Consider the following 72,089-nt stretch of genomic DNA (forward strand, 5'->3'; position numbering starts at 1 on the left):
CCTATCCTAGATTGCCTTCATTGCAGCCTCCAACACCTTCATTGTGGTGGGTGTGAAGGGGTGGATTTAGTCCCACATTGCTAAGAGATATGGCCTGTGTAGCGTTTATATAGCTTTGGCAACCCTCACCTTACAAGCCGGTTTTGTGAGGATGAGTTAGGCCCAATATAAAATCTGACATGGTATCAGAGCCTATCCTAGATTGCCTTCATTGCAGCCTCCAACACCTTCATTGTGTTGGGTGTGAAGGGGTGGATTTAGTCCCACATTGCTAAGAGATATGGCCTGTGTAGCGTTTATATAGCTTTGGCAACCCTCACCTTACAAGCCGGTTTTGTAGGGATGAGTTAGGCCCAATATAAAATCTGACATGGTATCAGAGCCTATCCTAGATCTATTGTTGGGCTTCCCGCATCGTCCACGCTTCAGGCCCATTGGGCCTGAGCGTGAGGGGGTGTGTTGGATATTCCGCCTTCATTGCGGTCCGCCCCCGTCCGCCTAATTGCGGCATTTGGGTTGCCTTCATTGCAGCCTCCAACACCTTCATTGTGTTGGGTGTGAAGGGGTGGATTTAGTCCCACATTGCTAAGAGATATGGCCTGTGTAGCGTTTATATAGCTTTGGCAACCCTCACCTTACAAGCCGGTTTTGTGAGGATGAGTTAGGCCCAATATAAAATCTGACATGGTATCAGAGCCTATCCTAGATCTATTGTTGGGCTTCCCGCATCGTCCACGCTTCAGGCCCATTGGGCCTGAGCGTGAGGGGGTGTGTTGGATATTCCGCCTTCATTGCGGTCCGCCCCCGTCCGCCTAATTGCGGCATTTGGGTTGCCTTCATTGCAGCCTCCAACACCTTCATTGTGTTGGGTGTGAAGGGGTGGATTTAGTCCCACATTGCTAAGAGATATGGCCTGTGTAGCGTTTATATAGCTTTGGCAACCCTCACCTTACAAGCCGGTTTTGTAGCGTTTATATAGCTTTGGCAACCCCTCTATCCAAAAACCTATCATGTAATGCTATTTTTTATGACAATGCTTGTGTTTTTCAAGATAAGCATTCGGGGAGGACAATTGGAAATGCGAAAGAATTGAATGGTCTTTATTACTTGGATAACCAAAATCTCCCCCCAAATCCACTCAACAACAACAACTCACTTTTTTCGGAATCAATTAAGACCAACAGGGAGAAAGTCTTTCTATACCACCGTCGCCTTGGTCATCCTTCATTTAAAGTCATGAAACAAATATTTCCTTCCTTTTTTAAAAATTTAGATGTTGAGAGTCTTTGTTGTGAGGTATGTGAACTTGCTAAACACAAACGTGCCTCTTTCCCGGTCAGTAACAAAGTGAGTACTTCTCCATTTTATTTAATTCATACTGATGTGTGGGGTCCTTCTAATGTTCCAAATATATCGGGTGCTCGATGGTTTGTAACCTTCATCGATGATTGCACTCGGGTTACATGGGTCTACTTACTAAGACAAAAGTTCGAGGTTACCTCTGTGTTTCTACATTTTTTCTCATTGGTAAAAAACCAGTTTGGAGTGAGTATTAAGAGGGTCAGGTCTGATAATGCCAAAGATTACTTCAATCAAGGACTTAATTCCTTTTGTCAAAAAGAGGGTATTATTCATGAGTCCTCTTGTGTCAAAACACCCCAACAAAATGGGATTGCTGAGAGAAAAAACAGGCATTTGTTAGATCAAACACGTGCTATATTATTCCAAAATAAGGTTCCCAAGAAGTATTGGGGAGAGGCGGTTTTAACCGCATCGTATCTCATAAATCGTTTACCTTCTAGTGTCCTTGCCTCTAAAACTCCTATGGAGGTTCTATCCTCATTTTATCCTGATGTGTCCACCTCTTGTAATCTCATTCCTAGAATATTTGGGTGTAAGTCGTTCGTCCATATCCATAGTGATGGTAGAGGGAAACTTGATCCTAGAGCCTTAAAGTGTGTCTTTATAGGGTATTCTTCCACCCAAAAGGGTTACAAATGTTATCATCCACCGTCTCATAAATTCTTTGTCTCCCGAGATGTCACCTTCCATGAACATGAAAGTTACTTCATTCAAACTCATCTTCAGGGGGAGAGCACAAGTAAGGAAGATGAGTCTCTTATACTCCCTGACCTTAATTTCGGGCCAGAAGTTGAGGCTGAAACTAGAGGTGACAATGTTGAGACTGAAATTGATCTTGAAAATATTGAAACTAAAGTTGACAATGTTGAGACTGAAATTGATTCTGAGAAAGATGAAAATGTTGGTGTTGATGTGAGATATGGGAAGAATTTAGTATACACAAGAAAAAAGACCATTCCTGAATCTACTCATATCCATGAGTCCGATCCAACATTACATAAGGTAACTTTCCTTGACCCTTCAAACTCTAGTGATTCAATTTCAGAATTTTCTCATACCCAGGAACCAGAATCTAGCTCAACCATACAAAGGGAACCAGAATCCATTCTGATAAAACATAAAAACCCAAAATCCAGAGAAATAACACCAGTAGACTCTAAAGATTTACATCTCCCAATTGCCCATAGGAAAAATACTAGAACCTGCACCAACAAGCCACTTTACCCTCTATCCAATTACTTATGCTTTGAACAATTATCAACTACCCATAAAGCCTTCCTCACAAGTCTAAACACTACCAGAATACCTACTTCCTTGTCTGAGGCATTGTCTGACAGGAAATGGAAACAAGCCATGGATTTGGAAATGGAGGCACTTGATAAGAACAATACTTGGGAATTGGTCTCTCTACCAAATGGAAAGAAACCTGTAGGGTGCAAATGGGTATACATTGTAAAATACAAGGCTGATGGATCTATTGAGAGGTACAAGGCAAGATTGGTAGCCAAAGGGTTCACTCAGACTTATGGAATAGATTACTCTGAGACATTTGCTCCAGTTGCAAAAATGAACACTGTTAGGGTGATATTATCTTTAGCAGCTAATTACAATTGGAACTTGCAGCAATTTGATGTAAAAAATGCTTTCCTTCATGGAGAACTTGAAGAAGAGATCTACATGGATGTACCCCCTGGATATCGTGAAGATATTGCTGCCAACACCGTGTGTAAGTTAAAAAAGGCTTTATATGGACTAAAGCAATCACCACGAGCTTGGTTTGGAAGATTCACCAAAGTTATGGTTGGTTTGGGCTTCAAACAAAGTCAAGGAGACCATACTTTATTTGTTAAACACTCTAAGTCAGGGGGAGTCACAGTGTTATTGGTGTATGTGGACGACATTATCGTAACAGGTGATAATGAAGAGGAGCAGCAAATGTTAAGTCAACACTTAGCCAAGGAATTTGAGATTAAGACCTTGGGAAAATTGAAGTATTTTTTGGGAATAGAAGTGGCTCACTCTAAGAAAGGAATTTTCATATCCCAACAAAAATACATTACCGACCTTTTGCAAGAGACTGGCAAGACAGCATGCAAGCCTGCATGTACACCAATTGATCCAAATATAAAGTTGGGGAATGCAGAAGAAGATGTTGCGGTTAATAAGGAAAGGTATCAAAGATTGGTCGGCAAACTAATATATTTATCACATACTAGACCTGATGTTGCTTTTGCTGTAAGCTTGGTCAGCCAATTCATGCACCAACCAAAGGAGATTCATCTACAAGCTGCACTCCGAATTGTTCAATATTTGAAAGGAACTCCAAGTAGAGGAATTTTGTTCGAACGAAATGGAAGTGTGGGACTTGAAGCATATACTGATGCTGACTATGCAGGGTCAATTGTGGATAGGAGATCAACTACAGGATATTGCACTTTTTTAGGTGGAAATCTTGTGACTTGGAAGAGTAAAAAACAAAGTGTGGTATCCAGATCTAGTGCTGAAGCAGAGTTCAGGGCAATGGCACAAGGTATATGTGAATTACTATGGCTGAAAAGCATCTTGGAAGACTTGAGGATAAAGAGTGATGAACCAATGAAACTCTATTGTGATAATAAATCTGCTATTAGCATAGCTCATAATCCAGTGCAACATGATAGGACCAAACATATTGAAGTTGACCGACACTTCATCAAAGAAAAATTAGATAGTGGTCTAATTTGCACTCCATATGTCTCTTCCCAAGGCAACCTTGCAGATCTTCTAACTAAGGGGCTGAACGGCAATAACTTTGAAAGAATTGTTTCCAAGTTGGGAATGATAAATATTCATTCACCAGCTTGAGGGGGAGTGTTGTAAATAAATAGTAAATATTCTATTATTAGGAGTAATCTTCTATTAGTAATTTGTATTTGGCCCATGAGCCCATTAGGTTAGAATAGCCTATATAAACACATTAGTGATTATAAATTATTCATAACTTGAAATATAATAATATATTCAGTTTTCACAGATATCATATATTTTCAAACCTTAACACACATTTACACAGGCACAGCATGCAGATGCACACACACATGTATTATACTTCAATATTTTTCCACAAATTCATGTTATTTACACTTTCAAAGCCATGCTTACAAAAACATTGATTTAAACACTTCTCTTCTATCCATCTCTTACTGTCTTTTGTTTCTGTTGATCCAAGTTTTCTTTGTCAGGGAAGCATCCATATCATAAGTATTGCTTTAAAGAATTGAGCCATCCTAAATGTGAAGTTTGTCATCATTATGTAAGTTAGTCTTTCCCTTCCTTTGTTTATTCACATATTGTCCTACTTGGTTATTAGTGTCGGTGTCTGTGCTTCATAGATCAGAAGGCAAGCTTAGTAAAAACACCATATCCTGTTTGTCTATTACTATTGACCTATAATCTTTAACACATGATGATTCATTTCGCTTGCAGATACCTATAAATGGTTCTGGTTTGATTGAGTATAGGTGTCATCCCTATTGGAATCAAAAGTATTGTCCATCTCACGAATATGATAATACAGCTCGCTGTTGTAGCTGTGAAAGATTAGAGGTACTAATATATTTTGCTATATATATATATATATATATATATATATATATATATATATATATATATATATATATATATATATATATATATATATATATGTTTCTTCTCTTTTCTGATATATGTATTTTTAATTATATTTTCCTTGAAGTCTCGGGGCGAACGGTACTTTAGATTAGATGATGGACGGATTTTGTGCTTCGAGTGCATGGAATCTGCAATAACAGATACCGGTGAATGTCAACCTCTTTATCATGCTATTAGAGACTATTACGAAGGAATGAATATGAGAATCGATCAACAAATCCCTATGCTTCTAGTTGGGAGAGAAGCACTTAATGAAGCCATTGTTGGAGAAAAGAATGTAATGAAACCATCGATTCTTTGTTTTTTCAGTCATAAGAATTAATCCAATTCCTCTTACTCTTTCTAATTTTCTTCTTCCAGGGTTTCCATCACTTGCCAGAAACAAGAGGCTTATGCCTTTCAGAAGAGCAGACTGTCACCAGCGTATGATTTTCAAACCTTTTAATTTTGGTTTATCAGATTAGAGCAATCTTTGCTTAGTTTTTTCACCTTTTAGTAGAATATTACAATTCGTTCTACGATTCTCGACTTATGATCTTTCAACTCCCTTCCGACCTTATGCAGACTCGATTTGCATGACATTGGATTACAGAATGTTGCTTCCACTTATTTCTGATTTTCTGTTGTTTCAGGTACATAGATGGTCAAAAATTGGTGGCCATCGATTAATAGGGATGCGAAGTCAACCACAAAAGTTGATTCGAAAATGTGAAGTTACAGCTATTCTTGTTCTCTATGGTCTTCCGAGGTAATTAATGTTTAATACACAATGGAAACTTCTCTTTTTGTCCCTCCAATTATAGTTGATTCCACTTCGAAAATTTTCGAGTTCCAATAAATTTTATATACTAGGCCTTAAGTGGAATCAGCCTCTTGCCAAATGTAATAAGGGCAGAACCAATGACGGGCGATACTACGTTATTCGGCTTTATAAGAAGTGTTCTGATATTTTTATGCCATGCAGGTTACTCACAGGTGCTATCCTTGCCCATGAGTTGATGCACGGTTGGTTACGCCTCAAAGGTTATATTATATACATTTTGATTTTATCTTTACATTAAATTCCTTAGCATTACATAAATAAATTTTCATCTGATTTATCTTAGTCTAAACAGGTTACCGCAACCTTGATCCTGCAGTAGAGGAAGGTATCTGTCAGGTTCTTTCTTACATGTGGCTTGAAGCAGAAGTCATGTCAGGTTCTAGAACCATGCCATCGACATCAACGGCTTCTTCCTCGTCCTCGTCCTCGTCCTCCTCCTATTCATCAAAGAAAGGTGTGAAATCCAAAGTTGAGAATAAGCTAGGCGAATTCTTCATGAACCAGATTGCCAATGATTCTTCCCCAGCTTATGGTGGAGGCTTTAGATCAGCTAATGCAGCTGTTAATAAATACGGTTTACGTTGTACTCTCGACCATATTCGTTTGACTGGTCAATTACCACTATAATAAGAACAACTTCTCTAAGGAGTTCGGATTGTAGTCTTTGATGTTGGATTGGTTTAAATCCAACGCAGAAAATTGGATAGCTTCTCCTCCTGCTATTTCGTGCTCGTGAGGAGAAGGTCTGTTCTATAAGAATATCGAAATATAAATTCACTACTATTATACTTGCCATGTTACAAGAGAATGTTCATCTTTTCTAATGCTTTCCCTGTTGATAATTATATGTGCACATTATTTAAGGCTGAAAGAACCATAATCATGGGTGAGAGTGTCAAGCCAATGTTGATCATGTTAAGGATGCTGATGCCTCTTTCAATGTTTATATTGTTATGCTAACACCTATTTATGTAACAGCCCCCGGGCCCCATCATGGCGATCCCGAAGCTGCCACCTCACGATCTTCTCTACCCCTTCACTAGTAGAGTTTTTGCCTTATGTGGGAATCGAACCACGTACCCTGGGTTCAAGTACGTGTTCAATCCATTCTCACTACCAATTGGGCGCTCAATTGGTAGTGGGAATGGATTGAACACGTACTTGAACCCCAGGGTGCGTGGTTCGATTCCCACGGAAGGCAAAAACTCTACTAATGAGGGGGGTAGAGAAGATCGTGAGGTGGCAGCACCGGGATCGCCAAGATGGGGCCCGGGGGCTGTTACAATTTACAGTAAAGGGAATTATAGAAAACTAACTAGCTTGTCCACAAATCCTAGCTCAACTGTTAGAAATGCCGAAATTGTTAGTGTCGGACGTCAGAACCAGGGTTCGAACCCCGGTCACTCCACTTTTTGTGTGATTTTTCATTGGCTTCGCCATTTCGTCTATCAACAAAGAAAAATAAAGACTAACTAGCTGTCCACGTGAGCTTAACTCAGTTGGCAGATAGGGTTGGGAACAGTCCAGGCCAGGCCAGGCCTTGACAGGCTTGAGCCTGGCCTACGATTTTTTTTCAGGCCTGAGCCTGGCCTGTGGCCTATCAAATGTTATTTTTTTTGGCCTGGCCTGAGCCTTTTAAAAGCCTGGCCTGGCCTTGTAGCCTGTTTAAAAGTCTGTGTTACATTAAAGCTTCTCTATATAGTTTTTTTAAATAGGCTAAACAGGCCTTCAAAAGTTCACATTTAAATTTTTATAATTTCTACAACATTAAGAAAGAGCTAATAATATGATTAACACAATAATTAAAAACTAGTAAAATAACAAATACGATTACGAAAAGTCGCAATAATTAAAAGCTAATAATATTTATATAAATAATATTTTTTTATAAGATATAAATAATAATATTATATAAATAATAATTATTATAAACAGGCCGGTCTATCAGGCTTCGTAGGCCTTTTTAGAAGCCTAAGTCTGGCCTATTTATGTAAACAGGCCGTTTTCAAAGCCTAAGCCTGACATTTTTAATAACCAGACCAGGCCAGGCCAGACTTATACAGGCCAGGCCGAAGGCCCCTGTAGGCCGCCTGGCCTATTCCCAACCCTATTGGCAGAGACATCGCAATATATATGCAGAAGCCTCCACCTATTCACATTTAAAGGGAAAATTTCTAGCCATGTGTAACATTTCACATTTAAAGGGGAAATTTCTCGCCATGTGTAATATACGGTTGGATTAATTTTTTATCGATTTTTTTTTTGTGAACAAGAAAAATCAACTTTAGTAGTAACTACGACAGTTTAAATTAATATATGTCACCTGAAAATATTAGGGAGAGTTCAATTATAAAACTAAAGTTGGTTTTTGTTGTGTTTGTGTATAGTTTTTTTTTTTTTTTGAAAATGCTAAACAGGGCACGGGACACTGGTTAAGGAAGCAAAAATAGTAAATTGACATTGAAAGTTGTGGGGTCAACTCCTCAAAAGTTAAAATAAAAATGTTATTTTCTATATTTTTTTTTGTTTCTTTAACCAATGCTCCGGGACACCAGTTAGCATGACTTTTTTTTTATGCAATTGTTGATAAAGTTAAAGAGTAATATTGACTAAATATAATTATGGAAAAATGATTGTCTTGAAATATCTACCTTTAATTGTGTTTTTAATAATTAAAATTTTCTATACAAAAAAAATAAAATAAAAGGATGGTTGACTAGATATGATTCCACATGACATAAAATGTCATCGGTCACTCATATATTATGGGACAAAAATACAACATTTAAGACAACTAGAACATCGACCCGTGCATCGCACGGGTCTGATTAGTTGTAAGATATATAATGATTAAATAAGATATGATAATTCCGATAATGTAAGGTATATGAAAAAAATTGAGTAACATTAAACGATAGTTCAACAATAATTTTGGATAAATATTCATACAAAGAAAATTATGTTATATTACGGAAGACTTCCTTATATACCACATTCGAATTCTTAGTCGTATCTTCATCGTTGTCATCGATGATCAATATTTTTAATCATTTTCAAGAAGTAATTCTTGAAATTGCAACATACAACTGACCATGTGAAAACACTGGCGACAGAAGATATATCCCAACATGCTTTAAAGATTGTCCCTGACTCTTATTAATAGTCATCACAAAAGAAATCATTATAGGAAATTGTCTCTGTTGAAATTTAAAAGGAATTCTCACGTCAGATGGTGTCAGAGAAAATCTAGGTATGAAAACCTGATCACCAATATTACTTCATGAAATAATTTTTCCTTCAAGAGCATGTTTTCCCAATCTCGTAATAATAAGTCTTGTTCCATTGCATAATCCTAATTTTTGATTCAAATTCCTTAATAGCATAACTGGAACTCCAACTTTAAGTCTCAACTTGAGATTTGGAAGTCCCGACGTAGAAATCGTGTTCAAAAATTCGGGAGTATGAACATCATCCATTGTTTGACCGTCTACATTTTGTGTGAGTGGAGTATCATAACTCAAATATGTTTTTCTTCACCAGGAATTAAATCCAACATATAATCATTTATTGTGTCGACTATTGAATTTTTAGGAGCTAGTATAGCTCTATTTTGGAAATACGTTATATCGTTCATGTTTTGTAAAAGTTGAGGATATGTGCTTTCAAAGATAGAAGCAAGAGGATCACCTGAATTTGGAATCAATAAATCTGATGGAATGTCAAGTTCTAAATCATCGTCGTTGTCATCTCCAATTTCTCCATCGCCAACACCCAAAACTCATTCAGAAAACAATTTTCTTTGTTCAACGTCTACACTCGAAGCACCACCGAGAAGCCTCGTGTTTTTACTAAATGTTAAAACTTCACAAAAATTCCAAAGAACCGAAAAATTAATAGTAGCATGAACAACTTCTGGCCTTGTACCTTTGGGTATTATTGGTAGAATTTGTCTAAAATCTCCACAAAAAACAAAAACTTTTCTATCGAAGGGAATGTGTTTATTTTTTTCATCAACTGACTTGAGAATATCTTTTAAAGTTCGATCAACAGCTTCGAAACAATATTTGTGCATCATTGGTGCTTCATCCCATATAATGAGTTTTGCTTTTTGTATTAATAGCGTCAAAGGGCTTTTAGGAACTATGGTACATGTTGAAAACTCGTCAACATTTAGAGGAATACAAAACCTTGAATGTGATGTTCTACCGCCAGGTATAAGCAATGCAGCGATCCCACTTGAGGCAACTGTTAAAACTATCTCACCTTTTGAGCGTAATGCGGATGACATGACCCTCCAGATAAATGTCTTCCCTGTACCGCCATAACCATAAATAAAAAACACACCAGGTTTGTTTTCGTTAACTCTTGTCATGATTGTGTCATATACTTTACATTGCTCTAAAGTCATAGTTGACATCAATCTAACATGTTCCTTAGCTAATGATTGTCTGTTATAATTCAATTTGTCGTGTGTTAAACTATTTTGTATATCAGGAACTAATGATGTGTGTGCTCTAGGCATTAGAGGATAATCTTTTAAACTCTTCCCACAACTACGTAACATCATCTCAATATCTGCTAGTGCATATTGTATCAATTGATCATCGGTTAATATTAAGTCTGCAATGTTAAAATCAAAATAATGAATGTGATTAGTGACATGACTATTGTTGTGTTTGGTTGTATTGCAAAAAAAATTGATTTAGTAGAATTGAGTTTGATAATAACTTTTCAAATCACACGTGATAATAACTTTCCAAATCTCACATGATAATTATTCTCTAAATTTATGATCCGGTAGAAAAAAATCATTGATCAGGAAAGACATAAAAATATTTCGTGATAAATAATATATATAGTCAACAATAATTTTGATATGATATACTTTTAAAATTGATGATGCTTATCAATTACTGCACATAATTTTAATCACAATTGATATACTTGCCATAGTGGTTGGAAATATTGCACCGAAGGGTTGTGGGTTCGAATCCTAGTCATGGCAAAATTGTATTATTTTTTAATAAAAATTGCAAGATAAATTGGAGGGAAAACATGGAAAACAAATTAGGGTTTAGAAAGCTTATAATATAAAAGATATAGTCAACAATAATTTTGATATGATATACTTTTAAAACTAGAACTTTGACCCATGCGGTGCATAGGTCTAATTAGGTGTAATATGTAACAATAAAAAATAAAATACAAAAATTCTAAGAGCATTTTCAATAAGAGTAGTATAGGGAATTTCATGGACTAATTATTCTATATTTGTTTATGTGCTTATTTTATATTTTATATATTTTTTAAATAATTTTGGAACCACATCGTTTTGATTACTTATTAAAAAAAATTGCTGATAACTAAAGGTTAAAATATTGATGATAATTAAAGGTTAAAAAAAATTAAAGACACAATCAAGAACATAAACTTAAGTAGACATCCATAAATAAATAAAAATTGTGATTAATTCCGCCATTCAAATTTATTGAAAACAGGGTTAACATATTAGGATTCCTAAATTCTTTCATAATTGAATTGCATGTTTTAGCAGTTGAAAGATTTTATTGTAAGTAAGAGATGCAGGTTCGATTCCCATCGTAGACAAATCTGTATTTTTTGAATATAAAGTTGCAATAAAAAGAAAGAGAAAATGAGAGGGGGAAAATTTTGGTTTAGGGTTAGCTTATGTTAGCAAGCTTATAATATAAGAGATAAGAGATTATCGATTTTTAATTGTTTAAATTGTGCAACGAAAATTGATGTTGCTTAATTGTCGTATGAAATCTTTCCTATGAAAGTTGATGGAGCTTAACACTTTGTCGACATAATTTAAATCACAATTGGTCTGCTAGTGCATATTGTATCAATTGATCATCGGTTAATATTAAGTCTGCAATGTTAAAATCAAAATAATGAATGTGATTAGTGACATGACTATGGTTGTGTTTGGTTGTATTGCAAAAAAAATTGATTTAGCAGAATTGAGTTTGATAATAACTTTCCAAATTACACGTGATAATAACTTTCCAAATCTCACATGATAATTATTCTCTAAATTTATGATCCGATAGAAAAAAAATCATTGATCAGGAAAGACATAAAAATATTTCGTGATAAATAATATAGTCAACAATAATTTTGATATGATATACTTTTAAAATTGATGGTGCTTATCAATTATTGCACATAATTTTAATCACAATTGGTATACTTGCCATAGTGGTTGGAAATATTGCCTTGTACTGAAGGGTTGCGTGTTCGAATCTTAGTCAAGACAAAATTGTATTATTTTTTAATAAAAATTGCAAGATAAAATGGAGGGAAAACAGGGAAAACAAATTAGGGTTTAGAGTTTGCTTATGTATACAAGCTTATAATATAAAAGATTGATGGTGCTTATCAATTATTGCACATAATTTTAATTACAATTGGTATATTTATCATAGTGGTTGGAAATATTGCCTTGCATTCAAGGGTAGCGGGTTTGAATCCTAGTCAAGAAAAAATTGTATTATTTTTTAATAAAAATTGCATGATAAAATGGAGGGAAAATATGGAAAACAAATTAGGGTTTACGGTTTGCTTGTATATACAAACTTATAATATAAAAGATGTTGTCACTTTCAAAAAGTTGTTTCAATAATATTTTTTATTAATGGAAACATAGTTAATTGAAATCACAACATTATCTTTAATATTGTATTTTTTTTCTTTCAAAAAGTATGTTTCAATAACATTTTCCTAACTTAGACCCTAGTTAGGTCTAAGTTAGCAAGGTGCACCTTTTCAATTGGACCAAAATACCCATTCTTTTTAATTAATTAACCAAAATACCCATCAATGGACGCGGATCCAGTGTCGCGCGCGTACCGAAGGACCATGGTTACAGACCGTTGATTTCCATCAGACAGCCAAGATCTGATCTCATCAAGACTGTCTGATCAATCCGACAGCCTAGATCATCTTGATCCATCAGATTCCAGCGCGTGCGCCACACTGGATTACACCCTGGAGAGAGAAAAATTTGCTTTTTAAAAGTAGGACACGTGTCACACAATGGTTGGCTGGACGTGATTTTTGTTCATTTAATACTTTGAACTCAATTATTTCGTTGTAAATTAATTTTTTATTTTTTATTTTTTATACCAAAATTCATAATTTTTTTTTTCTACAAATAGAGACTTGATTCGTTTGATTTGGACACCGAAAAAAAAATGCAATTTTTCACTACCTTAATCTCATTTTTTGTCTACTAAATACGTTACTTGTGTGTTGTAATTTAACACGCACCACTCAACCAACTCACTGAAACCATTATACCAGGAAAATAGTAGATAATATTCTGGAACTTTTGGTATATTTTATGAAATTTTTGGAGACCTGAAACTATTTTTAGTTAATTAAATGAGATAAAACGGTAATTAAAAACTAGTGTTTGCTTCTGAAACCATTTTACTGGTAGAATGGTTGCACATAGTTGTATTCTGAAACCATTTTACTGGTAGAATGGTTTCAATGAGTAATTTATTAATTGTGTTTGCTTCTGAAACCATTTATCTGGTACAATGGTTTCAGAGAGTTGTAATCTGAAACCATTTTGCTGGTAGAATGGTTTCAGTAATTGATTATTAGTTATTTGCTTCTGAAACCATTTAGCTTGTAGAATGGTTGCACATAGTTGTATTCTGAAACCATTTTACTGGTAGAATGGTTTCAGTGAGTAATTTATTAATTGTGTTTGCTTCTGAAACCATTTATCTGGTACAATGGTTTCAGAGAGTTGTAATCTGAAACCATTTTGCTGGTAGAATGGTTTCAGTGAGTTGATGTAAGGTAGTGAAAAATTGGGTTTTTTTTTCTGTGTCCAAATCAAACGAACCAAGTCTCTATTTGTAGAGAAAAAAAATATGAATTTTGGTATAAAAAAAAAAAAATTAATTTACAACGAAATAATTGAGTTCAAAGTATTAAATGGAAAAAAATCACGCCCAGCCGATCAGACAGCGACACGTGTCCTGCTTTTAAAAAGTAGATTCTTCTCTCTCCAGGGTGTAATCCAGTGTGGTGCACGCGCTGGAATCTGATGGATTCGGATGATCTGGGCTGTCTGATTGATCAGACAGTCTTGATGAGATCAGATCTTGGCTGTCTGATGGAAATCAACGGTTTGTAACCATGGTCCTGCGGTACGCGCGCGACACTGGATCCGCGTCCATTGATTGTAATTTTGTTAATTAATTAAAAAGAATGGGTATTTTTGTCCAACTGAAAAGGTGCACTTTGCTAACTTAGACCCAACTGGGTCTAAGTTAGCAGCCCCTATATATATATATATATATATTCCGTAAAAAAAGAAAGGCTTAATTATTCTTTTGGTCCCTTAAAGATATTTTAAGTTTCATAATGGTCCCTTAAAGAAAATATGGTCCAGATTGGTCCCTTATTAATATTATCATTTCTCACATTGGTCCCAACCGTTAATTTATTAACACCAAATATATTAGGTGTACCAACATTGTAGGTGGTCCACCATATACCTCAATACATTTTTTAATCTTAACCATCAGATATTTTTGAAGAAAAATAAACCATTAGATTTTGAATGTCCACCAGATATAACAGTGCACCATCGTGTTCTTCATCCTTCATCATTCCTTCATCTTCTTCCTCCATTCCTTCTTCATGTTCTTCATAACTTTATCATTAATTCAACCCTAAAATTTCAAAACAAACCCAAAAAAAATAAATCTCAAAATCAACACCCAATTTCATATTCTTCAACACCCAATCTCAAAATCAACACCCAATTTCATATTCTTCAACACCCAATCTCAAAATCAACACCCAATTTCATATTCTTCAACACCACCACCACCACCACAGATCCCAGATTCGCCATCCCCAGAACACAAAAACGTGAAATATTAGTGTTAATTAGCAAAGATTGACGACGAGAACTTGATATGATGAAGAAAAAAGAAAAAAGAGAAAGATGCAAGATCTGGGTTTGAGGAAGAAGATGAATAAAATGAAAAAATATCATATGTTGGTGGTTCACTATTAGATATAATAGACCAATGAGATCTAATGGTTTTAGTTTTGTCAAAAATATCAAACGGATAAAACTAAAATATTATTAAGGTTTATGGTGTACCACTAAGTATATTGACTCACCATACACAACAATAATGCCACCTGTACACAATTTAACGGTTTATGGTAAAAATGGACAGAAAGGAAGAAAATATTTAACGGAGAAGCCCTTTGAGGGACCAATTTAGATTTTTTTTTCCAAAAAGAAAAGAAAATTATCGTCTCCCTCCGTTTTTTATTTAAAGAATTTCAAATGTTAGGAGAAACAGCGAAACCCTATTACTCCATAGCTCTTGCTTCTGAATGTAAGCTTCATCAATCTCGATCTCACTTCAATCACGACCCATTACTCAAAACCTTCTCAATTTAATCTTCTATTTCACCACAGATCAATCGATTCTGGTACTCTCCCCCTCCTTCTCAATTTCATTTCCCCCAATTTAGGTCATTCCTTTTCAATAAATGCTTAAATTTATAATTTCTATTACTTTTTCCGACTCCGATTTCTTTCAATTTCAAACAATTCGAGGCACGGTGTAGTTGGTTGCTTTTCCATCGTCATTTGTTCAATTTGATCTTTCCACACCAAAAATGCCAAGGGGTAGACCCAGAAAAAACGTTAAAATAACTGAACCGGTACCTGAACCTAAGGAACCTCACTTCATGGACCACGAAATCAAAGGTATCACATTTATGATTTGTTTAAATTTTTTTTTAGAATTTCTCTTCATCAAGTTCAATTTATTGCAAAATGCGTGCCTGTCTGAACTGAATTTGAACTGTTTGTGTAGCGCTGGAGCAACAAATCAGTGTGATTAGGGCAGTTAAAGAGGTGAAAACCGAACACTTGTTGACAGATTTGCGATATCTTCGCACGTGTTTCAGCGAGGAACAGCACCAGAAACTCGTGTTAGAGATTTTTGAAGAAACTCTTCCTAATCTGTCCATTGTGAATGATAAAGAGAGTAACAAATTTGAAGTGACATGGAAAGATAAAGAGTCTATGAATATGAAAATGAACGGTGGTGATTTACATGATTCATTTCTGCAAAGGTTGTCCATGGCTTACCCTCACTGCTCCTCTTTAATTCCTCCTTTTGCTGGTGCCTTTGAATATTCTTCCGATGCAGTAGGTGAACACCTCAAAATTCCTCTGAAGTACCATTTTTTTTTTTTTAATTTTTAAATTAGTCTGTTAAAATTGTTTTTAATTTTAGTATCAACATTTAAAAGTAAAGTGTTTTTTCTTTATGAATTTGGATTTATTGCAGCAAATCAATAAAAATAGACTGTAACATTTTGATTTTGTGTTTGTTGAGCTTGAAATGCAACTAACCTCAACTAATCCATCTTGCGTTTGCATTATTTTTAGACTGGGTAAGGATTGTGTTTTGAGTTTGATTTATTCACCTCAAAATGTGAACAAGTTGATCTATGTCAAACAACTCTCATTCACTTACTGCAATTGCATTATTATTATTTTACACTGTAAAACTTGGGAAAGTGGTTGCACTTTTTATAAATATGTGTTTTTATGTTTTTCGTTCTTAAAAAGATGTCTATCTAATTCTGATCAACATTAGTAAAACCATTACTTTAATGATTTAAAAAAATAGGAGTAAAAATATATCTTGGTTTCTATATGGATGTATTTTTAATATCTGACAACAGTTACTTCCATCTTGGCAGGGAGAACAAGCTTTATTGGTGCTGATAATCCGTATTTGAAGGACTTTGTATGTTCTCTTTCTTCACTTTGCTGCTACACTAACATACCTTTGGATTATAGAAGCATATTACACACCACATGGCTGAAATATTACAAATAAGATTAATATGTGTGATAATAATATAAAATCATAGATCCTAACTTAAAGAGCTCAATCATTCATTAGTTAGCATTAATCATTGTAGAGTATGTTAGTTTTTGTGACAAAAATAGGCTGTGAACATGAGGGTACTGACATTACTCATTTGTTCTTTTTTGTAACATGATCTGAATTATCCATGAATTTAAAAGGAAACTTTTTTCTTCTTGTAGTGATTAAATGTGTATTGTATAGGTTTTGGAGGAGCCATCTGAAACTCAAATTTTGGCAACGCAAGAAGGTCTTCAGACTCCTGGTGTAAGTATCTCTCCTTCCGGCATATTTATTTAAATGAACTCTGATATTTGTTGATGAGGGTAAATGGATGTCCCAAATAGCCTTCAACTGAAAAGTTAACAAATGAATATGGTGGTGGCTCTATATGCATTTTGCAGGTGACTAGTCAGAGGTTGTCTGTTGGGATGACGCCCAAAACACTTAGGGTCCCCAAGCCTGGCGAGATGCTTCTCTCTGTTCATGGATCACCCCTAGGTGTTTACAAGGACAATAACATGGAAGCCATACATGGTATGATTAAGAAAAATTCTTGGGATGAAAATTGGAACTATTTCATTCTTTACCATGTTAATGAACAAGGGATAATTATTTTCTACCCTAATGCATTACTTTTGACATGCTTTTCTGTTCCTTCAACACTAGTTGAAAGACTACAAGTGTTTCTAGTTCTAATATGGTATCTATTCTGACATGCAGAGTCCGAGGAGGGTTGAATCCTGGTTAAATCTCTTGCAGTTCAAGATCAGGTTTTTCATGTATCTATGTGCACCAATCATTAATATTTCAATAGTCACTCTAGATGAGATTTGGGTCAAAGTTTGTGACCTCTTTGCTCAGTATTTATTTTTTGTAATTTGTATGGCTAATTTGGCTGACACATATGCCCAATACCAAAATCATGTTTCAAACTAGTCTATCTTAATTCTGTATTATTCTGTGTTGCATTTCCCTGGTTTCACATTGTTTAGATTCACAAAGAAATAGAATAGAAAAAAATAAAAGAAAATAGAAATAACCTTGCTGGTAAATTTGCCAGCCTAGGTGGGAAATAGGAGATAGGATTTCTTCATATGCTTCAGCCATCATTAATTGTGGATTATGATGACAGGGGCTTGTGTAGTTTTTATGTTTGTTTTTGAGTCTGTTGGAAGAAATTTGCCCTTGGCAGATATGGGTAATTGTTTTGATCTCCCAAAAATATTCCTCTCCTGTTAGTCCCATTTTATAAAATGTATCAATTTTAATCCCTATAGCTATCTAGAAAGATTGCCTTGGAGACTACATAGGGAAAATTACATAGATTTAACTGTGCTGAATTGAGTAGAATGTTATGTTAGAATTTATTCTAATATTTCTGTGTGCTACAATCAATTGTAGTTATGGTTTTATGAAAAACGGGTTTGATGTTATTTAATGTGGTCCATTTGATGATGTTAAGCCCGACAAATGTGATCAGTAATAACGGGCTTTGGACACTGAATCGGATTTGTATGGAACAAAGTGTAGGCCCAACCTTTAGGGTCCATGATAAGTGGTACTAGGGTTGTAATCTTTTATAAATAGATTTAGCTAGGTCCCCTTTTCCGTCACACGAAAAACAGCATATGCTCATTTGTGGTTTTTCCCATCAAAGACCCCAAAGATTGGAGCACGTGATCAGGCAAAGTAATACCGAGTCTAATACTTCAGTTATTCTGAAGAATCGTTTGTCATGGCTTCAACAAGCAAGTGTTCTATACTTCTATTATCATATAACATTGATCATAATATTTAACATGTTAAATAAATTTCTTTAAAGTTTCAGCTAAACTAATCAAATTAATTAGAGATATTAAACTTGGTATCAAACATTGATTCAGCAGAAAAATATTGATGTGAGATATAATACAATGTAGCAAGCTATCATCAATTTCATTACCTGTTCTCTGTACACTCTTATATGTATACCTCTTAGCTAAGAAAATATATGCACACAAATTCAAACCATTAATAATTGCCAACATCCAATAAAACCACGGAAGCGCTAGGTTAGCAAAACGCTAAACCTAATGGATAAAGACAAGCCGCAAACACAAACTTGTCAAAATAGGGTTTCGGAGTCCACCGAAAGAGTAATTTGGAGTCCACCAAATTTGAGAAAATTCTCTATAATTTTATTGAATGAAAAAAGTTGCCTTCAAGGCTACAATAGTTTACCTTAAATAGTAGTGAAAAATAAAAATAACAAATCTTCTAAAAGATTGTAAAAATAAAAATAACAAACCTAGCTAAATAAAAATAACAAATCTACCTAAAATATAAAAATAACTAATCTAGGTGAAATATAAAAATAAGAAATCTACCTAAAATATAATAAAACTAAATCTAACTAAAATAATAAAATACTGAAGAAATCCTCCTACATCAGTCTCCTCTACCTCAAAAGAACTCGACCCCGAGTTCTCATCTTGATAAGGAGCTTCCCTTGCAAGTTGATTCCTCCAATGAACAAGAGACCACCCTCCTGGATCCCATTGAGTGAAGTGAGAGGACCCGTCTTGTGCCAACACATCCAAATTACCACCGGGGTCCCATTCCTCAAAGATGGCATACAAAGTTGGAAATTTATCACAGAAGGATGTTTGACCCACCTTAGTTAACATGTATGAGTTAGTGTCACTAACATCAAGTTCACTAATTAGGTAATAATAATGGTGCTGAATGAGGGAAGTTTGAGAACTCCAAGTATCAACTTCAAGTGGCTCATTCTCACTTATTTGAATCTCGGTTGCTGCATCCATGATCCTTTCAAACGCAACCATTGATTCATTGTGATATTTAGACGCTGGTACTATGCAATCTGTGACTGGCGTCGCCTCTGTTTGGACACAGATTAAAGGAGCAGATTGCACATTGGGATTGATGACGTTTGAAACCATAGCTGATTTGGTGTTATCGATTTCAAAATCCACGACTTCATCGTGTTGGGAATCTCTAATAACATCGTGAACTTGCTCGACTTCATCGGCCTCTTTATTTTCATCTTTGGATTCTTCACCTTCAACTGAAACATCTGGTTCAACAACTACTTCAGTTTCTTTCGGTTTGGATTTATCAGCAGAATCGTCAAGTTTCTTGGGATGAGATGGTTGGTTATCATCTAGGGTTTCATTAGCTATGTGACGTAGTTGAAAATTGTTGGCATGATTGTTGTTGTTGGAATTATTGATGAGGCTCCATGCTTCATCGAATTTAACCTTAACATACCAATTAATATACGTTATCAAAACAGAATGTTTAGCAATATCTTTAATCGTCTTACGCAAGTTACCTGACATTCTGTAAGCATGTCTCAAAAGGTCGGACAAGGAGTAATCTTTGTTGCAACAAAACGGACAACGATATGTCGAATCAGAGATTTTAAACGTGTAGTAATCATCCTTCAACCTTTTGTAGTATCTACGCTCATAGTATTCCAAATCAGATTCACCACGCGTATGTTCTGATTTTATGTAGGTAACAATAGTTTGGTTGTTATTACGAACCCTAATAACCGGAATTCGTTCTCCTCCCCTATTCGGATTGATTCTGTTGTTGTTAACGTTGTTGGATAACGTCGTCATCTGTGTTGTCAGAGCGGTGATGGCCCCGGTTAAACCCGCTATGGCACCATCAAACTCTGTTTTCGTCACCGGTTGATCTCCCATCTGATCACGTTAGAAAAGAACAGGAGAAACCTGCTCTGATACCAACTGACGCAGAACGGAAGCGCTAGGTTAGCAAAACGCTAAACCTAATGGATAAAGACAAGCCGCAAACACAAACTTGTCAAAATAGGGTTTCGGAGTCCACCGAAAGAGTAATTTGGAGTCCACCAAATTTGAGAAAATTCTCTATAATTTTATTGAATGAAAAAAGTTGCCTTCAAGGCTACAATAGTTTACCTTAAATAGTAGTGAAAAATAAAAATAACAAATCTTCTAAAAGATTGTAAAAATAAAAATAACAAACCTAGCTAAATAAAAATAACAAATCTACCTAAAATATAAAAATAACTAATCTAGGTGAAATATAAAAATAAGAAATCTACCTAAAATATAATAAAACTAAATCTAACTAAAATAATAAAATACTGAAGAAATCCTCCTACATCAGCCAACATCCAATAAAACCTATCCAAACGACTTGAATTTATATCCTTCCCAATCCAACTTTTACCATTCTTTTCTGTCACATGATCCACAATAGTGATTAAAAAACTACTTAAGAAACTTCCAACTCCAATCACACTAAGATATAAAGCCATTCCTAAACTTCTCATTGAATCAGGAACTTGGTCATAGAAATACTCTTGTAAACCAACAAGAGAAAATGAATCACCAAAACCAAGTATCAAGTATTGAGGTATTAACCAAAACACACTCATTGTCTTTTGGTCTGTTTCCCCTGCTCTCAGGATTTCTTGCTCATGCATTCTAAGTCTCTTAGCTTCTACTAAGGCTGCAACAATCATAACTACGACGGAAAATGCTAAGCCAATTGAAATTCTTCTTAGTATGCTGATTCCTCTTTCATTACCAGTGATTCTTCTCATATTTGGAACAATAATCTTGTCATATATGGGAACTGATATTAAGGTTCCAATAGCTGCTGCAGAAGAAATAGAAGCTGCTGGGATAGTGAAACTGTTACTTAGCTTCAAGTTCATAGCAGCAGCTTGTTTTACAAAGAGTGTGGAGCCTTGTGCAACACATATTCCTGTTGTTAATGATGTTAGCCATATGGGAATTATGTTCAGAATAAGCTTTGTTTCTTCCACTCTTGTCACCGTTGCTAACCTCCATGGATTGTCTTTTTGACCAACATGTATGTCTTCAATTATTGCAGCTTTGTCAAGAAACCTATTCATTCATTTCAAATTACATTAGACTATTATTAGGTTGTGTGGACAGTATTAAATATATCTCTCCACTAAAAACTTATAAGGATTTGGATTATGTGCAGTGTTTGTTTTGAATTCAAGCAAAGACAGTGAATAAATAACAATGACATTTTTGTTTGGTTTTTCACCCTCTGGTTCCCATGGAATGGGGCCTGGTAATCTAGAGTTTGGCCGCAAGATAAGTAAAGTCTGACCAAGAATTGTTCCCACCAAGAATTGAACTTGGGTTCGCTCGAACAACCTGGTAATCTAGAGTTTGGCTGCAAGATAAGTAAAGTCTGACCAAGAATTGTTCCCACCAAGAATTGAACTTGGGTTCGCTCGAACAATTCGTTCTAGGGGGAGCTCATTAACCACTTGAGCTCAATGTCTTGGTTAAGTAAATAAAAATTTAACCTATAACAAATCTAGACACAGGTGTAGAGCAAATCCAAACAATCAATCCAATGGGGGCAAGAATCAACAAGTTTTATGTATCATACCTTAGCTGGCTAGTATTGCATAGAAGCCTTCCTTGGGACTTATCTGACATTGGAACTTCATACAATAAAGCAGGATTTGAGGGACAAGATAACTTCCTTTTCCTTATAGCTGCAATTAGTACCTGTAAAATTGGTTTTAAAGTATTTCCTTCTGGCCTTCTATACCTATAAAATGACTTCCCAACATAAAAAGCTATGATGCATAAAGCCATAAGAATTGTGAGAATAAGACTAGCAGCTCCCCAGCTAACAACATCTTGAACATAAACAATCACTGTTGCACCAAGCAGCAATGCAATACACAGTGCAAAGTTCCACCAGTTGAAGAAAGACATTTTCTTTTTTCTTTCTTTGGCGTGTTCTTCATCGAATTGATCAGCTCCAAAGCTTTCCAAACATGGTTTGTGTCCTCCAGTCCCCAAGGATATACAGTAAAGGGCAAGGAAGAAAACTACTTGATGAAGTTTTCTTGGTTGAGAACATGTCTTTGTGTTGCATGGTTTTAAACTAGGAATGTATTGAGACATAGTCAGTAGGCTTAACCCCTGGTTTGAGTTTGACAATTAAAATTACCATTAATATCACTTTAATTAATTCAAATTTCTCTATTTTCAATTTTTTAAGTAAATAAGACATTGATATAAAAAGATTTACCATGAGGTAGACGAGGGAAGAAAATAGGACCATAGGAAACCGACCAATGTAAGCATCAGCTAGAAATCCACCAATTAGAGGCATCAAGGTTGTTGTTCCTGCCCAACAGTTTACATTTTTTGCTGCAGTTTTAAGGTCTTCATTCATCACCTTAGTAAGGTATGAGATCAGATTTGCAGCTATCCCAAAGTAACTTACTCTTTCACTAAATTCAATTGCTGCAGCACATGAAAATTAACAGAATCACAGAATTATTTGTTCATTTCATGTGTCACTTCTAATGTTTATTGTGATACTGTATTTGTTTGACAATGACATGCTTTGGTCTCACACATATTTGACAAAGAGCTATCTTATATTAACACACTTTTATGGACAAAAATACGACACCCGTATTCTACCCTTTTCTGTGAACGGTTCTTAAGACGTGCAAAAAATATTAAAAAATTAAAAAGTTGCACGGCTACGTAGGTTTGTTGTATACTCCATCCGTTCAAAAATGTAAGTCACTTTAAAGAAAAAAATTGTATCAAATTATAAGTCACGTTACATTACCAATGAAACATTTAATGCAATTATTCCTATTATACCCTTAACTATTTATTTCTCTTTCTTCTTTCAATACTTCAATTTATCTTTCTCATACCATTAATGAAGGACAATTTTGTAAACTAACTCATAATTTCTCTTTTCCATACAACATCAATCACATTTCTTAATTTGTGTAATATGATCAAAACGACTTACATTTTGGAAGTATTTGTTTGGAAATTTGTATTGAAATACTAACATTTTTCTTTCACAAAAGGTAGAAAGAGAAAGAGATGGAGGGAGTAAGACTTTTCCTAACTACCATGCAAAAAAATTGCTTAGTAATTAAAAAATGATGAATACACAAGTAGAAATCTTACTGAGGACAAAGAGAGAAGCTATCCATACACCAGTTGAAGCACGAAGAGGAACTCTACCTTTAGAATCCACAGAACCATCATAAACCCATTTCTCTTGTTCACTTTCTTCTCTCTTCTCTTTTTCTTGTTCCATATTTACAAATCGAAGAGATACAAGCTCCTCAATGGGATGTTATGCTATATACACAGAAAGGAAACAACAAGGTACGTATGACATTTTTCAAATGCATTTAATATGCAAATTTTATTTATTTATTTTAATGTAAATAAACAAACATTTTGATGTAATTTAATATGCAGTCATGCAGATTTGTTACATCAGAGCATCTGCATTTCTGCATTGTTAACTAATAGACGTTTTGCGTGGTTGTTTTTAATATATATATGTTTAGCTCATAACTAAATTTTACATGTAAATCCTATTATTTTTATAAGTACATCAATCATGTTTTTAGTAGTGGATCCAAAAATAAAATAAAATTTGCAAGGCAGGAAAATACTTCCTCGACAATTTTTATAAGAAACAAATAAATCAACAAAGATTCATGTATTTAGTCTATATTATAAATTAAATACATTGATTTTCAAACCTGCTTAACTGGTCAACAGGTAAAGATTAAAACAAAAAGAGTGACGCGACTAATTGTGATTGGTGTGTGTATTACAGGAGTGTGTTAAAGAGTGTGCCCCAGCATTACTATATATAACAATTAAAATTTTGGTTTTCATTATTTTTTACCAAGTGGGCTGCTGGGCTGCATAATTGCTACTTATCAATTGGTGAGTGGGGCAAGTTTTTTATTTAAAAGAGTTAACAAAAACTTCTTCAACGGAAAATATTTATTTTCTCCCTGCTCACTGTTCCTTCTCTCTTCTCCTGTCATCTCTCTCTCTCTCTCTCTCTCTCTCTCTCTCTCTCTCTCTCTCTCTCTCTCTCTCTCTCTCTCTCTGTCTGTCTCTCTCTCTCTCTCTCTCTCTCTCTCTCTCATGAACCGGTGGTGGTGACGGCTTCGTTTCCATTTTTTTTTTTTTCTTCCATCTCGGCAAATTCCAAACAAGGAAGTTGTTGGGTAGTCCGGGGGAGCTCGGGAGAAAGAACGAGTCAATGCTCCAGGATCACAAGAGAGGGAGACGCCACATCTCCACCCAAAATCTTAAGGCATTAAATTAATAGGTCACATCTCTTATAAATCTAACATTCTTCTCATACATAGTAGATGTGGGGCTTAACCACTCGCACTTGAAACCCAACAGAAGTGAAGGCGGTGTTCGTGCTCGTGCACCACCACGACGACAAATAGCAACTGAGATGGACGTGAAGTCAGATCCGAAGTTGCAGAGCCATGTCGGAGGAAGAAGAGCTACTAATCTGCAATAGTGACAAGGATGCTTTCTGTTTGATGGAAGTGAATGAGATCCGAATAAGAGCTGAGAAACACATCAAGGCCGAGAAAATTGTTTGCGAGAAAGGCCTAGGGAGATGTGAAGTAGGCATCAAACGAATGAGGCCTAGCGTAGAGGGATGCTCAGCCAGAACGAGGAGGCCAACCAAATCATGAAGCGCCGCCTAGGAGGAATCCTAGAGAAAGGTTACCTTGGAGACAAATTAGGACAAAATATTATGATTTCTCTGCCTTGGACATGGAGTAACATTAAAACTCCTAGGGAGAATTTGCTGCCCATTTGAGTACAAAAAACTTGAGGATTAGTCTTTGCAGTTGCGCGCAATGAATACATGGTTTATGCCAAAAAAAAAATTATGTTGAGTTGAGAAAAATGATCAATAAAATTACTTTCAAGGTACAATTAGAGAAACAACTAAACTAATAAAATTAATTATAAATATTATACTTGATGTCAAACATTTGATTTAGCAGAGAAATATTAATCTGAGATACAATACAAACATCGTAGCTGCTCTCAATTCTCATCATGCCATCATCATCATCTCTACACCATCTCTATTACAACCATCAATTTCATTACCTGTCCTCTTTACACTCTTGTAAGCATACCTCTTTGCTAAGTAAAGATATGCACATAAATTCAAACCATTAATAACCGCCAACATCCAATAAAACCGATCCAAACGACTTGAATTTATATCCTTTCCAATCCAACTTTTACCATTCTTTTCAGTGACATGATCCACAATGTAGATTAAGAAACTACTTAAGAAACTTCCAACTCCAATCACACTAAGATATAATGCCATTCCTACGCTTCGCATTGAATCAGGAACTTGGTCATAGAAATATTCCTGTAAACCAACTAGAGAAAATGAATCACCAAAGCCAAGAATCAAGTATTGAGGTACTAACCAAAACACACTCATTAATTTTTCTTCTGTTTCTCCTCTTCTCAGAATTTCTTGTTCATGCATTTTAAGTCTCTTAGCTTCTACTAGAGCTGAAACAATCATAACTATGACTGAAAATGTATAGCCAATGGAAATTCTCCTAAGTATGCTGATTCCTCTTTCACTGCCAGTTAATTTTCGCATAATTGGAACGATAATCATATCATATATAGGAATGAATATTAAGGTTCCAATAGCTGCTGCAGAGGCAATAGAAGCTGGTGGGATTGTGAACCTGTTACTTAGCTTCAAGTTCATAGCAGCAGCTTGTTTTACAAAGAGTGTGGAGGCTTGTGCTACACATATTCCTGTTGATAATGATGTTAGCCATATCGGAATTATGTTCAGAATAAGCTTTGTTTCTTCCACTCTTGTCACTGTTGCTAATCTCCATGGGCTGTGTTTTTCACCAACATGTTTGTCTTCTATTATTGCAGCTTTGTCTAGAAACCTATTCATTCATTTCAAGTGAAATTTTAACCCTTTTGGATAAACAATTTAACTATGCACTTAAATATAATTGCTTATCATATAAGAGCCTAAATATAAACTATTTCTATAACAAAATATCGAATAAAATCAAACTATTTTCATATAAATTATAAGTTGTTTTCACAAGTTATCATGGAGAGCTTATGTAAACAAGTAGAAAATAGCTTATGAACGTCTTATCAACTATTTCTATAACCTCTCTGAAACGGTCTAACAAGTGTTTATACTAGTAGATAAGTACTAATAAATCAATCCAAACCAACCCTTTGTCCTTTTGAAAATAGATATACTTATTCCATTTGTTTTACTAGGATTATTTATGAGAATGTCTAGTCAACAATGATGCTGAGCTAAGCGTTAGAGTAGTAAATGTATAGAAGAACGGGATCTTAACCTAATAATCATAGGCATATATATAGTCCCTTGGCAGAACAAGAAGGGCGGAAGTCTCTCCCTAGAGTGGGGGTAGTTGGTTCCGCCTTTCCCTATTATGCGTCCACATGGCCTATTTGCTCGGCCCTATCTGTTAGACCATGAACCAGTCCATCCATATCCCCTACCTAGGCCATCTATCTTGCCGAGATATTAATCCCTTAGGTGTGTTGTTCCTTTCGCCCCAAAGGTGGGCTAGGCCCAAATGGCGATCAACGGATCTCGCCCAGTTCGTCATTGAAAGTAAAAAGTATTGGCTTGTCCCAACAAGTTCTATGTATCATACCTTAAGTTCTTAGTATTGCATAGAAGCCTTCCTGTGGTATCTGACATTGGAACTTCATACAATAAAGCAGGATTCGAGGGACAAGATAATTTTCTTTTCCTTATAGCTGCAGTTAGTACCTGTAAAATTGGTTTTAAAGTATTTCCTTCTGGCCTTCTATACCTATAAAATGACTTCCCAACATAAAAAGCTATGATGCATAAAGCCATAAGAATTGTGAGAATAAGACTAGCAGCTCCCCAGCCACAAACATCTTGAACATAAACAATCACAGTTGCACCAAGCAGCAATGCAAAACACAATGCAAAGTTCCACCAGTTGAAGAAAGACAACTTCTTCTTCCTTTCTTCGACATTATCTTCATCGAATTGATCAGCTCCAAAGCTTTCCAAGCATGGTTTGAATCCTCCAGTGCCTAAGGAGATACAGTAAAGGGCAAGGAAGAATGCAACTTCATGAAGTTTTCTTGGCTGAAGACATGTCTTTGTGTTGCATGGCTTTAAACTTGGGATGTATTGTGACATTGTCAATAGGCATAACCCCTGCTTTGAGTTTGATAGTTAGAAAAGATGAAATATTTTTCATTTAAACAGTATTTTAGTACTTGGATTTTTATTTGCAACTATATTTTGATTAATATTGGATTTTTACTCTATTTTAAAATTTGGAATTTTAGTTCCCTTATTTTGATTGATTTTAACTCTTCTATTTTAAATCCGAAATTTTAGCCCCTATATTTTTATTGAATTTGGATTTTAACTCTATTTTAAGAAATATATCACAAAATAAAAAATAAATATACTATAAGATTAGAAGGAAAAAAATATATAAGAAGATTACTTTTTTTTGAAGGAAAACATTTTCCTTCAAAAGAAGTAATTGTTTTTTGTTTCTTCTAATTTTTTGATATTTATCTTCAAATAACAAATGGTGTAATTAAAATATTTTTACTTAAATTTTTTTTTTCCTACGGTAAAATGGAAAATCATCACAAAAATATACAAGAAATAATTGTATATTTATTTTCCTATTTTATACATATAGTTCTTTTTATACTTTATGGTATTTTTTTATTACTGTATATTTTCTAGAATAACGGGTTAAAATTAAATTCAGTTAGAATATAGAGTTAAAATATGAATTTCAAAATAGGATGGTTAAAATTTAAAAACACTCAAAATAGAAGCTATAATTTTAGATTTTAAAATAAGAGGGTTAAAATCAAAATTCATTTTAAATAGAGTGTTAAAATTGCATTTAACCTTAAAGAAATTTAAAATTGTTGTCCATTTTGAGGTGAGCCGTATTTTCTAAAAAGAAATATATTTGTGGTCCATATACCACAAATTGGTATTGGAGGTGTTGGAATTCGAAATTCAATTCTTCCATTTGACCATTTACTATAATGTATATAAGTATAACCACTATCCTGTCAAACAAAAAGTACAACCACTATATTATTGGAAAAAAAAACCCATTTTTTCCTTTTATTTTCTATTTACCAAAATTTAGTTTAGTTTTTGTAAATTTTACAATTGAGCTAAGGATCAAACCAAAAACCTCCAACCCCTCATTAGTCACCACGGGAGTAAATCTAGTGGTTTAAATTTATTTCTTTTTGATATTTTATTGAAAAGAACAATCATTCATCTATGAATCAATTCTTCTACTATGTGGACCATATCGATTTTAATGTAGTGGTTGTGGTATCTAAGTAGTATTGTTGTTACATTATTATTTAGTTGTTGGGACTTGGGATACATAGTAGAATGTCGTTGTCACAGATGTAGGGCAGGAAAATATTTGCTAACACAACATATTAGTGGCAACAACGCAACATTCTCGTCACAAACAACGTCTACGCCACCGCCACATAGATGTTAAAACTAAATGAAAATTGCAATATTTTGTTTTTGTTTTGAGAAAGACTAAAAATTCCTTTACGTCTAAAAAAATGTGTAGGACATTGACATAAAAAGATTTACCATGAGATAGACAAGGGAAGAAAATAGAACCATAGGAAATCGACCAGTGTAAGCATCAGCTAAAAATCCACCAATTAGAGGCATCAAGGTTGTTGTTCCAGCCCAATAGTTTACATTTTTTGCTGCAGTTTTAAGGTCTTCATTCATCACCTTAGTAAGGTATGAGATCAGATTTGCAGCTATCCCAAAGTAGCTTACTCTTTCACTAAATTCAATTGCTGCACCACATGAAAACAAAATCACCAATTTAAGAAGAAGGCAATTTGCATAAAGAAATAGTACATTTTCCAATGCATCTTTAATTTGACGGTTATTTGTCAACTTCTATTGTTTGACTTTGGATTAGACGCGTTTATTGCGTCACATACTTGTGTATCTTAATAGTCTAATTTGAATCGAACAAAATCATCGGTTTATGACAACTACTAGTACTAAGTACCAATAAATAACAAGAAGACAATTTGATAGAGTAATAGTACATTTTTCAACGTACCTTTAATTTGAAGGTCAATTGTCAACTTATATTGTTTGACTTCGGATTAGACACATTAACTGCATCACACGGTAGTGTATTTTGATCGTTTGATTTCAATAGACGATTGAAATCGGTTAACTGTATGAAATTAACTGTGTAATTTGAGCTATTCGAACTCAAATCAACAGTTAAGATCACTCATGGCGTGAAATTTCGTGTTGCGGTAACCACAAATTTCAATCAATTGTTTGTTGTGATATTAAGCATGCTTGTGCCAAAACTATTTGCCGAAATTTTTCACTTAAATTGTTTGGGAGGTGTATATATTCAAAATTGGATTCTATAATCCCTTTCTATTCTGCTATCTATGATGTTCTTCGTCCAATAGCTCATAGTAAAAGTAATAGTTTTAAAGTGAGAAAAAAAAAGAGCGGATGGTTGAAATAATGGCAACACAGACAGCTAGGGGTGTGCAAAAAATTTGATTATCCTTAACCAAATTACTAACCAATCCATATCCAATTTTAGTTTGCAAAATCCATTTAAAAAAAAAACCACACCACTCCAATAAAAAAACACCAATTATAAACCATAACCACATTTTGTAATTTGGTTTGGAATTGGTTTGAAAATTTAGGCCCAATAGCTAATTCAGGCCCAATCTTCAATTTTTTTAAATTCTTTATTATATAATAAAATAATTAATTAAAAGAGGGGTGGAGGACCGGTGGTCAACCGGTGGTCAACGCCGGACCACCGGCGGCTGGTGCGGCGGCGCTCCAGCCGGGACGGCGGCGGACGGCGGTTTCCAGCGGACCTCCGGCGACTTTCACGGCGGACGGCGGTGGCGCTCCAGTGGCCGGTGGTGGTGCTCCGGTGGCCGGCGGTGATGCTCCGACGGCCGGCCACCACCAACCACCCATACTATTTTAATATTATTTTATTTTAAAAATCAGATTTTTAATAATTATTTTAAAAATAATTAAAAAAATCAGTTTTTAATGTTTTTAATTTTTAAAAATAATTAAAAAAATCAGTTTTTAATGTTTTTAATTTTTAAAAATAATTAAAAAAATCAGTTTTTTTTTAAAATAATTAAAAAATCAGTTTTTAATGTTTTTAGTTTTTCAAAAATTTAGTATTTTAATTTTTTTCCTATTTATTAGTTTTTTATTGTATTTAAAAATCAGATTTTTTAATTTTAAAAATTACTCTTTTTTTAAATAATAAAAAATATTTTTAAAACAATATAAAAAATAAGTTTTCGGCTAAGTAAAAAATAATTTGGGTTTAAAAAAAATATTTTGTGGGTTGATTATAAACCAATTCAATCATAAAATTAATGAAAAATTATGTTTTTAAAATAATTAATAAATCTATTTTTTTTTAATCAACTAATAAAAAAAATTAGTTTAAGTAAAAAACCTATTTAAAATTGGATCATGTGAATAACTTAAATTTTATTACAAACCGGTTATAAATTGGTTCGATCCGGTTAATAACCAAATCCAAATTAGTTTTAAAAAATAACCGGTTTGTTATTGAAATGATTTTGGTTTAGAACCAAAACCATTAATTAGGTATGGTGTGGTGTGGTTTCCAAACCATGCACACCCCTACAGACAGCGGCAGATAATGAGCTGGAGAGAATCCAGAGCCGTATATATTCTTCAAGTTTTAAAGAATAAAAGTTCCATGATCTAAAACTCTGACGTTAATGGATATAAAATATGGTTAAAAATACTTCATCAAAGATCAAACTCGAAAACTATCAAAATAATTCAACATTAACTGAATTGATTAATCACTAGCATCCATCTACACATTGTTTGGGAGGCATATATGTTTCTTTTTTTTAAAAAAAAAATACTTGAACATGTTTATATTAATTTTTTTATGATGAAAATGACGTTTTAAAACAAATTATGAACCATTTTCCATAATATATTTATGCAATTGCAAACTTGATGAGAAAAAAATGATGAATACACAAGTAGAAATCTTACCAAGGACAAAGAGAGAAGCTATCCATACACCAGTTGAAGAACGAAGAGGAACTCTGCCTTTAGAATCCACAGAACCATCATAAACCCATTTCTCTTGTTCACTTTCTTCTCTCTTTTCTTTTTGTTGCTCCATATTTACAACAAGAAGAGATACAAGCTGCTGCTCAATAGGATGTTATGCTATATAGAGAAAGGAAAGGAAACACAAGAGTGCAAATTTTTAATACCTCACTTCCTTTTTATAAGATAATTCATTTTTTTTTTTATCAAAAAACAATAATTTATGTATTTGATCTATAATATAAACTAGATACCTTTCATTAATGTGTAATTATTTGGGATATATATAAAATCCTAACACATTTCTAAAAAAAAAAAAAATCAGTTTTTTAATAATTTAAAAATTGATTCGTCTTTTATAAAAAAGATCGGAGATAGTATTTCCCATAAGATTTTAAATATAAGAAAAAAAGTTAAAGATTTATCGAATAAAACATGTATCTAGACTATTTATGACTCAAATATATATTTTATTCAATAAATTTAATTTTCTTTTTACTTATATTTGATAATGCGAAGAACATTTAGACATCAGAAGATAAAGCAAAATTTCACCTCATCCTTTATATATATCTCTTTTTATTATATATATATATCTATAGTCGGGACATAAACCTACCCCAATGAATCTCGTACAACAATAAAACATATAAACTTATATTCAAGATGAGAGGGAGTTGTATTTATGGTTGGTAGCCTCATTAGTGACACATTTTCATATGCATTTAATCTCCTCTGTTTTTTTGCAGTGGTACGTACTAAACTTTTTTTTTTTTTGGTACCAAAAAACAACTTTTTTTTTTGTAACGAAAAGTTTGGGCAAGATGGATTATATAGACTTTTTAAGAGTAAACCATTTTATTCGTCTTCTTCAAATTGATTTTAAGATTATGAATGAATATTTTAAAAAGTTTTTAATTTTGTCAAAATTTACTCATTTTAGTCCTTCTAAGAGTCGAGGATAGACTAAATAGATAATCCACACATCAATCGTTAGTTAGTTCAGTGGTGATTAGCGCTGAACTTGGTAGGAAGAATCACGGTTCGATCTCTCGCACTGCGATCGGGAGGGGACTTGAATCACTTGATGTCAGAACTGATCTCTGAACCAGATTAAACTGGTGATAAAAAAAATTATTATTCTTATTTCTTCTAATAAAGAGTAAAGACCAAAGGGAGTAATAAGTCGTTAAATATAGGGATTAAATTCATATTTAATGGTTAAAATATAAAAAACTTATTGATTCTAAGTTGTTAAGTATTAAGGCCAATTTGACAAGTTAATAGAGTAAAAGATTTTTCTTTTTTAAAAAATATTCATAATTTTAGGAATTTATTTAAAAGCAACCTACAAAATCATAGACTGATTTAATAGTTTATTTTTAGCACAGAAAAAGTCCTACGCCACCACCACACATTCGCTCCAAATCCTCAACCTTGTCTACACATCTCCACCACCGAGATATCCTTATCTAAATAAAAATCAATCTACCAAACAGAGACTTTAACGAACTCTCATTCACCCAAATATCCTTCCCAGAAAAAGACCTCTCACCATTCCCTATCATCTCCCTTTATTATCCCCAAACCACCCCCCTTCCCCCTCTTTAGTCCCATGTCTAATGCTATTACTATCTCTCTAGAAGCTATACTACCCCCATTATCCAGCTGATCATCCCTAATCCCATATTTTGCTGCCTAACACCTTATACCACAGACCTTCGAGTTCCTGCAAAAGCCTCCAACACCATTTATCAAGTAAATTAGAGATATAAAACTACCATGCACCCCCAAATCTCCTATGTCCTTATGAAGACATATTTTATCCCATTTAATCTAATTAACTTTCCTAGATTTCTCACTCCAGCTCCACAAAAAAACTTTAAAAATATATTCAATTAAAATAATAATACATGTCGGAGCCTTGAAGAAGGAAAAAAAGTAAACTGGAATTGAGGACAGAACAAATTTGAGTAAAATTAGTCGACCATCCATAAACAAGTGACAACTTTTTCATGGAGACAATTTACAATAAATTTTATCAATTAGAGCAGACCGAAAAGAGTGTCGTCTTGCATTAACACACTAAACCCAGATAAAGGAAATGAATGTGCCCCAACTTACGGTTGAACACATATGTTGCATCTATAAACCACGACTAAACAATATTAACAACCAATAAACCTCTATGAAAATTGACCTTCGATTTCGATATCAACTCAAACGGGATAAGATTAGCCTTCAAAACACGAATATTTGTCCAACTTTTTTTACCAACAATCAAAGTATCATCATCAAACTGCGCAGGTGAGAAATTTGGACAACAAAGTTGGCCTCGATACCCCTTAAACAATCTAGTTTCAACCAAAGCTTGAAGCATACCGTTCAACCCTTTAGCAGCAATCAAAACCATGCATGCAATTAGGAGGGTGAAGCATGGACATTATTGCAAGCTATGAATGAAGCCAAGAGTAGAGGTTTTGAAAGCGTCCAATTTGAATGTGACTCTCAAGTGTTGGTTGATGCTATTCGTACCAAACGGCGAGGCAACTCAGAGTTTCTTTCAATCGTTAATGAAATTATTCTTGTTATGTTATCATGTGTGAACTTTGAAGTTAAGTTTATTAGGAGACAAGTGAATTCGGTTGCTCACACTTTAGCTAGGGCGGTCAATTTTTGGACTAGTTTCCATAGATTTGAAATTATTTCTTCATGTATTGAACTTTTGATAATTAATGAAATGCAGTAAGTTTGTTTGGTTCAAAAAACCATGCATGCAATTATCTTCTCTCTCAAAAATATTATTATAATTACTCACAAATTCAAATTAAACTTTTATCAAAACAAGCAATTACTAAAATAAAATAGTACTGAAGTAAATAATGCTTTTTAAAATTTTAAATGGATCTTATAAAAATAGACAATTTTTTTTAAGAGAGTTTTGTGTTTAGGAACGAGGGTAGTTGTAAGAATAATTGGAAAATATTACATTGAAAAGTGAGAATGACAATTATTTTGAGACAAAATTTTATTCCTAAAGTGACAATTATTTTGGGACGGAAGGAGTATGATTTTTTTTTTTAGAGAAAACAATCTGAAGTGTTCAGAAAACAACCCGATGTGTCCGCATGTCTGTCTCTCCTCAAAATTGAATCAAATTCATTTCAGAAATTTAAAGCACATCTACTCTTGTGCCATAGGTCTTAAATAAATCATTAAACTTGTAACCAAAATAAAAAAATATAAAATAAATCATTAAACAAATCATATATAAGTGTGATGTTAACATGTGCTCTAAAAATATACTTCATCCGGTCCTTTTTATAAGGAACACTTTGAAAAAATCACACAGACCAAAGAAACACATTTAACATAGTTATTTTCATTTAATACTTGATGACAGTCAATTATATTATGTTTTTAGTAGTAAAATAGGGTAGTTTTAATAGCAATTGAAGCCCAAAAGCAAGCAAATACCTGAAAAAGTGAAGTTACCTACGATGAGATCCAGCGTGGCGCGATGAGAAGACGGTTTAAATTAAAGAAAATCTGCAACAAATCTTTTCCATCGTCGTACCACGATGACTTGTCATTGTGGCACGATGAAGGCGGTTGAAGAAAGCAGAAAACTCGGAGAAGATCTTCCATCGTACCACGATATGATCCATCGTGGCCACGATGAGGAAAAATTACACGCCATCGTGGTCACGATGGGTGCGATGGACGCGCAAAAAAAGCCCAAACCCAGCTGAAAAACTATAAATAGAGTCTTCCTCCTTCACTATTATTCATTCAGAAATGTTGAGAACCATTCAATATTCACAAGAGAGTTAGGAGAACTCTAAGGAGGAGGCAAGGAAGGCTCAGGTGCTCCGAGGGCATAGGGGTAATCTTTATGCTTTTTTTCCTTATTGTTTTATTATGGTCTTTAGTAGCTAAACCCGTCAGGGTTAGGTCAAGTAAATGAACTCCCCTGGGAATTTAATGTTTTATTATCGTTTTATACACTAGCATATATGAACAACCACATATGTTGTTAGTACTTAGGGTCGAAGTGGATATCGTGACACATCTACTAAGACTTCAGAATCAAAGAGATATTATAACCTACTTATATGAGACCATTAAATTCAGTATCTGCGGTTAGGTTTGAGATTAAGAATCACACATAGTTAAATTCTGTACTGATATTAGGGAACCAGTTACACTAGAGAACTTGTTAAATTAGGAACCTCTAAAGGTAAGAACGCCCATTGAAGGTTGAACTCGTTAAAGGCGAGGACATAAAAATAACGAAGGCTAAACCTAGTTTAATTGATTCAACCTAAACAGATTACAATAGAAGTAAGTATAGTTATACTAGGCTTGCTTTAATAGAAATTAATCTCCAAGATAATACTTCGATAGTAAGCAGATATATAGCGTCAGTTACCAAGCAGGAATAAGAGAGGAATTCGAAATTACTTAACCACTAGTTCTCATATGAAACTCAACTCTTTCTTTCAATTGCTCTTAACTTTAATTGTCATATATTTCAAAAATCCCTTCAATCAAACAAAGTAAATGCAAAATCTTTACTTAAATTTACTTTTATTGCATAAATTTCTGACCAAAACTGTTAACTTTGGTACAATTCCTGTGGATAACGATAACTTACTACTTTATTACTTGGTTGCGATTCTGTGCACTTGCAGAGCCACCATTAATACTCTTATATAAATTTAAATTTATCTTATGTATACCCTTATTTAATTACTCTTTATTCAACTAACTTATTTATTTTTAAATTCTCTCTTATAATAAATAAGGGAATAAGTAAAATGAAGGTTATCAAAACCGGACCAGACCGGTCGGACCATGAACCGGTCATGAAAACGGTTCGGTTTTGAGCAAAAAACAGATAGGAAACCGACCGGCAAAAAAACGCATGAACCAGGGTTGAACCGGCGAACCTGCCGGGCGGTTCAAGCGGTTTTGCAGTTTTTTTTATTTTTTATTTTAAAAAATAGGGCAAAACAACGTCGTTTTAATTTTTTTTTTTTAAAAAAATCTGAAACAAAACAACGACGTTGTAGGAATATGAAAGGTTTTTGTTATTAGCTTGGGCCTAGGGTGAGATTTTTTTTTTTTGTAAGTCAAAAGTTTGGTTTGTAAAAAATTGGTATAAAGTCTAGTCTATATAGTCTATTATAGGTTTTAGAATAATGCTAGCAACACACTCTTTAATAAACACACTCCAACACACTCTCTTTAATTGGTTGAAATTCACATGGATCCCATAAAAAAATGTGGACCCATATAACTTTTATGGGACCCATATAAATTTGGCTTAATTACTTAATTGGTCCCTTAAAGACATTTATGGTTTCAAATTGGTCACTTAAAGAAAAAAAGACCCAAATTGGTCCCTTAAAGACCTTGTCGTTAAACATTTTGGTCCTTTCCGTCCAGAAACTGTTAATTTTTACATGTGACAAACTGGGTGCTTACGTGGCTGCTCACATGAGTGCTTACATGGCTGCTTACTAGGCCCAAACTTTTATGGAATGCTTACTGTTCACATATTCCAGGGCAAGAAACTTAGCAATTGATGTTTGTTAAAGATGAGCATAAGTGTAATAGGGAACCTAAGGTCAAAATACACGTAAGCACCTAGTAAGCAGCCATGTAAGCACCCATGTGAGCAGCCACGTAAGCACCCAGTTTGCCACCTGTAAAAATTAACAGTTTCTGGACGGAAAGGACCAAAATGTTTAACGGCAAGGTCTTTAAGGGACCAATTTGGGCCTTTTTTTTCTTTAAGGGACCAATTAAGTAATTAAGCCTATAAATTTTAACTAATAGAAGAGGGTGTGTAAAAGTGTGTTTGTTAAAGAATGTGTTGCTAGCACTCCTCATAGGTTTTATTGTATTTAAATATGCTATTATTCCATGCAATAATAGCATCTTTTGGTATTGATCTCTGAATTTGTTGTTTGTTTTGTTTTTTATCCTGTGCTTTTAACTTAGGGTTGAGCATCAGTCGAGTTCGGTTGGATTCGGGTTGAAAATTGCCAAATAGATAAAAACCGAATCCTTTTAATTTGGATCAAATTCCGACCGTTTATATCTTTGATTTGTTCAGATGTCGGGTCATACGAGTGATGGGTATAACGGGTCGGTTTTAATAGATTTAAACTTTGTTGCTGCATCCAAAATATCATTGATCAAAGTATTCATATTCTTCAAACAGTTTAATATTTCGTACACAATGCAATAAATGATACAACAAAAAGAATAAGATGTAACTTTGTTTCAAATTGTAGATCTAACGACAATTTTTTTTTGTAACTGCAAAATAAAAATATATTAAACTTGGGCATAAAAACAACAATAATAGATAGTATATATAAGAAGAGGTGTTCGAAACTGGAAGAAAAAAAATTTGAATATAAATATATGTCATGTAGAAATTATGAAAAAATGGGCAACCTTATTAATATATTAATAAAAAACATAGGTCTCATAAAAATCAACAAAATAATTAGGTCCCTGTATTAAATATAATCTAGTATAAGCCGTAAAATTATAAAAATAATAATAATAAATAAATCTATTAATATGTGATTAAAAATATAAATTTTGTTTGGGTAGCCCTGATCTTGCTTCTTGTGGGGGTCTTTTTAGAGATTACAATGCTACTTTTCTTGGAGGTTTCTCTATTAATATTGGAAACTCTTACGCCCTCCATGCTGAATTTATAGGTCTTATGAATGCTATCGAGATCGCTCATTCAAAAGGGTGGAACAATCTTTGGCTTGAATCTGATTCACATTTGGTTAATTTAGCTTTTAAGTCCTCCCTCATTGTTCCTTGGAAGCTCCGTAATAGATGGTTCAATTGCTTGGAGTTGACTAAAACCATGCATTTTAGAGTCACTCACATTTATCGTGAAAGAAACTGTTGTGCAGATAGAATGACTGCTTTAGGCATCAATGTTAATGGTTTTTTATGGTGGGATAGTGTTCCGCCTAGTGTTCAGGGATATTATATTAATAATTTAATGGGTCTTCCGTCTTTTAGATTTCATTAAATTCACCGCACTCTTTTTCCCTTATCCTTGGTTTTATCCCTTGGGGTTTTCCAGTAAAGGTTTTTAATGAGGCAGTGACAGGTTCCCTATATTATTGTTTCCTTGGGTTTTGGTCTAGTCCCCCCAAGTTTGTATTTTCTTTCTTTTTAATAAATTTATTAGGGTGCTGCAAATGATAGGTGATGATTATGGGGTGCCAACATAGTTGGGATGTCATAGTTATCGTGTGATGCCTATGCACTCTAATGTTATATATATATATATATATATATATATATATATATAAGTTTTGTATAAATCACAAAAAAAAAAGTTCCTCGTAAGTCCTACATAAATTATTAAAGAACAAGAAACCTTATTAATAAGAGGAAAAACATAGGTCCCTCAGAATTCACACAAAAAATTATGTCCCCGTTATTAATCACATAATCCAAGAACTTTATTAATATATGAGTAAAAATATAAGCCCCGTAGATATAAACAAAAAAATTATATTTTCGTATTAATATGAATATAACCCGTAAAATTATTTAAAAAAATAGCCAACATAATATATTAGTAAAAACACAAGTTTCGTGAGAATAAATATAGATTTTGTAGAATGTATTGATGATCAATCTATTCCAAAAGAATGGTCAATGTATTGATAACAAGTGAATTTTTTGTTCCGGTAAAAAAAGGGAATTTATTTCTCAAAAAATTAGTCCTTATATCAACAACAAAAAATCTTCCAAAAAACAAAACTTCTAAAGAAATGTCATTTATTTTTCAACTATTTTAAATTTTGTATTTTATCCCACCATATTCTCATGTATTTTTAGTTGAACTAAAAATTAAAAATTAAGTTAATTGAATATTGAGTTGAAGTCTATAAATCAAGTATAATAGAAGTAACCACCTCAGAAAAGTAATAAAATATTAAAATTATTTACTAACTTTCAAATATGACACAAAATACCCTTAAAAATGTTGATGTGTCAAATTATTAAGCACACGGGTAACATAAGATTTTCATATGTATCTTCTTTTCTTATATAGTATAGAATTAACATAGAGAACTTTAGTTTGATCCCTCTCATTAACAAATTTATAATTTAATAATAATAATAATAGTAATAATAAAAACACTCGTAATAATAAATATTAATCATATTTACTTAAGTAGACTGATCTGATAAGTCTAAACGACTTTTTGTGGTCCGTGGCCTAGTTTTTTTTAAGTTAAATAGGTTTCTAAAAAATCCTTAACTTTCTCTATTTAATAAAAAAAGTCTAACCTGTCAAAAAAAAAAAGTCTGACCTGACCTGGATCTAACGTAGACTAAGCCATAAGCCCATGGAGGTCACCTTGATCTATTCCAACCCCTAGCTTGAATATATAAAATAGAGCCAAGGCCCAGCAAGCCATGGCAGTTGCCCGGGCACTGGTGGTCAAACTTTTTGGTATTTTTAGGGGTTAATTTATGGCAGTGTGATCCCAGTATATGATGCTCAAAATCCCCCAACCGATATCCAACTTCCTGTAGGGTTTTTTCTTTCACAATACTTACTGTCACTGAAATCTAATCTTTTGATGTACTCCTTTCGATCTTAATTATAAGCAAATTTTCACTTTTTAGATTCATTGAATAACCAATGTATTTGGTCCATAATTCAGGCTAGATACATTAGTTATTCAATGAATCTAAAAAGTAAAAATTTACTTATAATTAAGGACGCAGAGAGTATATAGTTTTTTTTATTTATTTGAGCAATGTAAAGATAATTACCTAATAAGTAAAGAGAGATCCCTCCTTGTCTAAGGCTCTTTGAAATATAAAATAGGGATGACTTCTACCATTAACTAAGACAAAAGGAAATAGAGAAAAGACGGTTCATAATATGATTAAATACAATGAAAAGGAAAATTCATGCTAATCAAAACATGTTTGAGCATTTTCATGAGATTATTCTAATCTCTTCTAATATAAAAGTTTTGTAGCTCATTTCTCAATATAGATTATACCAAAAAAATATGTTTTCTAACAAATCTATTGGAACGGACAGGCAGGAGCAGTGTAAAGAGATTGTACCAAAGTCTAAAGTTATATGCTTATTTAACGTTACAAAAAACTACATCCACTCAATTTATTCTAGTTCTAATAACAAACTATTCCAAGCTTTATCGATACTAAAAGACCCAATCTCTTTAGAAGTGACTAATTAATGACATACATTTGGATAAAGAAAGCTTCAAAAGATCATATGCAAACTTTTTGCTATATTGCATGGTGGAAATTAATCAGAGAAAGTTACTGAAGAATGAGAGGTACAGAACATATAATTTGCCAAATATATACTTTATGTTTCTCAAGAACCTTACAGGTAGGCTGTTATAAAATAAATTATAATATACAAATTGTATATTATAATTTTATATTGCATGCAAAAATTTAAAAACAAAGGAAATTTCAAAAATTACTCATTTATCTATTAATTTAAAGATCTAATATATCTGGACATTCGCATTGAAAGAAATGTAAATAAAACATAACAAAATGTAAAAAATAAGCTACCAAGGATTAAACCCACAACCTTTGACAAAATGTAAAACATAACAAAATATAATTTTATAAAATACCAACGGTATTTAAGTAATATTTTATTTTTTGGGAGGTGGCCGTGGCCCACCCCTGCGACCCCCTAGTACCGCCTCTAGCTACATTTGAAAAATCCTACAATTCGGACGGTTTAAATAATATATACATATACTAAAATAATCTTGACTAGTTTCCGTGATCTTAACTCAATCGGTAGGAACATCACATTTTAATATGACAACAAAAATAATCTTGACCATTCATCGCAATCGGACAGTTTACGCAGTAACTCGGTTAATATTTTTCCTTGAGAATCAGTATGCCAAACCAACATGAAGAATTTAACACTGCTATTGTCACATTCATTTTCTGTTTTAAAGAAAACTGCCTAAAAAAAGAAAATCTGACTGAAGATAGCAACTATTTTCTCATATCAATTGTGTATTCAAATACAACAACAACAACAACAAAAAAATGAAGAGTTTACTGAAAAAAAGCTCCTCCTAAATTTTTCTACAAATAATACCATGTTAATTGGAGCAACAAGATTTCTTTTCAACAGTACCAGACATATTTGAGACATTTATAGTAGTACCATGAGGAACTGTAGTAGTAGAAGCTTCTTGTGCTGCAAGTGCTTTTTTACTTATAATTTGATAAATATCAAACAAAATGGTTTGAAATGCTTTCTCAACATTTAAAGCTTCCAATGCTGAAGTCTCTAGAAATGAAAGAGTCTCTTTCTCAGCCAAATTTTGAGCATCATCAGAAGATACTGCTCTTAGATGATTCAAATCAGATTTATTTCCTGCTAACATAATAACAATGTTAGAGTCTGCGTGGTCTCGTAATTCGCGAAGCCACCTTTGCACATTCTCAAATGTTTGTCTTTTGGTTATGTCATACACTAATAAGGCACCAACAGCTCCTCTGTAATATGCACTTGTGATTGCTCTGTACCTTTCTTGACCTGCAGTGTCCCATATTTGTGCCTTCACTGTCTTTCCTTCCACCTGTTTCAGACGATCGTGTTTATATTGGTGATGGAAATTAGTTCTTTCTTATTCTATAGTTCAAATCATTAAAACTTGTAAGAGAAGTTCATTAGGGAGGTGTTCGGATTTAAGGGCTCGTTTGGTGCACATGATAGGATATACAACATGATAGTGATAGGATAGGATATCAACATGTGTTTGGTGCACACAGGATAACAAACATGATAACTATTATATCATATCCTGCTGTGTCACCAAACACCGGATTGAGACACAGTTATCCTATCATGTCTCTTATCCTGTGCACCAAACGGACCCTAAACAGTTTCGGTAAGTGTTTATACAGGATAAATGTTTATCACAAGTTGTTTCTGTTATTGGAGAGAGAACGATGGATAACTCGTTATTATAAACTCTAGAAACTGAATTCCTTGCAATCACTTACTGCACTGCACGCATTCACGTAGTTGGAGGATCCGTTACCGTCCAATTGAGGACGGTCCATATCTTGATTGTAAGATCATAGATCCCATAACTTCATCAACGCATGAAGTCAGTGACTGCAAAGAATCTATGCTGTAAACTCTATTGGTTGGTTGTTTCTATTAGTTATTTGGGGGGAGTTCGCGAAAATAATCTGAAATAAGTTTTTTAGATAAACTTCAACGACTTAGATCTAAATTGCGACATAACAGTTTTGATATTGTCGAAAACCTCAATATATACAACTGTGATTGAACTCACATTAACCGCGATTCTCCCCAAATATCAAATATTGCAACACGACTGTAAGAGTTTCTGTGATCACTATTTAAAATACTTAGTAACTTAACACATCATAAGTTATTTCAAACACTTATCTAAGTGTATATATTATAGCATAATTTCAAATAAATTATGCAAAATGTCCCCTGAAAATCACTCTTGTTTCATAGTATGAACTATGAAGTACTTATCTTTTTTTTTTGTTGTTGTAAATTTTTGTTTTAATTAGTATAGTATCATATAATATTTTTGCTTTTCCAAAAAAAAAATAATATGTATGCAAAGTTCTGCTAAATACTTTAGGATAATAGTTCTAATTCTAATAAATCATAACATAACATTTTTCTCTAATAAACATGTATGGTTTAAAATACAGTCTGCAACCACAATTTCAACCACATTTTCCCACATTTCACTGCACAACCAACCAGAACTGCAATTTAAAACCATATATACTAATAAACTCGACCCTTGTGATTATTTTTCTCTATCTTTTGCATTTTCATTCATCAATTTCAACGGGGTAGTATACAACAATGTTGCAGAAGATTTAGTATACAATATTCAGACATTTTAAAAATATGAAAGGAGAAAAAGAGAAATGAACCTGTATTGTTCTGGTAGCGAATTCGACACCAATAGTAGATTTAGATTCAAGACAAAACTCGTTTCGGGTAAATCTAGAAAGGATATTGGATTTTCCAACACCAGAGTCTCCAATCAATACAATCTTGAACAGATAATCATATTCATGATCTACTTTGTATGCCATTATTATATCTTAATATATATACCCGATCACCACCAGATACCTACCCCATATCAAATTGAAAATTCATAAAAATACATCAATTAATTAATAATAATGTGAAGAGATGAATTAGGAGACTAACCGTACGTAAAAAGATGGTGAAAACAGAATGTGGTGAAGAAGATGAAGGAAAAGTTAGATAGAAACATGCATGGATTGGAAATTGAAAGTTTGAAGAGAGAGAAGATTAGGAATTTTGAAAGGCTAACAATTAGGGAATGCAAACTGAATAAACGGACAAGAAAGACACTTTCAACGCCCGTTCGTGAACTTCGCTATCATATTTTTCTATTTTCAAATTCTTGTTAAAGCAAAAAAAATTATTTGTATATGTTGCTTGCACTATTGATTTGGATTAGACGTTACTTAACTAGTATACTAGTTTTAGCCGTCTAATCTAAATCGATGGTTCCAATGCTTATATGTGGGCTATTTGGATCTTTGCACTATCTATTGTTATTAGGGGTAACGTGACTAACGCGTTGGTTGACCAGTTTAATCTGTCACTTTTTTGTGGGTTAGTGTGAGGTTTTGAACTCTGTACCTTAAGTTGTTTTATCATGTCTAACTTGTTTAAAAAAATGGGGAAGGATGGGTTGGCCTTCTAAATGTGAGTATGTTCACAGCGTTAACAGAAGCATCATATGTTTTCGGCGTAGATGACGATTGACCGAGACTTTTTATTACGCTGGATTTGTTTTCGGACTTATGTTAGTGTTTGGTTTTATTTTGACACTAGCAAGACACCCGTGCGTCCGCATGGGAGTCGCGGCGTTGCCGCTCCTCAGTTGGTGACATGAAATAGTAATTTAATGTGATTTGTTTATGGTTTTGTTTCTTTGACTCTTTGTAAACTTTTGTAGTCTACCTTGGTACGTCTTGTGTTGAGGAGACTTTTTATGTTAATATATCTCATTTTCAACAACAAGGAAAAATGAGATAACTTTCGTTGTCGAAGGCCTCTCTCAAAACAAAACTCGTCAGTCGGACACCCGTTAACTAACACTGATGCTGTTGCGGTCTTGACACACTCCATAATCCAAGCACGCCAAACGATCAGAAAATTCATTTTAGTCATCACCTCTTCAAGGTAATCCCAATCAACAGAATCGTACGCCTTCTCAAATTCAACTTTAAAGAGGAGCAAATCTTTCTTTTCTTTCTTTGCATCATCAACAATTTCATTTGCTATTAAAATATCATCTAGAATTTACCTACCCTTAATAAAAGCATATTGAGATGTAGAGACAACATTTCCAACTACATTACGCAACCTATTTGCAAACACTTTGGAAAGAATCTTATAAACACTACTCACCAACGCAATTGGATGGAAATCAGCCACCCGCTGCGGGCTCTCAACCTTTGGAATCAAAGCTATAAAGGTAGAGTTGAGACCTTTAGTAAGCTTACCATTTCGGTGGAATTCAGCAAAAAAGTTTAACAAGTCAATCTTCAAAACATCCCAAAAGTCCTTAAAAAAGCCCAAATTTATACCATCTGGACCAGGACATTTGAAACTATCACAATCCCATATAGCCACTTTAATTTCTTCCAACAAAAAGGGTTTAATTAGATCAGCCCCTTTCGTCTCAGATATTGATTTAAACACCAACCCACCGATGTCTGGCTTACTCTGTAGTTTCTTCTAAAAATAATTACTGAAATGTTGATAAACAATTTGTCGCACCTCTGACACCCCTTCAACTGGGACCCCATCAACTATTAAGGAAACTACCAAATTGAAGCGCTTACGAGATGACATAATACCGTTGAAAATTTTTGAATTTGCATCACCTTCTTGCAGTCAAGTCACTCGCGACTTTTGCCACTGCATACTAGCTTGCAATTTTGACAAAGCCAATATGTCATTCGATAAAATGTGTAACTCAGCCTCCTCAGCTTCCACCAACCTGCGATTTTCCCCAATAACATCCAAAGTCTCCAACCGATTTTCCCCAATAAATTTATTGTTTTGTACTACAAATTGAAATATAACTTAATTAAATATTGGATTGAAGTACTGAATCAAGTTGAGTGAATCTAAAATAACAAAACATAAAGAATAAATGATAAAATTACACTAAAGAAAGGGTTGGACTCAAATAAAATATTATAAATTAATGGAAACAACACCATATACCTCTATATTGTAAAAAAAAAAAAACCCATACCGGCCATTGTTGTTCTATTTGGTATAATACACTTATGACGTTAAAGTAAAAAATTTCATTGAATCTCTCATTTTATTTGTACATGAATTTTACTCTTTTATTATACAAAAGAAAAAAAATAAATACTTCCCCTTTTTTCTTTTAAATTAATTATACTTGCTTTTCAAGATTTTTTTTTTTGATAAGCAAAAATTGAATTATAAGGAGTACAAGGGGCACTCAACCCTTACAATTCAAACGAAAACCATTAGATGCTATCAATGCAAACTAACGGATCGTTACACCAATCAGAAAATACAAAAGAAGTATTAACTCTCAACCGACCTATAAACCAAAACCAAGAAATAAAGATAATTTGATCTATCAAAGCATCCAAATTAAACACATCTCCTCGAAACACAATATTATTCCGAGTACGCCATATGCTCCAAGTAGTTGCTAACCAAATGAGATTGATTGATTATAACAAATAACATGAGATAACAGATTTTTCTTTTTTGACAAAATAAAATGTGTAACATTAATGTTAGTTTCTGAAAATTTTGAAGAAGAAAGAAAGAAAATAACTGACAGTCAAAAAATGTATTTGGAAGTTAACAAAAAAGGTAGTGGGAAGTTTTTTCTACTAACTTTTGAATAAAGACAAAAAATAACCTTGAATTGATTATGTGTCAAAAATGAAAAGGGGGCAAATTGATGATTTCATATGTATCTTTTTTTTCTTATATAGTAGATTTGTTTAATTTTTTTTTTCGGTTACATGTTTAATGTTGTTACTTCGTTTGAAAAATAAATAGTTAGTAAAAATGTTGATTGTGTATCATTTGGATTCGATTGTTTGGGACTTAATTTCAATACTAAATTAACCAATGTTGTCTCTAATTCTTGCAACTTTTCTGGAAGACACTCACTTAGCTTTAGGTTTGTCAAGGTCTAAGCTCTAAGGTAGTAAGGTCTTAGCAATTTTGAATCCTACTTTTCGCGCTTCCTGAAAAATCCTCGGTCACCCATTGAAATGATCAAACTAATTCTCTCACTTTCTAGGATGCAAACATTTTTTCGCACTCTAAGTAGTGAGTGGCAATATTTTTAGCTTAAACCCAATGTATGCACCCCCGTAGAATGAAAAAAAATCATAAAAAAAAGAGTTTGCATTCTAGAAAGTGAGCTCAGCTGCTTGCTATCTAGAAAGCGAACTAAGCTGCAGTTTTATATCTAGAAAGCGAACTCTTTTTATCATTCTATGGGTCGCAGACGTTGCGTTATGAAGAGGACAAAAAAATTTGATTTTTATAAGGTTCGCACTCTAGAAAGCGAACTCAGTTGCAGTTTGCTATATAGAAAGCGGACTCTTTTTTCCCCAATTTTTTTTATTTACACACTCACTTTCTAAGTAATGACAGAGATAAATTCAGAATATTAGGAGGCGCGCATGTATGCCAGGGGAGGCCAGAAGTAGGATTCAGCAATGTTTACTTAAAAGGGACACCAAGTCTAAACAACTAGGCCCATTTGTTTGGGTTGTGTAGGTAGCCCAACACCAAAATGACAAAACTATAATGAATTTTTTTCCCATCCCTACCTTTAACCTAGATGTTTTCTCTTCCGACCCCCGTGTTTTTATTATACCCCTGAATTTCCAATTTTGTCCTTGCAACCAAATTCGGTTTTAGAAACCGATTTCTTTTTGCCTTGAAAAAAAATTTCGGTTTATAAAAACCGAAATTTACTCTGAATTTGTAGTAGAAAAAATTCGGTTTCTGCGAACCGAATTTTTCTGCAAGGGCAAAATTGGAATATTGGGGATATAAAAATCACGGGAGGTCGGAAGAGCAAACATCTTTAACCTATCATCCCCTACAAACTATTCCATATTCATACTCCCTCCGGTCCTTATTATAAGGAACAGTTTGAATTTTTTTTTGGTCCTTTATATAAGGAACACTCCTTAAATCTATGTTTTATTAAATAAGTAATTCCTTTTATACCCTTATTGAATTGAATTGTATACTCCAATATAACCTATTCCAATGCTTAGCATTAATTACACACACATTTCCTATACAAAAAAATTGGAGGCAAATTTTAGTAAATAAAGAGTCACGTAAATGGTCTACCACCATTCAATCTATATATTCATGTATGAGTTACATTGAAATTAAGAATAGTGGTTTAGTATATTGATAATTACAAGAGACAACAATCAATTAAGATCAAGGTTATTTTTGGAATTAAAGATAACATTTTAGAATTTTTAATAAAAAAAATAGGTCTCCTTGGTCTGTGTGTTTTTGTCAAACTGTTCCTTATAATAAGGACCGGAGGGAGTATTTTGTCCTTTTTATCATTTGATTTCATCCCTACAACAATTTCTATTCAAGTTGTACTGGAAAAATTGTACCGAAAAAATTGAAATAAATTACCTAATTCACAAAAATTTGCAAATATTGAAAATGTTACCAGAAAACTTATATTAAATTTTCTAGTTTGTTAATTTCCATAGGTTCATCATCATAACCAACCCCTGCTATTGTATACTTTGAATGATTTAAATACTCAGTTAAGCGATTATATTTATATTTAGTATAGTTAGAAAACAAATCATCTTGATCCAATTTGGGCACACAAACATGTATAATGACACAAATTTAATCTTACACTAGAACATCGCAGGTCTAATTAGCCGTAAGATGTAATGATAAAATAAAATATGATAATTGCAATAATGAAATGTATATGAAAAAAGTTGAGTAACATTAAACGATAGTTCAACAATAATTTTGGATAAATATTCATACAAAGGAAATTATGGTATATTACGGAAGACTTTCTTATAGACTATATTGGAAGTCTTAGTCGTATATTTACCATCATCGTCGATGATTAATATTTTTAATCCTTCTTTAGAAGTAACTCTTGAAATCGCAACATACAAAGGACCATGTGAAAACACTGGCGACGGAAGATATATCCCAACATGCTTTAAAGATTGTCTCTGACTCTTATTAATAGTCATCGCAAAAGAAATCATTAAAGGAAATTGTCTCCGTTGAAATTTAAAATTAATTCTTACGTCAGATGGTGTCAGAGAAAATCTAGGTATGAAAACCTGATCACCAATATTATTTCCTGAAATAATTTTACCTTCAAGAGCATGTTTTCCCAATCTCGTAATAATAAGCCTTGTTTCATTGCATAATCCTAATTTTTTATTCAAATTCCTGAATAACATAACTGGAACCTCAACTTTCAGTCTGAACTTGTGATTTGGAAATCCCGATGTAGAAATCGTGTTCAGAAATTCGGGAGTATGAACATCATCTACTGTTTGACCATCTACATTTTGTGCGAGTGGAGTATCATAACTCAAATATGTTTTTTCTTCACCAGGATTTAAGAGCTAATATAGCTCTATTTTGGAAATACGTTATATCGTTCATGTTTTGTAAAAGGTTAGGATATGTGCTTTCAACGATAGAAGCAAGAGGATCACCTGAATTTGGAATCAATAAATCTGATGGAATGTCAAGTTCTAAATCATTGTCGTTGTCATCTCCAATTTCTCCATCACCAACACCCAAAACCCATTCATAAAACAATCTTCTTTGTTCAACGTCTGCACTCGAAGCACCACCGAGAAGCCTCATATTTTTACTCAATGTTAAAACTTCACAAAAATTCCAAAGAACCGAAGAATTAATAGTAGCATGAATTTGTCTAAAGTCTCCACCAAAAACAATAACTTTTCCACCGAAGGGAACGTGTTTATTTTTTTATCAACAGATTTGAGAATATCTTTTAAAGTTCGATCAACAGCTTCAAAGCAGTGTTTGTGCATCATCGGTGCTTCATCCCATATAATGAGCTTTGTTTTTTGTATTAATAGCGCCAAAGGGCTTTTGGGAACTATGGTACATGTAACAAACTCGTCAACATTTAGAGGAATATAAAACCTTTAATGTGTTGTTCTACCACCAGGTATAAGCAATGCAGCGATCCCACTTGATGCAATTGTTAAAAGTATCTCACCTTTTGAGCGTAATGAGGCTGACATGTCCCCCAAATAAATGTCTTCCCTATACTGCCATAACTATAATGAAAAAATACACCAGGTTTGTTTTCGTTAACTCTTGTCATGATTGTGTTGTATACTTGATGTTGCCCTGAAGTCATAGTTGACATCAATCTAACATGTTCCTGATCTAATGATTGTCTGTTATAATTCAATTCGTCGTATATTAAACTATTTTGTATATCAAGAACTAATGATGTATCTGCTCGAGGCATTGCAAATCATAAACTTACTAACGATGTATCCAAATATTTAGTCAAAAAACAATGTATCCTAGCATGTTGAGTGTTTTTAGAAAGGGGTTTTCTTATAAGAATATATGTACCAAATCGATCAAAAAACAAAAATTTTGAATTAGGATAAAAAAAAAATTAAGTTTTTTCATAAAATAAAACAATAAGAAAATGTATGATTTGATGATTTTCTAGATTTCTAATTATCAGTTTTTAATTGTTTAAATTGTGCAATGAAAATTGATGTGTGTGTGTGTATATGTGTGTGTGTGTGTGTCTATATATATATATATATATATATATATATTATGACTTTTTTAATCTTAGTTAGCCAAATGAATCAGGATAAAAAAAAATGTAAGTTTTTTCGTAAAATAAAACACTAAGAAAATGTATGATTTGATGATTTGCTAGATTTCTAATTACCAGTTTTTAATTGTTTAAACTGTACAATGAAAATTGATGGTGCTTAATTGTCATATGAAATCTTTTCTATGAAAATTGATGGTGCTTAACACTTTGTGGACATAATTTTAATCATAACTGGTCTACTTGCCATAGTGGTTGAAATGTTGTATTGCAATGACGGGTTGTGGGTTCGAATCTCAGTGTCAAGAAAAAATTATATTATTTTTAATAAAAAAAATGCAATATAAAAGTGAAGGGAAAACAAATTAGATTTAGGATTTGCTTGTGTATACAAGCTTATATTTTCTCAACACTAGGGATGACAATGAGTAGAGTATGGGTAGGGTATTATAGTACTCATCTCCATACCCGCGGATTTGAAAAAATACTCCATAATAATATAAATAAAATAAATAAATATATATTATGCGGTTATGGGGCGGGGTGGGTACTAAGATACTCGTACCCGCTCCCATACCCGTTCATTTTTGCGGGTAACTACTCATATCTGTGCCCGTACCCAAAATGCGGGTTCTTACCCTACCCGTTGTGGGTAATTTTTGCGAATACCCTTTGGGTATGGGTCAAATTGTCATCCCTACTCAACACGCTTTTAGAAGTTCGAAATTTTTGGGGTACTACAAGGTGAAGGATAGTTACAAAAGTTTAGACGGTGTTTATCTTCTAATTATTGCAATTTTGTCACCTAAGACCATCTCCAATGGTGTAGTACCTATTAGGTACTCATGGTACTTATTATGTACTACCATTGGAGCACAACACATTTTAGTACTTAATAGGTATCAATTCTAATATAAGAACTTTCTCTCTCTCTTCTTTTTATGGGACCCACTTTATTTAATATATTCAAAAAATAAAAAAATCACAACTTTTAAATTGGCATAAAAATTTAATGTCAACCATATATAGACGTTGGTAGTCATTGTTTGTTCTTTTTATCGTTGGAAAAAAAATAAATACTCCTATCATATAAATCAAAACTAAATTGAATGATTCTACTCCTCTCAAAATTACCATTTTATTAATTATTTTAAATTATTTTTTAATTATGTAATTCTTAAAATTTGGCAATATTATTTTAAATTAAATTTCGAATTTCAATTATTTTTTCGAATTATAAAAAAAATAGACCATACTAATTTTGTAATTTTATCATTAATTCAATCAATTTATATTATAAAATAGATAATTAAATATATTGTAATGATGTGAAGTTATTGATGGGACCCATTTTAGAACTTTTTAAGAAATGCTTCATTGGAGGGGTTGAGTACCTATTAGGTACTATTATTAAAAAAATAATAAATTAATGATGTGTCCATGTGGGACCATTTAAGTACTAAAAAATGTAGTGTTCCATTGTAGATGCTCTAAACAAACAGGAACAATTTAAGCAAGATTTCTCGTACCATTTCTACACCGGGAGACTTAAAAACTGTTTTTCCTGTATGTATTTTCAAAACTTATATACTCTCTTTGCTTCACCCTAGTATACCGATAAACTTTCTTAAATCTGTGAGCAAAAATATAAAAAATTAATAATTTTAATGTAGATATGAGGGTAAAATAGGTAGTTCACTCATAATGTAAAGATGAGAGTATAATCGCAGGATTAATTTTCAGCTATAATACAACAACAATAAATAATAGGTTTAATTAGTAAAATGGTCTCTTAAAGATATTTTTGGTTTCAGATTGGTCCCTTAAAGAAAAAAATGTTTGAATAGGTCCCTTAAAGAAAAAAGGTCCGAATAGATCCCTTAAAAAACATCTCCGTTATCAAAAAATCCTTTAAATTTCTCACTGAACCACATGACAACTTTTTGTCCACAATACAACTATAAAACATACGAAAAATACCCAATTTTTTTTCGAATATAAAGATATTGTCGTTCTATATCTCTCCGATACAGTTTTGTCATGTACTATTCTATTCAGTATACTTTCTATTTTACGAATCAAACATATGAATTACGCCATATTTCTTTTTATAATTGGGATCTAAGTCTGATCTATATAGTCTATTTAAAAGCTTATTTAAAAGAAGCTTGAGTAATTTATCAAAAAAAAAAAAAGCTTGAGTTTGAGTTTTACATTTTGAACGTCATAAATAGGGCTTATGACCACTCAATTAATGCCATATTTCTTTTTATATTGTATTATTTTAAAATAAATAAAAGTTTAGATGAACTTAATTATACCGGTTGCTATCCAGCAAAATTCTACAATACCAAACAATTTTTCTAAAATATATACACGTTAATATCCACAGAAATTCAAAGCACATGTGAACCGTTACATCAAAAAAGAAAAATAGTTAAAGATTAAAAAAGAAAGATATAAAACAAGATGACAAAAATAGTTTGTTATTTTCCTTCTTGATTTAGGAAGACAAGAATTTTAGCTTGCTAAAGTGATTCCATTTTCAATTATTCTCTTCTCAAATTGGGGAAGAAATTCCATTTCCACATGTTCCAAGCCTGTAGATTGGAGTACCATTCGGGCAAATTCTATGGTTCGTATATTACCTTTTTATTTTCTTCATTTTTTTTTCAAAATAATACTTATTGCATTTTATTAATAATTAAATGCATAATACATATATGTATATCTATAAAAATATTAGAACCGTAAATTTTATTTATAAAAATATTAGAATTAGAATTAATTACCAGTGTAGTTATCTTACTGGTAAATAAGCTGCTCATTATTCCGTAAACATAACTCATTTGATAGAAATATTGCATATAATACCTAGTAATCGAAGTTGGAACTATAATATTTTCATTTATTCACCTTAAAAATTAAAAATCTAAATACTAAGTACAAATAAAAATAACAAAAAAACTCTAAATTTGAAATTTGAAATTCATATTCAAATATGAAAAATAACTAAAATATTATAAAAAAAGATAAAAAAAACTAAAATATTAACCCACATTAAGTTAAAATACTAAAAGAGTTAATTTTACCTTATATATTTTAATCTCAATCCAACTAAGGGGGCGAGGCGCATTGGTTATCATCAAATTCTAGAATTTCTTTGCAGTGTCAACAGGACAAAGGAATAAGAATATATGTGTTCATAATATTGCTTCCAATTATTTTCCTATTGCTTCCAATTATTAATATCCTAAAGAAAGAAAGAAAAAAAAAGGTCACCCACGTTCAAATGTTGATATTGCTTCCAATTATTTTCTCCTGCTACCCACATTTCATTGTTTTTCAGCTAGTACTATACATACAATAATAATAAGTAAATTAAGCTCTTCGTTTCTGAATTTTGCTATAATATAGTACTGTTTGTCTTTGTCACTTATTATCATAAAAATGCTGAACCAAAAGTGTATTATACTCTTTGTCTGTCTCCTTATAATCGCTCCTAAGTTATCGCTCATTCCAAACTGTGTGGAAGCCAGAAAGTTTATTACCATCCACAGGAACGGAAACTATTTCAAAGGTCAGAATGTCTCTCAATCTCGTTCCCACTTTGTAAAGTTTGTATTACTCTCTCAGGTAAACAGCCTCGCGAAATAATGATTAAGAAAACAAAAATGAAAGTACGTTTTAAATATAAATGGTTCATTTTCAATATTTTAAGATATTAAATGCACAACTTTCAAATTTATTTTACTAATCATTATTAGTTGATCGAATTCATGATCTCATGCATTATATCCAAATCTCTCACTACTAGACCAAATATAGTGGTTTTGAAATTTTATTTATATTTAAGATTAGAATGAGCATTGAATTTGATTATTTTGTTGCCGCTGAACCACTTCATATATTTATAGCAATAGAATAATTGATCATCTCCGAAACCTAAGATTTAAATAACTTTGATTTTATATTAATCAAAGTGGCACTAATATGGCCATTTTACAAATTCGAACTCGACACCCTAAAATTATAAACTTCAACTTTTACCAATGAATTAGCACATCTTGTAAAATAACTATAATTAATATTCATGCTTTAAAGATTATAACAATTACATAAAAAAATATTATCATTATTATTATTATTATTATTATTATTATTATTATTATTATTATTATTAATTTTTAAAGCACATCATATAAAATTTTGCTTTAAACCTCATAATTTGTTGTACGTACCGATCCTATTTAAAGCAGTTTAGTGGCTAGACAACTCATTAGTTGAATCCAGACTATAATATAAAATATATAGAGATTTATTTTGAAGGACAAAATATATAGAGATGATAACATATTTATGTATGTTAATAATTTATAGGTTATTCAAAGCATGAAGCATATTCAACTCTGGGGCTTGTTTGCAAATGTTGTAATGGTGAATGTGGCGAATGCACAAGCACTAAGGATGCGGCTTGCTCCAACCTCATGTGCAAACCATGGAAATATTAAGAATATAATTATATGTAATAATTGTAGATATTTTTTTAAATTTCATTAAATTTTATGAAACTTCAAAAAATATCTACAGCTTTTCAAAAAACAAATATCTACAGGCAATCCCAACATACTATTGGTTGGGTGCTTCACCGTACTACCATTTTTATATATGGACCTATACATAACTTATAAATAACATGTGATTTTATAGTGATTCGTCTATCAACTTTCAATTTTAAATTAACCTTTTTTATTTTGGAAAATTTTAAATTAAGTAGCATATATTATTACTTGGTGAATGAATAAGTGAAAGTTATAACGGAGTCACATTATGATTCACAAACTACCTAATTAAGTCCATAATAGAAGTGAGGACCAAAATATCCGATTAGACACAGTTTCATATTATTTCAATCGTCTATTTAAAATTAGACGGTTTATATTTTAAATATGGTTGGTCACACATATATAGTAAAATGATCTTAATTGCCGATTTATGCTTAGCCAGCCAGAGAATTTTTTACAGCGTTCTGCTGTAACTGCCTCAAATTCGATTACATGAAGGAGAGAAAACAAAGTAAATATTCATTAAGCCTTATGGTGGGTACGTCAAGAATTATATGATCGTTTTACTTTATAACTTTTGAGTTGAATTCTCAATTTGTGGTGGATAGTGTCGGATGATTTGAGGCCAATGAATCTTCGAAATATAGATCATCAACAAGAGTATATAGTGATCAATAATTAAAAGAATTCATTCTTTCCATTGAAATTCTCTCCATTTCACATAATGAATATTGACATTAATAATTTGTTAGGAGTCTCACATCGGTTGAGAGATGACATGACTAAGTGTTTATATACTAGAGACAATCCTCACTTTACAAGCCGGTTTTGTAAGATGAGTTAGGCCCAATACCCATTTTTAAGATGGTATCAGAGCCTCTCCACGATCCGTTGGGCCACCTGTTATCAGGTTTCCGTTATCGGGTCACCCACCGTTTATATCCACGCACCAAGCCCAATAGTGTTGGGCGTGAGGGGGTGTGTTAAGAGTCTCACATCGGTTGAGAGATGACCTGTGCGTGAGGGGGTGTGTTAAGAGTCTCACATCGGTTGAGAGATGACCTGACTAAGTGTTTATATACTAGAGGCAATTCTCACCTTACAAGCCGGTTTTGTAAGGATGAGTTAGGCCCAATACCCATTTTTAAGATACTTACAAATTATTCACCATTTTTTGTTAAATCGACCACCACTACAAGTCTACAAAAAAATTCTAGGCAACACCACAACCTTGATGTAGATAATGTGAAAAGCGAAGTTAAATTAAATACCTAGTCGGGATATGCCGTGGGTAACTTTTTATTTTGACTAAAAATAAACAATATTCATTCATTCAAATTGATAGAGGATGCAATTCAAATTCAAATTTTATGTAAAGTGTCTAAAATTAATTACATAACCATGAAAGTCATGCTCTAGTTTAGTTTAGATCACCTGGTCAACCATATAAATTAAATCACCCTAAATGTGAAAGACAGCTCTGAATGTCAAATGAGTCAAAGTCTGAGTTCTATCTATGTACCTTTCTCTTGACAACTCTACTTCTGTTTTGGGCCGCAAATCTCTCTAATTGAAATTCTATTCTTTACCTATCTTCCAACTCATTCTTGTTCTTCTTGTCAATTACTTCAATTTACAACAAGCACATGCTAACGTAATTAAGTTGTCGGGCTAAGGAAATTATTCTTTGAAATCTTCCTTTTTCGTTTTGACGAATTGTTGGGAAATCTAAAAACTGATGAAATTGCCATTAGATTCTGGAATTTTTTTTATCACACAGTCAAGCATGCATTATAGAGGAGTACGATCTTTATTACAAGTTAATTTGCTTCATACATTCAAAGAAAAAGAGGAATATTTGAGTGGTCACAAGAATTTAGTGTTAGAATATTTTCTAATATTTTATGGGATATAATCAATTGTGTTGTTGTTGTGATCCGTATGATGATACTTAGGCATGTGATCAATAATAATGAGTTTTGAACACTAATTCTGATTTGTGTCGAAACAAAGTGTAGGTCCAACCTTTAGTGTACATGATGGGTAGTTTGGCTAAGGTTGTTATCTTATAAATAGATTGGCTAGTATGAGGTTTGCCCCATTGATAACCTCAAATCCTGTAAAGACTTGGTCTAACATATCGGTGATTTCGATATCGGCTATTTCGTTTAACATTTAGTGCTTCAACAAGTAATTAAGTGTGTTCTAATTTCATATAATATGTCAATCTCTAATTTTAATCTTACATTTAGTCCATGTATTTGATCATACACACATGTTTATAAATGGTAGAAAAAGAAAATATTTAAATAATGTGTATTTTTGAAATAATTAAATAATATAAAATTTTAAGTGAGTGTAATCAAATAGAGTGATTAAATTTTTGTGATCATATAAGTATTTTTTCTAAGGAAGAAACTTCCCACTATTTTTTTTCTTTTAAATTTTTTTTAGTCTCTTAAATTAATATTAGCTTTTACTTTGGTCACTTAAGTTTATTGATTTATTTTGGTCTCTTACATTACAAATGTTCGATAATTTGGTCAGTTAAGTTTTTTTTTTATTATTATTATTTTGGTCCCTTAAATAACAATTACTACCTCAATCCCAATATATAAGACCTTTTAGCAAAATTTTGCTGTCACAATATATAAGACATTTTTCAAAGTTCAAGATGTATTAATTAAATTTTCACAAAAATAACCTTAATTAAATGACAAGAAATAAAAGATCATAATTTCTTTCTTTTAATAATTGAAGGGTAATTTGGAAAGAGATGATAAATCATTGAAAATTTAATGCAAACTACTTTTCTTAATTTTTGTGATTTTGTTAAAAATGTCTTGTATTTTGGGACGGAGATAATATTACGATATTTTGATCTCTAATTAAAGTGAAATCTCAAAAAAAAATAAAAAATAAGGCAAGGGACGACGAGATGTTATCTTTATTCAATATGAAACATTTTGTTTTTTTTGGATATATGGATATAAATGGTGAGTAGCTCACTGGATATGTTTTGATACCATTAGAATTTTATATTGAGTTTAAAAATCCTTACTAAACTAACTATTTTTATAAACTTATTTCATACCCTATCTTTATTTATTCGGTGCAAGACTTGAGTTTTTTATAGTACTATGGTATGCCAAAGTGTCACGCAAAGTGGAAGGAAAGATTAATAAAGGAAAGAATATGAAAACAAGATTATTTTTAGATTGTTTGGTTGGATTGCAGGTGGAAGGAAAGAAAGTATAATATTCTTCATATAATTATATTTTTATTTATAAATTACTTACTAATTTTAATAAAGTTTTGTCTCTAAAAAATTTAAAAAGTCAATGCACCGCACATCAAAAATAGGAATGACAATGGTTAGGATTCTATATAGTATATATTCTCGTATTCGCAATTTCAAAAAAAATCATTATCTAAATCCATATGGATAATAACATTTTTACTCGTATAAATAAATAAAACTCCTATAATGACACCTGACGCCAGCCACCCTACTACAATCTATTCGACACCCAAAAAAGGAGAGAAATAGAAGAGATCATCAAGATGAGGGGGCAAAAAGTGTTGGGTCATCACGAGGGGGCAGCCGGAAATCATCCAGATTGGGTTCAAGAACAACTTCAAAAGTGAGTTTGACACTACACTCTTATCCAAAACCTTAAGGTGTTAGGTTTATGGGTCCTCTCACTTATAAAGTGTTCAACCTCTACTTTTCTAAGCAATGTGGGACTTAAATACTCACACTTGCCACAACAATCTCCCCCTCAAGTGTGAGTCCATCCATTCTTGGATATGCTCCCCCTCAAGCGGAAGCTTTCTTCATCCTACTCTTGTACCGCCGTAAGCCACACTGCTCCATAAGACTCGCCGCCTGACCACCTTTGTCAGCAAGACTTTCAATACAAGGAGCTAGTTCCACCCTTCGTCGAACCATCATAATACTTCACCAAGATATCCCATGCTTCTTTAGATGTTTCAGCATGAGAGATCTTATCAAAGTTTGCTGAATCTAGTGCAGCCTGAATTGCATACATTGTCTTGCAATCTTTCTTCTTTAAATCTCTGTGATTGTTTCTTGCCTCTGCATTTGCATTTGCAGGTAATGCTGCAACACCATTAGTCACCACTTCTAGTGTATCTTGAAACTCAAACAGAGATTTCATTTGCTTGTTCCATCGTTCCCAATTCTTTTCATCAAGAATCGGAAGATTGTTGGGTAAACCACCATTGCCACTTGACATTGCCTCTGAATGTTGACAATCTCACCCAAGAACCTGAATCTTGTGATGCTACATGACGGTCGGCTCTGCAAGTGCACAGAATCGCTACCAAGTAATAAAGTGATAAGTTTATCGTTCTCCACAGGGATTGTGCCAAGGTTACTAGTTTCGCTTAGGAATATAGATAGTTTTCTTCGCTTTGTTTGTTCAGGAAGGTATCTTTGCGGGTACTTTAGTAAATGTGGGAAATAAAAGTGCAGAAATTAAATGACTGAAAAGTAAAGTTGTGTGTGTGACCACACGGGGTGGTTAAGTGTGGTCGGATCCCTCCCTTACTCCTGTTTGGTCGCTCAATTATTTCCCTCTTCAAGGATTTAGACTATGGAAAATAGGTGCGATGTATTTATTATCTGTGCATATTTCTATTACAAGCTTCTATAGAACCTAGTTAAAGGTTACCCTTGCTTTATTTAGACACCATGATCCAGAACTCCACTTTTTCGTTAAAACTTTGGTCTCATCGCCTTGGGGACTCCTAAATTATAAGCTGTCACGTTTGCCTAAAACTAGTCACCTACCCACAGGCATACTCTGCAAGGTAGAAATTAACGTTCTTTTCCAATCCTATACTAAGATGGCAGATATTGAATTTAATGCTCTCATGTAGGCCCTAGCACATTGTCCTTCGTTCGGGATTACTAGCTTCGTTTCCTATGCGATATCCACTAGGTCCTTAGATTTTATTATAATGTGATCAATATTAAAATAACTAATACCAGACAATTGAAAGAGTTTGAAATAGAAATAACTAATATAAATAGTACAACCAAGCATTCGTAAGGGAGTTTCTCGACTCCACCTAACCTAGAAAAAATAAATTACAAAGACAGAAAGAAAAGAACCTTATTGGCCTTGGAGATCCTTGGCCTCCTTGCCTCCTCCTTAAAGTTCTCCTACTCTAGAGTGAATATTGAATAGCTCTCAATATTTCTGAATGAATAATTGTGAAGGAGGAAGGCTCTATTTATAGTTTTACAGCTGGGTTTGGGTTTTTTCTGCGCATCCATCGCCCCCATTGTGGCCACGATGGCGTGTAATTTCGCCTCATTGTGGCCACGATGGATCCTATCGTGGTGCGATGGAAGATTTGATCAGGATTTTCTGCTTATTTTTCAAGTCATCATCATGCCACGATGACAAGCCATCGTGTCACGATGGTAAAGATTTTCAGCAGATTTTCTTTAATTTTATCCGTCTTCTCATCGCGCCACGCTGAGACTCATCGTGGGTACGATGGTGCGCTGCTTTATTCCATTTTTGCCATTTTTGCCATTTTTTGCTTCTTTTTCCACTTTTCTTGTTTCTAGTCCTTGTGTCTTCATCACTTTTCCCGATATTTGCTTATTTTTGGTCTTTGATTACTATAAAAACTACTCTAATCTACTACTAAAAACATCATATAATTGGCTGTCATCACTACACAATGAACCAAAAGGCTCTAGATACCAATGTTGGGTCATCACGAGGGGGCAGTCGGGGACCATCTACATTGGGTTCAAGAACAACTTCACAAGTGAGTTTGACACCACACTCTTACCCAAAACCTTAAGGTGTTGGGTTTATGGGTCCTCTCACTTATTATGTGTTCGACCTCTACTTTCTAAGCAATGTGGGACTTAACTACTCACACTTGTCACAACAAAAAGTAGCCTCACACCCCTCCAAGATCACCGATACCCAAAATCACCACTATGCAAGACTCTAACGACTCCAATAAAAAAATCGGTTGCACCTCCCACTCATAAAAGGAGCAAGGTTTATAAGGGCTTTTAGCCATATATCACTTCCAAGATAAAAGTTTCACCCACTTAGCCAGGTACTCGACAAACGAAGTTCCCCCCCAACAAAGATTAAGTCATTACGAGAGTTTCAGACTTACCAAATAAACATCATGCCAAATTAACAACTACTATGTGTGATTCCTCCTACCAACACCCATTCCTAGGAGAAACACGAACATCAATAACACCATCACCCCCCCCCCCCCCCCCCCCCCGACACAATTAAAACCTAACCACCTAAAAATAGAATACTAGAACGGAGAAGACAAATCACAACTTACGAACAATTTCTCCGCCAACTCTACTAAATGGCCACATAAAGCACACAAGGTATTATCTAGATCCTTAATCACCGTTCGCCTAAAGAGATTTTGACGATTTGGAATGCAACAGTGAATTTTGTAAAATTCATATTCGTTACAATAGTATTCACAATTTGTGCATCGTAAAAAACTTGGTCATTTTTATTACATACTAACATTAAAAAATATAAAGAAATTATGTGAACATAAACATATAGTAGCCACCTTAAGCATTCAAAATAGATTTTTTAATGGATAAATAGTTTATCCTTTAGGCTGGGGGAAGCTTTGTTCGTTTGTTTACGGCTTTGTGGCATATTCCATAATATAACCTCCAACATTATTTGATGTGATAAAGTACTTTAATTTTGGTGAAGAATATGTTACCCCCTCCATGAAATTCTCCTATGCACGTCCTTATCCTTAGTTATCCAAAACGAACCTAAGAGAATGAAGGGAACTTTTTATGTACACCAATCTATATACTTTCAATAACATTCTCCTACATGGCTACACCCTTGTATATATATATATTTTTTGGTAAGACCAGTCCCCATGTAAGCATTTGCAACCATGTGTTTTAATGACAAAATTATATAAGATAATTAGAACTAAAATTAGAGCAAGAAAAGAGAAAGTGACAGATAAATTAGTAAAAAATAATAAGGTGGGAAAATACAAAATCATAATTAAACATCAGTAGAAAATATAAACCCTTAAAATGATCAAAGAAAGAGCTAGAAAAACGGAGCAACTCTACGGTGTAGCACAAGAAGAATCATACAACTAACAAATGAAGCACTCCCCAATCCAAAAACAAAACAAGACATTTTGCAACTATTATTTAAACTTGAAAGTATATTAAGGGTCCGTTTGGCCTAGCTTTTTTGAGCTTATGCAAATAACTTATGTAATATAAATTAAATTTTATGTTATTTTATAAGTTCACACAAGTGAAAATTATAATTTTATAAGCTATTTTATCATAAACTACCTGGACAAACTTATAATAATATATAAAAATTGCAGAAGTTGTTTGCATAAACTCTAAATAAGAGGGAGAAAAAAATCAGATCAAACGATACCTAACTATTACTCCTTCTGTCTCATAATAATTGTACCGTCAAACTCTTTAACACACTTTCTTCGACATTCCCCCTCATGAAGCCACATTAATTAACTTCTTTTTTAACCTTGTATTTGGCAACAAAAATTTGTCTAAAAAAAGTTACTTTAGGTTTTCTACACAACATTAATTGATCTTTTTTCAATTATACCCTTAATTTCAATTTATTATTCTCTACTTTATATTTATATAACAACTGAAATATTCCGTAAAAAAAAACTGAAATATTCCGTAGTACAATAATATTTAAAATGGACAATTTGGTAAAATTCCTAGTCTCTTTCTTTCATTTATCACTCTTAGAAATGAGTATTGAGTCTAACTCATCCTTATAAAACCAGCTTCTAAGGTGAGGATTGTCTCTAGTATATAAACACTTGTTTAGGCCATCTCGCAACCAATGTGAGACTTCTTAACACACATCTTTTTAATCCGTGTAAAATTATCAAATGCAACAATTATAGGACTGAGGAAATAACTTACAACTGCTGCTTATGAACGATAGAATAAGGATCTAATCCCTTATTTATTTTTTTGAACAGCTAGCAGATCTAATCCCTTATTAATTAACTAATGAAATAAAGGCAATCTAATGATGCAAATTTTGCTTTTCCGATACCTTGCTTTTCAAACGATCTTATAAAAACGATAATGCATATCTCAATTTCAGTGCTTTTTTTTAAATGGTTCTTGTAAGTTGTAGAATCCGGATTTTATTATGTATTGTCAAGATTATTCACTAACAAGTCGTATCTATTGAAGAATCCGAACTATATTATCTAATCTATCTATTATCAAGATTGTCAAGTATCAACTGATTTCTTGTTCATCAAACTCATTGTCAAATTAATCAAAGAATACCTAATGTAACTCATCTACAACGATGGCTAGTAGCCATATCATTAATTTAGTATATATGTATCTACTAATTTTTTATGATATCTAACCATACCTTTTATAAATTAAGAATCTTCATTTCTTGTTGAACAACCCCAATATACTAAAAATACGAGTAATATTATTATGCATATTATATTTATTCCCATGCCACTTAAGCCTATATTTAATAGAGAAATAGATAAATCTATGATGAATAATTTTCGCAAGTGAACGAATTACCACGTAGTAATAAAAATATCGATCCACAGGGATTGTGCGATTAAACTAGTCGAATAGTGCTCATAGACATTATGCAAGAAATACACATAAATTGGGGGTATGTTGAGTGATGAATTGTTAGAAAACGTGCTTTGATATAATGGAAAAGCGATGTAGAATCATCGGAATCGCCTAGTCTATAGCTAAACCACATGCAATCTACTATATCATAGGAATCTACTCAAGTGTTAACAACTAGATCGACAAATTAGTGAATCGCAATCTCTTGTCAAAATCCACTCTATTCGTTGTCGATACTCCCCCGATCTCTCGAGCGGAAGCTACCTACAACGAATGATATTAACGCGCGTCAATCGTTCGCTACACTCTATGCCTCAATCTCTCGACCGGAGACACTCGAGCGCTCAATGCAATTCAGTTCAGAAATTAAATCAATACTCTCGCACGTGACTTAACTCGAAATCATTACAACACTAATGAAGGATTATAAAGCATTACGCATCGAATTGCATTAAATCAACACTATGAACAGAGTAGATTCTTACACATATAGCGGATTACAACTGATCTATCTACATCCTAGACTATCCTAGATCCTACCTCCAAAGAAGCTTAGCTCCTCATCTCCCTTCGTTCGCCTCCTAGCTTCAACGTCATGGCTTGTGAATCCATGCTATCGATGTGCTTGGAGCTATCCTCTGGAGTCTTGAATCCCAATCTTGAAGTTCCAAACCCAGAATGTAGATCAAATTTTGCAGAATTTTCCAACCTCGTCACAGAATTATGCAGAAACCATATATACTAAACGCAACCACGCCGCGCGTCAGATCTATCACGCCGCGCGTGGTTGCAGATCCATCAACTACGCCGCGCGTGATAACGGTATCACGCGGCGCGTGATCAAGTCAGAGAGCAATCTTCTTCTTGAACAAGGCTTCACGCCGCGCGCGGTCAAGTATCCCGCCGCGTGTGATCAGAGTGAAAATCTTGGCTCCCTGTGAGCTCCATCACGCGGCGCGTGATGGGCTACGCCCCCAGCGTAGTGAAAACATCCATTTCCTGCAATTTTTTCTGTTTTCTTGCAAAACAAGTAATCAAGCTTATGGTTAGATTTCTCTTATATTTATTGCTAAAAACCTACTAAAATGCATCCAATGTTGCTAAAATAGGCCTGGATTAGAGAGTGTGACGATTCGTCATCACAACCCCAAACTTAAACCTTTCCTTGTCCTCAAGGAAACAACTTTTACCTCAAGCTTTTGTGTCAAGACCTTGGCATTTTCCTTAGATTACTCGAATCATACATGCGTGAGACTTACCTGATGATCAATGATCCACTCGCAAGCAACACTCAATTGCATAATAGTTCCCGCAAGGCATTTTCAAGTAACTCACACTTTTCAACCAAGGCTCTATGATTTCATCACAATACTCACATACACTCTTCAATCAAGGTAATTCACTCAAATCAACACATCAATGCAAGTCAACAATAATTTTGCAAGTAATCTAAGAATTCATTCGGTTCACTTTGTGCACACACATTAGAGGTCTTTTAGGGTTATAACGTGGCTTGGCTAGGGTGGATGGTGACATTTTGGATAAGTAGTAGAAAAACTTGGAGTTAGATCCCCCTATTAGTCAAAGAACATTTCCATAAACCAAACCCTTTTGAAATATAGTGAACTAGAGAACTTTTTCAACTCATCAAACAAAGTTTTGCAAATCTTTTGAATTCAAGGCTATCACTTCTTTTCCATATTTTTTTCATATTCATTCATCTTGTTTGTTTGTTTTTTTTTTTTTTTTTTTTTTCATTTTCTTCTTTGCCTTGCAATTTTTGAAATCTTTCAATCAAAACTTTTATAAGTTCTCTAGTACCCTCACCCCAAACTTTATTTGTTGCTAATTCCAAAGAGCAACCCCAAACTTAGCGGTGAGCAATGCGCATCAACCACTAATTAGGTGCCTAACCTCCAAGAAAGTCATTCTTTTTTTTTTTTATTCAAAATGTTCTTAAGGTTGTGCAAAATAACATTTTCTTTTTCAGCTCAAATTGGGTAAGCAAAGGATATATATATATATGTAAGGGTGGATAGAAAAGCTCAAAGTACCAAACAACATGCCTCGTGTGTGCTACAAAAGTACCAATCAAATAAAAAGACGACAAACAAAATCGAGAGACAATACACGAGTGGATATCACACATAGAAAGAATGAGAAGTGTTTGGCTCAATACCTCACGGTTGGGTCGAATCAAAGAGCCGGTCAAAAAAAAAAAAAAAAGTGTGAATTCCCGTCCCTTGCCTCTTGATCACATGAGTGCAACAAGCTATTGCACTGAAAGTATCACAAATCACACACGGATAGAATCAAGCAATTGATACTCAAGTAAATAAAAAGAACATGCCAAGATATCGAAACAAATTCCAAAGGTAAAAGAAATTCCACAATCAAACATAAAAAGATTCAAATTCAGAGTTAATTGTACAATCATCCAAGCAATATTCAAAGGAACATCAAACAATTATTCATAAAGTAGCATAAGAGTGAAAGGGAAGAAAGGACCGTAAACTCATGGGTTGCCTCCCATGAAGCGCTTCTTTCTCGTCATTAGCTTGACGCTTCATCATCACAAGTTAGGGAGGATACTTCAACTTTGATTCAACCCGGCTCCTCTTGTTCTCTTCATTCAAAGGAGCAATATTAATATCAAATAGTAATGATTTCTCACTTACCGAATCACTCTTGAGATCTTCCCCTTTGGTCTTCAAATTGGTTCTTTCCTTCTTACTAGACCATGATGGAGATTTCTTAGAGCCTTTCTTCACCGAAGCTTTCAATGTTGAAGTGGAAGACTTTTGAGGATTGACAACCGGATTGGGCTCTTCTTCTTTGGCCACCTTGTGCAAACAATAGATAGGAACCACACCATCCAAGTCCCATCCTAGGTCATCATTCACTTTCTCCGCTTCTTTTAACAAGTCATTCTCTTCTAGTGGAGTGAGCAAATCACTTATGATCATGGGTTTCCTAGAGTCGCCACCCAAAAACACATACTTCCATTTAGGAGGAAGTTCTTTCAATTCCGGTGGCTTTTTTATTGCCTTTGGCTCTTTCTCCTCTTCTAGGGGGTTATCCAAGTTTTGAAGAAAAATTTCAATCTCATGATCCCACTCTTCTTCTTTCCCATCTTTTACCACTTCCTCTAGCACTTCCACTTTGAAACATTCGGATACCACTCCACAAAATTCAAGGTCTTGGTTCTTGACCCTCTTCATCCTAGGATAAGGCACTCTAGCATATGGTGAAGGAACTTGAAACTTGGGGTCCTTCACAAGAGGTTTCTTGCCTTTCTTGGCACTAGACTCATTCTCCACTCTCTTTTCAACTTCACCCTCATAAGCTTTTTCTTCCTTATTTTTTTCTTCTTTCTTATTTTCTCTTCTATTTTCAACTACACCATCCCTCATCTTTTCAACTACACCATTTTTACTCTCATCCTTCTTAGGATTCTCCACTACTTTTTGTGATGAAACTTCTCTACTCCTCAAATTAATGGAATTACAACTTTCATTACGATGATCCGTGGTGTTTCCACAAAAACCACTTTGAGTTTGTAGAGAAGACACTTGCCTCGCTAGTTGACCCATTTGGTTTTCGAGATTTTTGATGGAGGCTTTATGACGTTCGCTTGACACTTCTTGGTTTGCCTTCATCACCTCAAAATTGTCTTGAGTCATCTTCATGGCTAAGATAAGAGTATCTTCAAAAGATTCAAGGTGGTCTTCAAAATGTTGATCTTGAGGAAATGCTTGATTCGGATTAGCTCCATGAGAACAATTCACGTGATTCTTCACTCCAAGATTGGAGGTGTTGAAATGATGATTATTTTGAAAGGTTGCTTGCACCATACATTGAGCTTCTAGTTGTTTGGTAATGATTTGTAGAAACACATTATTGAACTTGCAACTAGTTAAAAGTGCCTCTTGATTGCATGATTCAAACATGTCTTCCTTCCACTTTACGATTTGCTCGTGTTGCTTTCTCAATTTCAGGATCGAAATCCAGCTCAATTGGACCTGTTCTCCGCATGCACAAGGAAACACACAAGTAGAACGCTCTCGACAGAAAAATATAAAAATAGAAAAATTAAAGAAAACACAGAAAAATATAAACACTATTGCCTTGTCGAATCAATCACAATCCCCGGCAACGGCGCCAAAAACTTGATGAATAATTTTCGCAAGTGAACGAATTACCACGTAGTAATAAAAATATCGATCCACAGGGATTGTGCGATTAAACTAGTCGAATAGTGCTCATAGACATTATGCAAGAAATACACATAAATTGGGGGTATGTTGAGTGATGAATTGTTAGAAAACGTGCTTTGATATAATGGAAAAGCGAGGTAGAATCATCGGAATCGCCTAGTCTATAGCTAAACCACATGCAATCTACTATATCATAGGAATCTACTCAAGTGTTAACAACTAGATCGACAAATTAGTGAATCGCAATCTCTTGTCAAAATCCACTCTATTCGTTGTCGATACTCCCCCGATCTCTCGGGCGGAAGCTACCTACAACGAATGATATTAACGCCCGTCAATCGTTCGCTACACTCTATGCCTCAATCTCTCGACCGGAGACACTCGAGCGCTCAATGCAATTCAGTTCAGAAATTAAATCAATACTCTCGCACGTGACTTAACTCGAAATCATTACAACACTAATGAAGGATTATAAAGCATTACGCATCGAATTGCATTAAATCAACACTATGAACAGAGTAGATTCTTACACATATAGCGGATTACAACTGATCTATCTACATCCTAGACTATCCTAGATCCTACCTCCAAAGAAGCTTAGCTCCTCATCTCCCTTCGTTCGCCTCCTAGCTTCAACGTCATGGCTTGTGAATCCATGCTATCGATGTGCTTGGAGCTATCCTCTAGAGTCTTGAATCCCAATCTTGAAGTTCCAAACCCAGAATGTAGATCAAATTTTGCAGAATTTTCCAACCTCGTCACAGAATTATGCAGAAACCATATATACTAAACGCAACCACGCCGCGCGTCAGATCTATCACGCCGCGCGTGGTTGCAGATCCATCAACTACGCCGCGCGTGATAACGGTATCACGCGGCGCGTGATCAAGTCAGAGAGCAATCTTCTTCTTGAACAAGGCTTCACGCCGCGCGTGGTCAAGTATCCCGCCGCGCGTGATCAGAGTGAAAATCTTGGCTCCCTGTGAGCTCCATCACGCGGCGCGTGATGGGCTACGCCCCCAGCGTAGTGAAAACATCCATTTCCTGCAATTTTTCCTGTTTTCTTGCAAAACAAGTAATCAAGCTTATGGTTAGATTTCTCTTATATTTATTGCTAAAAACCTACTAAAATGCATCCAATGTTGTTAAAATAGGCCTGGATTAGAGAGTGTGACGATTCGTCATCAATCTACAACTGCATCCAATGAGGAATTAGTATATCTTGCCCAAAAATCTCAAATAGAATCTTTTGAAGGATTTCGCAGAGCTTAATTAAACTGATTATTATTTTTTAAACAATAGAGTGAAGTTTTTTTGTTAAGTAGTCTATGGCTAGAAAATCCACCTTAAAAGTGAATAAGTGGAGTGTCCTACCAACTGCACATATAGTGCGATGTCCTTACCAACTGAGCTAAGTTCACGACGACAAAATAGAGTGAAGATTTATTGTGGCCTTTTACAAATTTATGACGGTACAAATTAGTTTTTTTTTTTGTCAAGTAGTCTAGTGGCTAGAAAATCCACCTTAAAGGTGAATAAGTGAAGTGTCTCGGGTTCGAACCTGGGCTCCTGCACATATAGTACGATATCTCTACCAACTGAGCTAAGCTCACGGGAACAGTTTTCAATAAAAATCAGTATCTAATATTTTCAGCTGTGGACAAATTAGTCGTTCTATAACAAATTAGGAATTAATTGGTTCAAGTATAAAAATTTCAAAGACTAATTTAGATTTTATTTTCGTCGGAGAAAATTAGATTGACAGAAAATTATAAGGATCAAAACCGTCTTCACTCAATAATTAAAAGCAGAATAATATATAGTGCACTTTATAAAGAGTATATGTATATTCACTTTTAAAATTGAGTCATGCTAACTATTGTTCTAGGAGTATTAGTTAAAAAAAATGTAAATTTTACTACCAAAAAAAAAATGTAAATTTTGTATTGCAATAAGCATGTTTTATATTTTGAAAAGATAGATTACACAAATTCCAAGACTATTTTACTATATAATGTTCCTTAACTAGTACCATAGGGACATTTTCCTGTAAAATTAACATTTTCCTGTAAAATTAACATTTTCCTGTAAAATTATACTCCCTCCGTCCCGATTTATAAGAGAAAAAAAAAAAACACACTTATTAAAAAATGCATTTAATATTCTAAAATCTATCAAAAACATAATTTTGTTTCCAAAAGTACCCCTATTAACTTATTCAATAAAAAAGCAAAATCATTTAATATCCTACTCCTAATTTCTAAGTACCTCTAATTTCTAAGTGCATCTCGGTACTCCATTTAAAAGTAACTCTGCAACTCCATTATATCATATTCATTCCATTTGAGAATTGCAAAACGTGACCCACACAAAATTAAACTCCAACATCGGTCCTGTATTACCAGTAGCACTACAATCCTAATAATTAATTGTTTTGGAAAATATAACAAAGGGGTATTTTTGGAACTATAAAATTAAATTGGTCAAATTTGAGTATTTTCCCTTATAATTTGGAACAAAAAAAAATGGTATTTTTTCTCTTATAAATCAGGACGGAGGGAGTAAATGATATTCTTTTTTTTTTTTTTTTTTTTTTGGTGTAATATTCTTTTCTATAGATTTAATCCACTTGCAAAAATCTCATTGAAAATTAAATGTTAAAACTCCTATCAATTAAGATTGGCCATGTTGATACTCAACTTCATTAATTTTATCTATCAAATACAGACACATATAACGGAATTGCTCACACTCTAGTAAGATGACCCCATTTATAACAAACCCTCCTATTTTCTATTATACTCTAGCTTAACATATGTATTGAATAGTTTATCATGAATGTGTCGGGGTGGCAAAACGGGTTGGATATCTATAGATTCGGTCTGTTTAACCCGTTATTTTTGGTGGGTCGAACCAAGGTTTTAGGTTGGCCCGTAAGTTTTTAATCTTTTTTTTCCTTTTCGCTTTTTCTGGACTTGAGATGGAAAATGGAGGAAAGAGTTTAACTTTACGAGTCAGTTCAATGACACTTTTTTTTTCTTTACATTTTTAGATAAAAAAAATGGTTAAACTAAATTTTACTTGTGTTTCTTGACAATTATTTAGGTGATTGAACTTATTTTGAAACTTGTTTAGTGTTGTTGGATTTTTATTGTTGTTTGGTTTTGTTTTGGGACTTGTTTAATGTTGTTGGGTTTATTGATGCTTTGTTTTATTGAGAATTATTTATTTTGAAGAAAACATTTATATTTCTAGAATGTGACAAATTAAAACCAAATTAACTAGTAATAATTTACATGAAACAATTTGGTTCCATATTGAAATATTAATCATTACTTACATGATTTGAGTTTCTTAATCTTATGAATTATTTTATATATTGCGTAATTGAAAAATATCCCTTTTTTCATAAAAGAATGACAAATTTTAAATAAATAAAAATTGACACAGACAAATTTAAAATCATATAGTAAATCTATAAGTAAAAAAAAAAATTATTTGGCGGGCCGGTCCGCCAATTCGCTAACTTGTTAATAAATGGGGTGAGCTTGATTTATGAGCTCAGACGACTAAGTTGGTCCTCCCTGTCCCCGCTTTTGGGCGGACTTAAACAGGGCGGGCCACCCGCATTACCGTCCTTAGAAGAAATGAGCTAGTGATTCATGAAGACAAAATAACTTTACACCACATCTTCACTCAAACTTTAGGCATT

General features: G+C 33.5%; 6 protein-coding genes across 7 annotated transcripts in view; 2 read left to right on the plus strand and 4 right to left on the minus strand.

Annotated features, from left to right (window-relative positions):
• Nucleotides 1–6,657, plus strand: part of LOC123894310 (protein DA1-related 2-like) — a 9,690-nt gene extending 3,033 nt beyond the window's left edge. Inside the window, exons 6-12 of one of the 2 annotated variants that reach the window (XM_045944271.1) lie at nucleotides 4,571–4,654; nucleotides 4,828–4,947; nucleotides 5,096–5,308; nucleotides 5,392–5,454; nucleotides 5,664–5,779; nucleotides 5,996–6,054; nucleotides 6,147–6,657. In XM_045944271.1, the coding sequence (XP_045800227.1) occupies nucleotides 4,571–4,654; nucleotides 4,828–4,947; nucleotides 5,096–5,308; nucleotides 5,392–5,454; nucleotides 5,664–5,779; nucleotides 5,996–6,054; nucleotides 6,147–6,481 (990 nt within the window). In that variant the 3' untranslated portion in view covers nucleotides 6,482–6,657. Of the gene's footprint in view, nucleotides 1–4,570; nucleotides 4,655–4,827; nucleotides 4,948–5,095; nucleotides 5,309–5,391; nucleotides 5,455–5,663; nucleotides 5,780–5,995; nucleotides 6,055–6,137 lie in introns of both variants that reach the window. The other variant, XM_045944272.1, reaches the window with a different exon arrangement.
• Nucleotides 6,658–15,136: 8,479 nt separating this feature from the next.
• Nucleotides 15,137–17,747, plus strand: LOC123894311. Its single transcript, XM_045944273.1, has 7 exons — nucleotides 15,137–15,352; nucleotides 15,491–15,632; nucleotides 15,742–16,083; nucleotides 16,640–16,686; nucleotides 17,014–17,076; nucleotides 17,214–17,346; nucleotides 17,533–17,747. Exons 2-7 carry the CDS (start codon nucleotides 15,542–15,544, stop codon nucleotides 17,547–17,549), a joined length of 693 nt encoding a protein of 230 aa, XP_045800229.1. The 5' UTR covers nucleotides 15,137–15,352; nucleotides 15,491–15,541; the 3' UTR covers nucleotides 17,550–17,747.
• Nucleotides 17,748–18,525: 778 nt separating this feature from the next.
• Nucleotides 18,526–20,522, minus strand: LOC123895774. The gene is made up of 2 exons (XM_045946263.1): nucleotides 19,270–20,522; nucleotides 18,526–18,577 (listed from the first exon to the last, which is right to left on the minus strand). The coding sequence occupies exons 1-2, from the start codon at nucleotides 20,520–20,522 to the stop codon at nucleotides 18,526–18,528; spliced, it is 1,305 nt and encodes a 434-aa protein (XP_045802219.1).
• Nucleotides 20,523–20,694: 172 nt separating this feature from the next.
• LOC123894313 (protein NRT1/ PTR FAMILY 5.6-like) lies at nucleotides 20,695–24,134 on the minus strand. Its single transcript, XM_045944275.1, has 4 exons — nucleotides 23,805–24,134; nucleotides 22,894–23,111; nucleotides 22,240–22,784; nucleotides 20,695–21,716 (listed from the first exon to the last, which is right to left on the minus strand). Exons 1-4 carry the CDS (start codon nucleotides 23,935–23,937, stop codon nucleotides 20,906–20,908), a joined length of 1,707 nt encoding a protein of 568 aa, XP_045800231.1. The 5' UTR covers nucleotides 23,938–24,134; the 3' UTR covers nucleotides 20,695–20,905.
• Nucleotides 24,135–25,610: 1,476 nt separating this feature from the next.
• On the minus strand, nucleotides 25,611–32,457 carry LOC123894312 (protein NRT1/ PTR FAMILY 5.6-like). The gene is made up of 4 exons (XM_045944274.1): nucleotides 31,840–32,457; nucleotides 29,359–29,576; nucleotides 27,374–27,915; nucleotides 25,611–26,614 (listed from the first exon to the last, which is right to left on the minus strand). Exons 1-4 carry the CDS (start codon nucleotides 31,970–31,972, stop codon nucleotides 25,735–25,737), a joined length of 1,773 nt encoding a protein of 590 aa, XP_045800230.1. The 5' UTR covers nucleotides 31,973–32,457; the 3' UTR covers nucleotides 25,611–25,734.
• Nucleotides 32,458–42,052: 9,595 nt separating this feature from the next.
• Nucleotides 42,053–44,320, minus strand: LOC123897808 (ras-related protein Rab2BV-like). The gene is made up of 3 exons (XM_045948596.1): nucleotides 44,204–44,320; nucleotides 43,918–44,122; nucleotides 42,053–42,563 (listed from the first exon to the last, which is right to left on the minus strand). Exons 2-3 carry the CDS (start codon nucleotides 44,080–44,082, stop codon nucleotides 42,081–42,083), a joined length of 648 nt encoding a protein of 215 aa, XP_045804552.1. The 5' UTR covers nucleotides 44,083–44,122; nucleotides 44,204–44,320; the 3' UTR covers nucleotides 42,053–42,080.
• Nucleotides 44,321–72,089: the final 27,769 nt, after the last annotated feature.

Source organism: Trifolium pratense, linkage group LG7 (genome assembly GCF_020283565.1).
Source record: "Trifolium pratense cultivar HEN17-A07 linkage group LG7, ARS_RC_1.1, whole genome shotgun sequence".
Classification (NCBI taxonomy): Eukaryota; Viridiplantae; Streptophyta; class Magnoliopsida; order Fabales; family Fabaceae; genus Trifolium; species Trifolium pratense.

Coding starts and splice junctions, on each gene's coding strand:
- LOC123894311 (XM_045944273.1), top strand. CDS start 15,542: ATGCCAAGGGGTAGACCCAGAAAAAACGTTAAAATAACTGAACCGGTA. Junction 15,633..15,741: donor CATGGACCACGAAATCAAAG/GTATCACATTTA, acceptor CTGTTTGTGTAG/CGCTGGAGCAACAAATCAGT. Junction 17,077..17,213: donor AAGGTCTTCAGACTCCTGGT/GTAAGTATCTCT, acceptor TGCATTTTGCAG/GTGACTAGTCAGAGGTTGTC.
- LOC123895774 (XM_045946263.1), bottom strand. CDS start 20,522: ATGGGAGATCAACCGGTGACGAAAACAGAGTTTGATGGTGCCATAGCG. Junction 18,578..19,269: donor TATCAAGATGAGAACTCGGG/GTCGAGTTCTTT, acceptor ATATGATAATAG/AAGTATAGAACACTTGCTTG.
- LOC123894313 (XM_045944275.1), bottom strand. CDS start 23,937: ATGGAACAAGAAAAAGAGAAGAGAGAAGAAAGTGAACAAGAGAAATGG. Junction 23,112..23,804: donor AGCTTCTCTCTTTGTCCTCA/GTAAGATTTCTA, acceptor CATGTGCTGCAG/CAATTGAATTTAGTGAAAGA. Junction 21,717..22,239: donor TGCAATACTAGCCAGCTAAG/GTATGATACATA, acceptor ATGAATGAATAG/GTTTCTTGACAAAGCTGCAA.
- LOC123894312 (XM_045944274.1), bottom strand. CDS start 31,972: ATGGAGCAACAAAAAGAAAAGAGAGAAGAAAGTGAACAAGAGAAATGG. Junction 27,916..29,358: donor CTTCCCTTGTCTATCTCATG/GTAAATCTTTTT, acceptor AACTCAAAGCAG/GGGTTATGCCTATTGACAAT. Junction 26,615..27,373: donor TGCAATACTAAGAACTTAAG/GTATGATACATA, acceptor ATGAATGAATAG/GTTTCTAGACAAAGCTGCAA.
- LOC123897808 (XM_045948596.1), bottom strand. CDS start 44,082: ATGGCATACAAAGTAGATCATGAATATGATTATCTGTTCAAGATTGTA. Junction 42,564..43,917: donor TCGCTACCAGAACAATACAG/GTTCATTTCTCT, acceptor CGTCTGAAACAG/GTGGAAGGAAAGACAGTGAA.